The following is a 72,089-nucleotide window of genomic DNA, read 5'->3' as shown; positions in this document are numbered from 1 at the left end:
TGCTGATTCATATTCTACTCCACAATCCTCTGAAAGTTATGAACAAGGGAATATGGTATCCAACGTGTATATAAATAATGGACTCTGATTATTCTTGAAAGGCACATTAAAATTTCCCGGGAGTTTTATTTCTGACAGCACTGGTGTTCCCGATTTATTAATTGTCATAACATTGGATGCAGTTATTAGTTTAAAAATCGACCAAAACTGGACCCTCGTCTTCCTATACTCACTTGTATTCAGATTAAATAAGGAACAGATATAATTTTAATCCACTTTTTAATTCATTAAAATGTTAGACTGCAGCCTCCTAAGGCTAACATAAGAGCTATTACAAGTGCTGAGGAGTACGAGCCAGAATAAGATTCTCAGTGGTAAAGACAATGACCATTTTAAAGCACGTTTCTTCTAGGTTGCTAACGTGACAAGTAATAAAGTAAAAATAGAAAATAATATCAATGTATTGTATATAAACAAAATTGAAGCTTATCTACACTATATGATATAAGAAATCATTCTTTAGTTGTGGTTACTAAAAGATAAGAAATTCCACATCAAAGCAAGACTTGAAAACAAATTATTTGCTATGAGTAATAAACTAATAAGAAAAGATTCAAAGTCTCCGAATTAAGAGTATTTATATTGCTGCAGTGACTTGGTTTAATGGATATCGATTATTCGGTTTCGGATAAGGGCGGTTCATCCTTTTCTGCTCTCAAGGTAACCGATATGCGAGTTAATTTATCAAAGTCATACAGTTCTCATTCACCTATTGGAAAGTGCTCAAAACAGCGCGTTGCTTTCAAATGAAAATTTCTCCCCCCTTCTTAGTGGTGAATACTTCAGCCAACGCAAACTGCTTAGATCGTAATTTGTTTGGACACGGTAATAAAAAGGCCTACTGGTAACATGCTAAACTTCCAATTTATCCAACAAAGTTTAAGGGGAACTTGAGACACACTCGTCTCACTACAATACCACATGCTATTCGCATTGTGAGTATTTCATAATTCATATTTTGATTGTTCATATACCTAGTGAATGTCTTTGTAAACATTATGTACATTTAATAAATTTTCTACTCTCTCATATTATGTAACTTGAGAAATATAACCACCAAAGACCTTGTGTAATTTATTTAACACATATATTTGAATGTTTTCATTTAATTTTATTACTTATTTAGTATTAATATTATTATGGCTAAATCATGCAAGGAAGCGGAATAATATATCATTCATACCTTACCAGCCACCAAAAAACGGTTATGCAATTCTGCTTTGAAATTTACCAAACTGTCCATCTCTTAGGTTGTGTAACTCCTATTGCTGGAAGAATTAGGAGTTACACAACTTAAGCTGGAAGTGGAGATCTAGGACGCCCGAAGAAAAGATGGACTGAGACCGGAACAGGCCAACTGGCCTAAAAATATACCACTAAGGTTCATTTACTGATTCCCTTCAGAGCGTTATATATTTCTGTCAGTTCTTCCATGATTTCCTAGCCAAGCTTTGTAGTTCGTACTTTCCAAGCCGTTCTTCATATGGACCTCAAATTTCACAGTGAGCACGTCATGCATCATCACTGTAGCGCATGTAACTCTGCGAAATGGTCAAAATGATTATGGTGGAACGATTGTGGAGTATGAGTGTTGTTGTTTACTTGTTTCTGGCCTCTTTGCTACCAGGAATGCTGCTGCTAGTACCTGTTCAGGCCACGAGAGGGCGGCCCATACAGCGATGCTCGAAAACTGTCCTCCCTGCTACGAGGGACCACGCTTTTACAAAAACACATACGGCCACATCAAATTTCGATGCAAAATCCTGCATCCAATGGTAGAGTGCAATACCAGTGGATTCCCGCATAATTCAGTGACCCCGGGAGGACAAATCGGTGGCATCAGGGTTTTTCAGCCAGCAAAATATGCACATCGGCCCGTGAGGACAAATTCTACAGCGAATCATGCAACGTACGGATATCAGCAACAAGCTCAAGTGCCGTTTAAATAATAATTTGAAATAATGATTTGTGCCACCCACAGCCTCAATTTAGCGTTTAATAACACAATTTAATACATTTGTTTTGCGCTTTCTTTATGATAATAAAGAAAGCACAAAACTAAGAGAAAAACATCTAGGAAACAAAACGTCACGTTAAAAAAAAAAAAGTCTGCCCAACTACGCCACCAACTTATGAAGTATTCCAGAAATACAGGTACAAAGATTGTATGAAAGCGCTGTGGCACATTCTGGTGAGTAGATTGAAAGAAGAAAAAATTAAAAAATGCAAAACAGATTGTCATACTTCAGTAACTTAGGTCATTCTTTTAATGGTGTTAATGCCTCAAGTTTTTTTCTGAATAAGTTTATAGCTTATTTATTTATTATCTTCGAATAATTAAAGTATGACTTAAGTCTCAAATGGACCAGAATTTTGATTAATGGCTATCATGGAATTTTAGGAAACTTTAACCACTCCACTGACATCTACTTCAGTGCTGATGTAGCTTCTGATCAGTGGTGAGCTAGGCATATGAAAAACTTATCCAAGGAAACACGTTCTTGTTTATATTCTTCTGGGAAAAACCATTTTTATTTAGGTCAGTTCACCTCGCATAGATTCATCAGCACATTCGTAGATTTTTTTTAGTTTTCTCGAAGCGAATCCATCCAATGGAGTTTATCGGGAGTGGGATTTATTGTGCGCGCTCTCTCTCAGAAAATCTTAATAAGTACATAATAACTCATCCTGGTTGAGTCAGTAGGTACTCAGGAGATTACTGCAAGTTTTTGTTTTCTTTATTTCTAAAAAACAGAAAAATGCCTTGCATATCGAAATAAAAATAAAAATATGCATATTAATAAGCAATAAAGAAATACAGATTCCGTATTGGATCTAGTACATCTAAGAGATAATAAAAGAAATGAAAAAAATATTAGAAGAGAAAATAAATCACCAAATCCATTGATTGGACGTAATTTTCAATACCCAGATATCAATTTTGTTTCCATTTAACAGTAAACATCACGAGTAACTTCTTGTGCACTGTTGTTGTGACAGCTGATAACCTTTTCTTTTATATATATCGGTTCTTTAATATGAAACATTAGTATTAGAAGTGTTAAAATATTGGAAGTTATAAAGAACAAAAAAAAATTCGTCTTTTAAAGTTATGAATGTGATGGCTTAGTGGACTTGACATCCTATAGAGGGCAGAGATAACAGATTATAAACAGCAAATTCTATACTTGTAGATACTTCATATAGCAAATTCTATTTATTTTAGTTATTTACAGCTTTACACATTAATTTTATTAATTATTACAACACGTACCTTAATAATCAAAAATAAAAGGACACGTCATGTCATAAGAACGTGACATACACACAATATTATGGAGGAGAGTATCGACTACTGGTTTTGTCACGATTCCCCACATGAAGTTCCTCCTGAATTTCCCTTGACGAATCAACATCATATATCCCTTACTCTATGTTCCAAATGAAGAGCAGCAGCTGAGAGAGTTAATAAAGGCTTTTCTCCACTTTCGTGTTTACTCTTCTGCTGAACAGAGTTCTAAGGCAGTTTCTCGTTCCCATGATAAGAGAACTTGTTCTTGGTAGCTGTCCCAAGGGTAGAACTGTTTGATGTCAGCAACACCCGATTTTATCTGCTTCTCCACAAAAAGCTTTTATGTATGCTAGTGCTGTAGTAGTAGCAGTAAGATTTTTAGGAACATCAGCGACTAAGGACCTATTTCTCCCTGTATACTGTCTCTAAATTGCGTGTGTTGTGGTCGATTTTCTGTTTGATAAACAAAAAAATAAAAAAAAACCCGAGTTTCCGGGAGAATAAGCCATGCTACCCTTAACTGAGACCGAATAACTCAGCCGCGTTGTGGAAAAATGGCCATAAAAATTCCTCACGTCATCGACAGGACTCCAACTCAAGTATTTATCAACTGGTGTGTGAGGACAGCGATTCTACAAACTGTGCTACCCACGAGGGCGTATGGTAGTCCACAGAAAGGATTTATTTGAGGAAATTCAGTTGATCAACAATTTCATGCATGGAAATTGTTTCCGAAAGTGTAAGGAATCTATAATTAGCATCCGAGCAGTATCTGTACGGATCGATTTCAAGGCTATTTTTACATATTTCTATATTATTGTTTGGAAAATTATATTCATTGTAGCTGAGTTTGGGAAGCTTGCTCTCGGATGTAATATAGTTTCTTCTATAAGGAAGCGATGATAGATCATACGTTTGTTACTTCAGTCTTCTGTATTATTTCCAAAAAAATATTAATTTTTTTGCTACAATTAGTTGTCGTGGTGATTGTTCAAAACTGGGTTCCGAACTAGTCCGCTTAACTATCTCGTCAAACAATATTCAATTCAAAAACTCACTAAAGGTACGATGGTGATGAGGAGGACCAGATGACAGATGCATATAAGGTAAGATTGATCCACTTCAGAACATACCGTACGACTAGCTGTTGATTCGAAATCCAGCATGCTCCTGTTTTAAGCTTCAAATCACAGAGTTACACTTTGATTTCATATTTAATTATTTTTATTGTATGAAGCTATACCTGCCAAAACTTTGGCAACACCGTTGTCAATTTAGATAATTATAAACCGCTCCCCTCTGAACTTCCCGATTACAGGGAAGGAGAACCTTAAACAGACAAAAAAAGTAAGTAATAACAATAATAAGTAGAAAATCAGAATACATATAGGAGACAATTCAAGATTCAGGTCGAGGTGTTCAAGTCCAGTCCAAGGTCTGCCTAATTGAGAACTATCAGCAAGTCAGTACAAGGGGCCGGAGCACCCAAGCGTCAGAACTAGTACTCTGAGTTTCCCATGACAATCACAGCAATACTGACAGCACCACGAACTGTAAGGGTCATCGAGAGAAAATCAAAGATGTCGATTACGCGGATATGGAAGTGGGCATGAATACTCACCCTGATTCAGGAGCAAGAACACCACATTCTTGGCCATTTCCAATAAAATAAATTCAGTCTGTTTCGTCACACAGCACAATCCTGCATATAACACCATAAAAACTAGCCTTGTTATTGATGCCGTGCCGCACACATCTCCAATATTTGCATTCTCAGCTGAGTTCTACAGCACCCTGGTCCTCACCTGTAGATCGCAATGGCCTGATATACCACGGGATCATACTCCACCACAAGGGATTCCCAATTTTTACAAATACCAGATGAGATGGGAAACTGAGCGTGACTTCTGACTTCAGCAATCCAAGTTCTTATAATTCTAGTCAAACAACCTCATGAACCACATCTAATGCTCTATGATGCATTATGCTTCCAGGCGCCGAAGCGTCCTACTGCCGTGGCAATGTCTTGGAAAGCCAAGAACTTATCCTACGTTTCCACTAGGATCTTTTCACAGCCCTTCACCATAATGGAGTCCACTCACCCGAGTTGATAATTCGATTCTTAGATTATTATATTCCTCACAGGTGTACTTAATATGGTCTCATGAGTCTGTTTCACCATAATGGCAATTAGTTCTTTCACTGATTCCTAAGTTATTTAATAAGCCATGATAATTGATAAGAACACTGCCTGTGAGTTAGCCCCAAATCACCCAGATTGTATCGATACTGCAAGTTTTACATCCCCAGAGAATTTGAGTAATCCACCCTTTATCGCACGCTCTCCAGTGCTCTTGCGAAAGATTCATTAAAGCATCCCAGAATCTTTTGTTCTCGCTCTCCGCAGGTTCCGCCAGAATATCCACGTATGTTATATTGATCAATAGGTAATTTGCCAGTTAATACCTGTAAAGCTGCGGTTGACAATCCTACATGCCATGTTTGTCCTGAGGAGCATTACCCCTTGAAGAGAACTAAGCTGCCTATCAAATGCAGTTCGATTTATACGCTCAAATCAAACAGGCACTATACATTACCATCGGAATAAATGCATTTGTACAGCAAGTCCAGAGCCTTTCCTTTTATTCCCCAGCCAATCCTAGTGATCCGGGTAATCATCCCCATGAATTTGTGTACCTTGTCAGATACACACGCAAAGTGCGAGTTGACTGTTGAACTATCCATAACTGCCGTATATTTTAACTGCAATTCTTAGAGTTAACTCAACCCATTCAATCTTACAACTGGCGCTCTTCCACGTGGCAAACAGCCCTTAAAGAGCATTGTCCTTGTTTTAGTTACTGACACGGTTAATTTGTACATTAATAAGATGTTAAGATATAACCTAATTTAAAGCTGCATTCATGAATTCCCTTCAATAGGCAGTAAATGTTCATCAGCATATGATACCAGCACTGTATGCTCGAACTTCTTGCGCAACCAAACCTCTAGAACTAAGTACCACATTAGGAACCAAAAGAACTGACCCCCTGTGGGCACTTCATGGTCACTTCCTGTGTAATTGAACTAACCGATGATTTCACGGTTACTGTATGATGCGTAAAGTAGTCCTTGACCACTCGAAAGATCTTATTTGAGTAGCCTTGCTATTTGGAGCAATCATGAGAACACTCTCCTATTGAGTGGAGTCAAACGCTCCCTGAAAAATCAATGAAAACTACAAGGACATACTATTTGATCCGAGTATGTGAATCTGCAACACCATAAGCAGAATCTCTACCTTGCGACGTTCAGTGAATCCATATTGCTTCTCAGACCAAATCACGTTTCTTTGTGCGCAATCCGCACAAATTTGTGAATAATCCGCAATCGTTCTCGGAAGCTTTCTCTCAGAAAGCTTTCCTTATCCCGGAATAATGGCAATATGCTGATATCACGTAGAAAGATTTTGTAAACGTCAAGAAAAATATCCGGTACCAGCTGTTGGGTACGTTTTAACGACCTCTTCTTCAATGAGGCTCATCCCCAAACATTTATTGTTTCTTATTAGGCACATTCCATCACTGAGTTCTCCAAACTGAAGGGGATTTCATCTTGTACTCCAGTAGGCAAGTTTCAGCTTTCTAATCAACACATAGTAGTAGTAGTAACATGTGATGCAAGAAAGCAAGTGTATGAGCTTATGCAGCATCAGCCAAAAAAAAAAAAAATCACGCCATTCCCTCCAAATGCCTGTCCAGTTCCTCCTTAAGTTTATTCAACCTATCAACTTCCACAACGACAGATGGAAGTTTGTTCCAGCAATTAACCACCCGCTGGCTAAAGGCAAATTTCCGCACGTCTATTCTACATCTGTCCTTTCTTAATTTGAATTTATGCCCCCTTAGGTTCGTAATCTGAACAAGTGGAAGGATCCCATCAGAATTCAGCGTGCTCAATCCATTCAAGGCCTTATACACCTCAATCAGATCACCGCGCAGGTGCCTAGTCTCCCGCCACTGCAATTTGCAGAACTTAAACCTCTCTTGGTAAGAGGATCCCTTCATTCCCCTCACAATCTTGTTGCCCTTCTCTGTGAACGCTGAAGTAAATCTTCATCCTTTCTAAAATGAGGTCTCTAGACCTGTACGCAGTACTCAAGGCGTGGCCTGACCATTGCCTTATAGAGAGGGACAATCACCTATATATCATTGACAAAACCCCATGACCTGTCCTGGCAGCCTGTTTGCATTACTCAGAAAACTTCACATGTTCCTCTCCACCTGGAATAGAAGCAACATTCCCAATCAGATGATCCAAGAAGGAAAACATGCTTTCCTTCTATGGTGTACTCTACTCTTCAGCATTTCCAATGGAGTACATCATCTCCCTATTATACATTTTGGTCTCGCTAGTACACCGCTCATATGCAAGAACCCACGGATGCTCATTACCAACCGTTGTGAATGACGATCTCCAAGGAAACCAATTTCGATTTTGCTATCCTATGCATGTATGGGCTTCGTTACCTCTGATAATATACCTGAAGTGCATTAATCTCCTACTGTGCACAGTTATGCTCACATCTTCGGTACCTTCTCCGCGTTTTATGGACCCGTCTCCAAAGTTCACCCGACAGCCACATAAAAGGGAGTTCCCTTACAGTTTTTTTGCTTCATGAATGCTCAAAAAAACCTCAAAGAGAGAGAGAGAGAGAGCTGCAGTAAATGCACAGTACTTTCACAAGACATCTGTCTAAAAGGCTCGCTCCCTATGTTTCAAAGCCTGACATGAATTCATTCCTCAAATCTATCCTACTTTGCATAATTGATTGCAAATCGCCTTAGCTGCTCCTGTGGGATGGATTCAATTCCGGCATAACCCTTGTAATGAAGACAATGGCCGATAATCGTACATATCTAGTCCATCTTTATTTGCCAATCATTCATGATACGAGTTGCACTTACATTAATTTGTTAAATCGATGTTTCGATGCTCCATTAATAGCGAAGAAAGTACAATCTGGAGGAGATACGATTTGTATAAACTATCCAAGAATTCTTCCAAGTGACAGTCACGGGCATTCGTAACTTTATCAATCCATGATGCCGATCTCGAATTGGAATCCATCGCATTGGATTTTTATCTAAGCATCTCTGAACTAGTTCCATGTGCCTAATGTAGACGTTAATACCAATTAAATGATGACAATACATGCAGAAATAAAAGGAATTAACACATGACTCCACTCCTATGCACTCCATCTGGGAAGAGTATAATGGACTTATAACAGTGATCATGAAAATTATGCTGGAAAGTCAAGTTGTAGCCTAAAATCACATCTAAGTCGTTAATTCGTTAGTTAAAATCTTGCCAATAAAGACTTGGATATTATTTTTGCATTTTTTAAATGTTATTTATGCCATTAAATTGTCATTTAATGTTATTTATGCCATGTCATTTATGCCAATAAATAAGGCATTTATGCCTTATTTCTTTTTGTTTTAATTCTAGACCCATTCGTAGAGAAAATTCAAGTTTAAACATGCGTATGTAAGTATACTGATTTGTATTTGAGACTAATTCTTCTGCATATGAATGCATAATAAGTTTGAGATCTATCCATCCTCCTCTGGCTGAAAGCTAAATTTTTGCAGATGTTTCTTGTAACTATCCGTGTTCAATTTAAATTTGTCTCCAGAGAAAAAAATCTGAACCCCATTTACACATAAAAAAAAAAAAAAAAAAAACCACACAGTTAAAAATAACAATGGAAAAGATTGAAAAAAAAAGAAAACTGTTCTATAGAGATTCTTGTTATATGACTGAATTTAATTAACAGAAAGAGACATAATTACTTAATTCTCTGTAAGCTAATAAGATTGATGAAGTTCCGGCTCATGTTTATGAATTTATGCAATTGTATTACAGCTTACGAATAGATCTGCTGATCTGCACGGGACTCCAAGTGTATGACTTCTCCCTAGATGGAGTTGCAATCAGAAATCGATTTTTCATTTTCAATCAGAATTTTGAATTGACCCATCACTTGTCAGAGAAACCATGTATTGACCATCAGTCTACAAAAGGTTGCGGACCACCCATTTATATCAACCAAGAATACAAATATAAATACAATGATTGTAGTCAAGTGCAAAGTGTCCTAACGTGATCCATAAATGGATCAATATTGAAATTGTCTAACATTACTAGATAAGTGCAGAATGGGCTGATACGAACACAGTCAGTGTGGTATTCAAGTTAACGAGAAAAACTCGAGACTCCCTTGTTTCCTACAGAATAAATGAAAAGAAATTATGGAATTGAAACCATACTATTGTGAATTTTGCGCATAAGACGACAAACCGTATATAGATGTTCTATAATATTTGTGATTAGATCGATTAAAAAGTAAAGTCAAATTGCATTAACACTTTGAGTCCTCGACCTGTATAAATTGAGAAAAATACAAACATCAAGGATAGTGCTAATTATATTTAATGTATTGTCGAAAGTATCCAGATATCCTGAAATTTGGAAAGGTGGACGTATGTCCTATCAATCTGAATCTGCATTCAGGCTAGAAGAAAGCAGAATAACGAAATACAAAATGGCCCGAGGCGTTGAGTCCGACCCATCGGGGAGTCTAGATCTCCAGCGGGAGTCATCACAGAACACGACTTTAGCACGCACTTCGTGTCATTGCAAAACTGTAAACACTTTAAATCTATTTTGGCCACGGAACCTTTCATAGATCTAAGACTTGGAACCTTTTTCATATCTGTATTTTCAGCGGAATCATATCTTTAAAAACAGGAGTAATTAACAATTAATTAAAACAGTAACGCATATGCACGACTTAAAAATAAATGATAAAAAAAAAATAATTTCGTATCTGTATCAAGCCACATGGCGGAAAGGAGCCCCAGACATTTGCTGAACCAGCCAGAAATAACAAATAAATAAAATACTAATTAGTTTTATTTTATTATTTAATAAAAATAAAATGACTACCTGCTTTCTTCCTCAGATGTGGTAGAGTGTGGGTACTCATTCAGATGACCTCCGAATTCGCCCATGTTGCCAACCTCAATTAAGAATGTAGATAACTTAATCCAGTAATCAACATCAGCAACTTGCTGGTTAAAGTAATCTTCTGCAATCCAGTGTAAATCTGTCTAGTGTCAGCACAGTATCGTATTATGATGACTAAATCATAATACGATACGGGCACCGCACTAGTTTCGAAGCTTCAGCCTTTCAAACCGGTTGGTTAATCACCCCCACTCTCCCAAGCAGTTTGTATCACGTTTAGCCCCGGACACGTCAGCAAAACTCGTCACTGATGTACTGTTTGAGGAACTCCAGTTGGATTTAAAGATTCAGAAACTGAACACTCGTAGCACATCTTATGCTTCTTTTCGCATATATTGTGACAGAAGCCAGTTTGAAAGGATTGGAACGTGTACCAAATGGCCCCTCGGCACCATCATCAGGCCACTTTATGAAACACGAAACAGAAAAGAAGCGATACCCTCAAATACCCCTGAGAGGTGTCCACAACAGTCCAGACTCTGACTAGATGATGTATTTCTATTCCCAACTAACAACCGAACTGCTCTACATGGGATTGCCATAGTAAAAGGTAATTCCATATTTCGCCCTTAACATACCTACGGAAAAGAGACTCTCAACGGTGATTGAAAACAACTCAAAATCTCCGTCATCTCTATCCCCGAATTTTACGATCCCTGTTATGGTTTCAACATATCGAAAACCAGCAACGCATCACAGACGAACCAGACAGTTTACATCCCTCGTCAAGGTCAGGAGACCAGCTTCATTCCAACTCCTATTTCAAAATGTGCGATCCATGAGCAACAAATTGAATGAAGTTGAGGAGCTCTTGCTGTCCAGTTCAATGGACGTAGTTTGCTTCGCAGAAACATGCCTTGATCCCAGTGAAGAAACACTTTCTTCTACTTGGCCTGCAAGATATCAGATGGTGTGTACGTCTAAAGAAAACCGCAGGGGAGGAGGAGTAGCAATTTTGTTCAATGAGCAGGTATTTTCTATCCTCCACTCAGTATCGAGCCAGTCTAATTCTTTCGAGGCAGTTCTAGTCACACTAAAACCTAAAAACAACAACAGCCAGAACGTTTCTCTCGACATTGTCGCAGTGTATATCCCACCAGTTCCAGACGCACAAGTAGTTGATGAACTCTTCAATTGGCTGATTAACCATCTCCATTCATCACTGAAGCATATCGTGTGTGGGGATATCAATCTCCCAAATACCCTGGGGAGCCTCAAGAGAAGACTGAGTCAGCATTTAGACATATTAGGTCTTAAACTGGTGAGCACACCACCAACGAGGGGTGAAAGCACATTGGACCTCGCGTTCGCGTCAGCAAATTGTGTAGCTAATCAAAACCCGGCAAGCAACATACAGTCTGTCGTAACCCCATCACTCTCTCTGTGCAAACAGAAATGCCCATCACTTCTGGCAGGAGGAAAGTAACAGCCAAAACTATTACAGCGCCCAAATACCTTGATCCTGAAAGGTGTGTTTATGCAGCCCAGGCAATTCCATGGGATGTCCTTGAGGAATGCGACCCTGAACTCGGAAATTACTTAATGACAAGATGGATAGCCACTGTCTCTCTCTATGCTGCAACAAAGAAGCTAACCATTACAGAGCATTCAAGGGCCTGGTGGAGTCCAAAAGTCTCTGAAAGCTTCCACGTCAAACAGAACATGCACAAGCGGTGGAAAACTCCGGCTCACCCTCGGGCAGACTGTATTCTCCCGAGCTAGAGCTCTTTTTATTAGGAACAAGAGGGAGGCAATAAAACTTTACCTAGAGGCTACCATAAATAAAGGGAAGCCCTTCCATAGAAGCAAATCAGAGGACGCCATCCACTCACTCACTCAATCTGAGTAGCGGGCTCGACCACATAACTAGGTTTGCGGCTCAGCCAGAATCCCCTACACCAATGGAATTACCAATCAATCCGATTTCAACCGACCCCTTAAATTCAGTTCAACTCACCAAATATCAACTGATTGATGCAATAAATAGTTTAGCACCTACGGCCGCATCCGGCGCAGACGGATTCCTCAGTTTATGCTGAAATGCCTCAGTACATTTATTGTTGATCCTCTTCTGTCGTTATTCAACAAAATCCTTCATCAAAAATTCTTCCCTTCTAAATCGCACGTCTATCTAGTAAGACCGCTGCCAAAAATACGCTCTGCTTCTCAGCCCAGTCACTTCCGTCCTATTTCTTCTGCATCAAGCCTATTAAAGCTATTTGAGAAATCTGTTCTGAAAACGTTAACCACCCAAATAATGCCACATCAGCCACCGCAGATCCACTATGCCACCCGGTCAAGATCCACCGCTACAAATCTAGTCAGCTCCACTACCAAGATCCTCGAGGCATTTGAGCACGGTTTGGAAATCACTGTTACTTATATCGACGTTCAGGCAACATTTGATTCCAAATCCGTTCACGCATTGGTAAGGCTATTACGTGGATATTACCTCATTGGCGGAGACGTGCTCTGGTTCATTAAGAAAACTTGAGAATAGGACTATATTGTTAGCGATGCCAATCGGCGCTACACCAGAACTATTACAGCTGGAGTCCCACAAGGTGGGGTCCTCTCTGGTATTTTGTTCTCAGTTGTTCTTCTGCCTTTCGTGACGGGCCGAACTGATATTATCACCTTCGTTGATGATATAAAGCTGTTCACTGCTATCAACCCCGGAGACACTGCTGACTACACACATGTCTTAATCGTACAGAAAATCCAGAACCTCGAGGCCTTCCTCTCCTGTTTCGGCCTTCACATCAATCCTGAGAAGTCGAAACAGTTGACTTCCTCGCTCAAACGGGACCCAACGATGGTGCAACCCAATATAAGAGGATCTGCGATTTCTGCTATTCAGCAACACATCGACCTGGGCGTTATTTTTGACCAGAAGCTCTCCTTTCTACCACACATAGACCACCTGCAAAAAAAATTCTGTCGACTCCGGTGAATGCTTAAGCAACAACTTATGCATGTCCATGACCAGGCCGTTGAGTGCAGGTATATTAAGACATGTGTCTATCCGGTCATTCTTTATGGAGCAGAAGTCTGGACCTCAACTGCCGCAACGCATCTAAGACGGATTTTTGCAGGCGAATTTTGGCTATTGAAGTGGGCCATATGGAAATTCCGGCTTCCCCCTGCACCAAGGACCACCCAGATGGCAGCATCTCTAAACATCAGACGTCTTCCTGCCATTATCCATGAGAGAAGACTCGTCTTTTCTGTAAAAATGATGGTTGGCATTATTTCGGATCCAGACTTCTGGGCTAACTGCGGTTGGAGGATACCGGTCCCAAGCCTTCGGGCCAATCCAGTCCTTCAGGCCACCCCAAACCGGTTAAAGCTATTTACCCGTGAAAATGCTGCAGTACGTATACTCCTTGGATGGCGACCTCTACAAGTTCGAATTGGATAAAAAATACAGGCAGAACTTACTCCATTCACTTCCTTCTCAGGACCACGTCACAGGACATTAGAACCTGCTTCCAAGGACCTGTCCATCACTCCCATGGATCGCTCACTACATTGTTCCAACTTTCTGCTCCTGCTTAGCTGACTCCAGCACGGTAAAAGGACTGCTCCCTGGAGAATAATTTAACCTGATAACATGCTGTTGTTTATATATGTTCATATGTAACTTTTTCATTTGCTTTCCTACACTTGTATAATTAGTAATAATATTATTTTTTCTCTTATCTCATCCTTGATTATTACATTGTATTAGCCTTTACTGTAATATTGTACTGTATTAGCTTTTGTAACCTTGTATTAGCCTTTACTGTAAACCCCTGGCTTGTAGCCGTGAAGGGTATTGTGTACGGCATGTGCGTACTGTATGCAATAAAGAGTTCTTCTTCTAAATGATGCAGAGAAGTGAAGTTTTTCTGCAGCTGCCAAATGGGGGAACACCTTTCTATCATTCATACCTTCCCCTTCGCGAGAAAGTAGTTATCCATTCCTTCTATGAACACGCCACTCTATCCACCGCGGCCACCTACTTATTGACGGGTCACGGCCCCTTCAACGAGAAACTAACATCTCTGGGCCTCCTCCAAGACCCCAACTGTTCATGTGGCGAACCGGAAAGCTGGACCCACCTCATGCACGAATGTACAAACTACGAGGACCTACGTGGAAATCTAATAACAAGATTGACCTACGTGCCGCGAGGCCAGGAGCATCATCTCTTGGACACAAGCGAAGAATATAAGAACCTCACCAGATTTGCACAGGAACTCTTTGCCAGAAGAAGAACCTGTTCTGCGATCAGGAACTAAGGGCACAGTACGCCTTGTAGCAGACATTAAACTTCCACAACACCGGACTATAAGCAGCACTAGACCACCCTTCCTGATGATGGAAACAGGATCAACGGACCAGACCCATCCGGGATGCAAAAGAGACACTCCACGAGACTACCCTGGTCGTGTATATAACCCATAAATGTGACTGACCTCAACTTACCTGGATGGACACATAGCCAATGAATGACGTCGGGGAACTGGTTCCGACTGCTTCGTTGGACCCATATCTTTTTCCCCAACTTGAACAGCAGATTTGCTGCCAGTGCGCCAACTGGCGACCGAGCTGGGCACTCTTTCCTGGCTTTCTTTCCACTCCACTTCCCTGGCAGGGGGGGGGAGGTGCCTGTCCTATTGTCTCCTCCCTTCCTCGCCACCCCCATTTTTCCTTCTGGTGGGGCATGGGCATGCCCCACTGACACCTATTGGAGTCGCCTTCCCTATTGACTCCATATTTCTGTCTCTCCCCCCCCCAGTCTTCAGTCTCCCTCCCCTACTCTATCTGTACACAAGCGATTGCCCTACACGTCCAAATTTAATCATGTCCAAATCACTGTTTGCCAATAGTTTCGGCCTTTCAAATCCTAGCGCTCTTAACCACTCCCCACGCGAAAGATCAAATCTTTTTTTTTTTTTTTTTTTTTTAAGGTCCTAGCCACTGAACTCTCAGGAAATTAGGTGGCAGGACCTGCCAGAGTAATTAATTATAATGCTGATATACCTGGCCTGCCTCCACGGGGCTGAGTGTGGACAACGTTGGGCCTCAGCAGGGGTCCAGCGGCTAAATGGCCAGAAGAACAACGATACATAGCACTATACATATACAATATCCACACACTTTTAAATCTCTGGCCTTTCCAGTGAACTGGCACACCTACAATGAAAGGAACGCGGAGATGGGGGAAACCCCTGGTGCCGCTTGACACTAAATACACTCTATCCACCGCGGCTAATGCGGTAGGCAATTGATTACAATGGTCTACAACAAAAGGCCGAAAGTAATCTTAACGAGATCCAGTATTCTGTTATTCTTCAAAATTTTTCGTTTAAATCTCCTGGTCCTCTCTTCAAACAGTGAAAATACAACTCTCGCGTTCATTTTACTGGTTAATTTCAGGGCTTTATATTCATCTATCAGGTCCTAACCAGAAGGTTTGTTCTCCAACAGTTTGAATTTGTTTCTGGTATCAATTATAATCGTGAAATTTCCCCTTCATTCATTTTATTTCGTCTCCAAAACCTTAAAGACCACAGTCAAGTCTGCTCTGTGTTATCCAGTTACAAAGTTCTGCAGCACCCAGCTTCGAAGTGTTTCCTCATATAGATATCCTTTTATCTATATGAGTGTTTCTAATCTTTGGCATCTTTAAAGAAGCTCGATGTCTTTTTTTTTTTTTTTTAGATGCGGTATCCACAATAGGCCATTCAAGCGTATCTTACAGTTGCCTTATACAGTTGGATTATGACCTTTGTCTCTACAAGAGATTTCTGATAAATTATTGAGAAGACAATGCCTTATCGAAAATATTGACTGGCTGCAACCACAGGCCATGAAGAACTTCATGTCCACCCACAAACCCGTTAATCCCTTTCTTCCTCTCCTGTTTGTTCTTCAGCCCTACTAAGTGTATAAGGTACTTTGGGATTGAAATTCCCCAAGTGTAACCCTGAGTTTTGCTGTAAAAACACGTTCCACATTTCTGACTATCACTGAATCCTATTCAGTTGTTCTGCTCGGAGCTGATCATTAGCCCCTCTCTTGACATTTGGCAACTTTGATATCAAGCCCCACATTTCCTTTTATCGATGTCATTTAAATTAGAAGCAATGATAATCGGGAATTCGCCTAACGTTAGTCCAATGTGAAAGTAGCCATTAATCACAATCCGTTCCCCTACTATGATCTATCTAAAATATTAAAAGAAAATTTTTCCGACCCCTGTATTCTGCGGAAAACACTTCGAAAATAACGACGGTAGTTCTGAAGCTTGGATATTTCTTAATTCATTAAATATTTCATATTAAATTCATATTAACAATTAACTAACAATTATGGTAACTATAAGATAATTTAACTAATCAGTTAATAATTATTAACAGATTAACTAATAACTATATCAAATAATTCATATTCAATTATACATTTCAACACTATATATAGAATCTGAAATTTATAACGTTCATGATGTCGTAGAGTAAGAATATACAGAGTAGTTTTAGTTTAGACAGTACGTGTGCACTTTTCTACTATTCTTACCCTTCTAGGGTAAGAATAGTAGAAAAATAAACAATTCACTTAACTAAAAAAGAATCAAAAGCGCCTGAACTGCAACACGCTGCGTTCATTAACTTGTTTCTCGCGCTAACAGATAAGTTGTACATAAACCTGAGACAACGTACACACATTAAAAATGATTCAGTGCCTAAGCTTCACTCAGGGGTAGATTCAGCAGTAGATCAGAGTACGATCTCTTAAGGTCCTTATACGGTGAATGACACCGCACTCACGTTTAGATAGGGAAGTGTTTCATGAAAAAGATGATGAATAACTATGCCACTCTCCGCTTCCTAAACTTTGACGTAATCCATCATTCGAAAATAGTGGCGTTAATGTTCTGAACAACTCTTTCTTTGTTTCGAATTCTAAAAGCTCTTGAAATTATTAATATGTCTGTTCGGCTAATATATTATTAATCATTTGTCCCGTTAATATTGCTGAAATATTTTTTTGACAAATGGCAAGCGTTATTTGAAAACTACGAATCAAATAAAAGCAACTATTAAGTTACATAAAAACCATATAACACGATTTCACAGAGAAAACGCTTTAAGTAACAGGAATTTAGCCTCATTAAGTAGCCAATTTTGCAAATAATGTAGTGACTCTTTCTGTCTTGAGGAGAAAAAAAAAAAAGAAATATTGTAATAAATACCTTTTAAAAATAAATAAAATGAAATCTGAGCTGGTTCATTCAGAAGACAGTAGCACAAGTGAGTACCTCAACACTGCTTGGCGTTTGGGTCCAAATCAGGGCGTATCGGGTGTCTCTCACTTAGCTGTCTGACACGAACATACCTTAGCTTCATTAATGAATCAGTAACCAGCTAGCAGTGTAGATAAGGCGGAATACTAAATTATAAATATCAAGGGAAAACTGATAAACAGCAATATTACTAATACCCAGGTTGCCCTGTCGTCATACATCGTGTCCATTAAAACTTGTCTCGGTGTAAGAGACTTCTAAAATTTAGTCCTACTTCATAGAACTGTTCTCGGACGACCAAGATGGTTTAGTTTAAACTTCTATTCTTGAACTCCAAGATTATGTTCAGGATATCATTTGTAAAACTACTTCTTCGTCAGAAACTTCTAGGAATGGATTTCACTTTTCTCCTCAATTCTGAATTTGTAGCGCGTGCACAGAACGTGGGAAAAATCAATGATGATTTTATGCTTTGACTAACTGAAGTATTATTTATTGCTTTTAGTGTCCTTGTTGGAAAGCAGATAAAGGGTTCTTATTGATATTCAATACCTCCTTATTATTTTCTTTCCAATGTTGAAATCGACTACTGCTTGATATTTTATGATCTTTAAGACCACGCGCAGGAGCAGCAATACTCGATTTTACTGGTTGTTCATTTGATATTTTGGATGTTTTTTTTTATTTCCTGGGTTAAATGGAAAGATCACAACGACAAGTCGCCCATTTGTGATCTACTATTTGCACTTCTGAGGTAAGAAGTCTTTGAATCATCCTGTCTCCCTCTCTCTTCCCATTTATCACTTTTATTCTTGCACCTTTCTTATTAACGACGGCAAACAACCTTTATATAACTACCCAGAACTACATTTGAATATTACAAATTCTAACTTTCATTAACTAGGCATTTATGAACAAAGACAGAGATTCGGACTTCAGTTTAATAAATAAATAAATTTTCTGTTTATACTCCGGGACAACCACACGGTCAGAAGAGTTCACAATATTGACAGAATACAGGAAATAGCACCGTATTTAGCAGTCACAGACTTGGACCCCCGGTCACTCAAGGCACGTGTACGTATGCACCCTCATGCCTGACCATTGGGCTACGGTGGTCTCTTTAGCCCTCATAAGGAGAAGTTATAGAATTAATTTTTTTTGGGGAATTTCCCAATTTCACTATTACTAGTTGTATCTGGCGTAACATACGCCATCTTTCTGATTATGGCGTAAATAGTTTAGTCTAGATCCTTCAGTCTTCACCAATCTTGTTGAGAGGTGATATAATTCTACAGCAGTCACCTCTGGGATATATGCATATGTCTCTATTTGCAGGTGGTTCCCAGTCTTCTCCAACAAATATTGCAGCAACCTCCGTTTTGGATGTAGGTGCATTATATCGTCTCTTAACCATCTCGTCCAATCGTTGCATTGCTTCGGCCGTACATGCTTGGTTCGATTGTTTTTCAAGCCGTTTTGTTGTTGCTTCAGCAGAATGGAAAATATAAAGTTGTCCATATCCTGGCTTATTTGACTCGTTTGGATATAGCGGTGAGACCAAAAGGTAAATCTGGCCCTGTATTCCAAAATAGTATGGACCATTTCCAGGCGGTGATTTAATCTGTGCGCCCATTGATGCGAACGCAATTGCTGAGTTGTACTCTCGCATATATGTTCTCTGTAGTTATTTGCTTCACGTGTATCCCCTGTAAGGAGCTCTCGTAATACAGTAGGTGTCTCAGACAGTGAGTCAAGTGAAACCTTTCCATCATGACAGCATTTAGTGTATTTATTCGACGTGTTTAACTCATGTCCCCAATATCTTGCATTGCAATACTCACAGTTGTAACACATATTTCCTTTGTCGTGCTCTTCCACATTAATTACAGCTTGTTGATTATTCGCATCCGGTACTTCTATTTGATTTGGCCTACGGCGTTTCGCTTGTCTTCTCATATTCAATCTTGCGTCTCTTTCCTCAACGTTTTCTGTTCATCTTCGCTTCAGTCTCTTAGATCTCTCCTCTAGTATTTCATTGGCATTTCAATTGTGAAATTGGTTGTTGATTTACCATTTTGTATCGTTCTTGGGAATTGTTTCCAAATGTGAAGGTTTAAACTATACGATTGAAAATCAAGTACCGAAACCCTCTTTTTAACGGAGTTCGCACGTAATGGACAGCATCCGCTGAAACAGCTAACGTCCATGCAGGACTCTGTGACAAAAATGCCTCAATCTCATACTATGCTTATTTAATGCAAAACTAAGCAACGGGTGCTTAATTCAAACGTTTCATTAAGCAAACTTAAGTGTCAGCTGATGAAGCTGGGCTTGTTTTAGTTTTACCAATACAATATCAGATAAGCAAGTGGAGGAACAGAAGTACTGTATGAAACATTTTTATTTTTAAATGACCACTCAAGTAAATTTCTGTTGAAATGCTCTACCTAAATTTCTTTACAATTTCTCTGGTCACTAAGAAACTTAAGTAGAATGAAATTCACTTGCCCGTTACAAGATTTACATTGCAGAGTGCAAGGGAGCCAGGATTATTCTCATCACCTTCACTCAGCCTGCCAAACGTGCCAGTCATCAGTAGGGTACTGAAATGCTCTAACATAGGCGGAATAAGTTTAAATCCGAGTTTCCACTACCACTAAATGACACAGAAAAATTAACTCCACACAACTGGTGTGGGAAATAAAATACCGTAGAATAATCAGAAAAAAGACAGTTAGCATTAAGTAATTTAGTGAAATTGAATACTAGAGAACATATTAAAAAGGGAGAATTTAAATAAAACTGAAAAAGAAAGAACGAATTAATAAGAAAAGTTTGTTAATCACGCAGACCGGTTGAATAAAGAATATTTGGTTAAGAGCAAGTATTATAGAAGGATATACTAAAGTTCCAAAGCTTGTAAGATCCAATTGATGGGAACCAAACTTTTGGCCAGGAGAGGGATAAATTTCATTAAAAATCTAAATATGTCTAGACTGTTCCATTCAAAAATTCGACTCCATTCATTATATGCCTACAAATTTAGTTGGGAAGGTAAAAACCTCTAGGGTATTAACGCCGTAATTCCTAATTCCCCCCCCTCCCCCAACAGCTGCTTTTCGCAGCATGCATACTAAAGCCAAAAGGGTCAAAATTGAATTAAATTAGTACAGTGGACCAATATGGATATTTAGAAAAGAAATAAATTAAACATGCCTCTGATAAGAATTTCTCGTTGCAGCAATAAATCCTTAATTTTAATTGAGGCTGCAGTTTGATTAATGAAATTCTGCAGCAATATGGTTGGGAGTGATCGATTACTTGTGGGGAACTGCCGACACAGCTCTCAGTTCGTAAACTGACAGGCACGAACGATATCTGACAATTCTACAATAAGCCTTTCCTTTGGGATATTTTCGTTTTCTCCTTCCATAGTTCAAGACGAGAAATCCAGATAACCACGGGTAGCGAAAGAATACCCAATGAAAACCGAACTTTAAAGACTCTTCTACAGTAATTTAATTTATATAATGTTTATCAGCAATTACATTTTTAAATATACAATTTACTCCATAATATCAAAATAGTCCACCATAAGTTGATAACTATTTTACTTGGATATTTTAACTACGATTCTTTTAACAAACGGCAGCCACATCTTCAATTAAATACATTAATTGTCGGTTTATAATCCGGGACGACCACATGGTCAGGAGTTTACAAGATTGAGAAAATACAAGAAACAGCACCATATTTGGCAATTTCGGTCTTCAATCCTGGTTGCTCAATGTCCGAGTACTTATATACCCATGTTCCTGACCACTCGGCAAGGGGGGGGCGACATTGTTTTTGTTTCATTAATAAATGCAACACATTTATTTACACTGAAAATCATCGGAATTTGCAGTTATGAATAAAGCTTATATTTATTTAAAGGATATTTTACTCTTTGGTTATTTGGCTACCCATTTGCAGTACCTTGCATTTGTCAAAGTTAAACTTCAACTGCTTTTTCTGAGCCCATTGATCCAATTCTCCTAGATCTTGTTGCAGTAGATCACCCTGACGGCTGTCATTAACCAGCCTGCCAACCTTTGTATCATCTACAAACTTAGATATTAAGTCTGATATACCTTCATCAAAATCACTGATAAATACTGAAAACAATAATTGGGCCTAGCACTGAACCCTGGGGAATTCCTCTAATAGCATTACTCCACGAATAGCGGTGCCCACTGATAACAGCTCTATCTTTTTAACCATCCCTTTAACCACTGCGGTAACTTGTCCTAAATGCCACATTACTCCAGTTTGTAAGTATTCTTTTATGTGCAGCAATATCAAAAGCCACCCTAAAACCCAAGTATCGTATTAGGTCAAAATTATGTTTTGCATCCAGTTCCGTTGTTACTGTATCAGTACAAGATCGACCCTAACAAATTCATGCTGTGATTGCAGTACAATTGCCTACCTGTCCAGATGGTTGTCCATTACTTCTTTAACCAGGAGTCCATTATTTTCCCTGAAACGGATACGTTAAGCTAACATGTCAGTAATTACTCATGTCGCCTTTTGATCCTCATTTATGCATTGGAGATAGATTCGCACATCTCCAGTTCACAGGGGGCTGAATCAAAGAATGCTCCAGAGTTATGGCTATGGGTTTGCTTATTACCTTTGCTGCATCCCTTAATATAATTGAATAAATTAAATCCAACCAAGGTGCTTTATGTCCATTTTCAACAATTTCTGCTCCACTTTCCTTTCGGTTATCACAAAGTTATTTAGCTCCTCGTTAGAGTTTGATAAACTTGTGGCATCCTCTTCCCTGAAGAATTCTTCTTATGTGAATATATATATTCACAATTGTTTGTCCACAATCTGAGCAGGATCATCAACAATTAACCCATAGACATCAAGTGACCTAATTTGATTCAACCCCATCCTTCTACTATTAATATAAGCATAGAAGTCTGCTATTTTTCGTTGCCAGAGATTTCTCATAATCTGCCTTATCTTGCCTAATCTACTTTGTGTCTTGATTACAGACTAATTTACGCTGCCCTACCATTAAGATTAGATGCATTAGAGAAAGGTCAAAGATTAGGAAGCCATGGATAACAGAAGGCAATTTTAAACTTATTGAATAGAGGAGAACTGTAAAAGACCAGGGTGTACAAGGAAACGAAAAGTATCAGGAACTAACCAAAGTCATCAAGCGCTGTTTAAGCCAGGATAAACGGGATTAGATCAATCGAAAGCGTACAGAAATTGAATACCACAACAAACGATACAACACTAAGATGATGTAATTAAGTCCGTAAGATAAAAGTTCTGGCCAAAACTTCATGTAATTAAGGACTCTAAAGGGAAAATTTTAAATGAGAACGCAATTAAAGGAAGGTGGAAAGAACAGAGAGCAGCTCTTCTGAGCACCTGCTAACACTAATGATCTGCGACCCACTTTTCAAGAGTGCGATCATGAACCAGTTCCACTGAAGGAAGAAGTCGAAGTCACCTGGAATTGATGAAATCCCAGCGGAATTGATTAAAGCTGCAGGTGTGAAGGGCGCTGAGTTTTTTCATAAAAATCACTAAAAATTTGGGAAACTGGACAGTGGCCATCAGATGGGAAGAAATCAATTTATTCCCTTACCAAAAAAAAGAGATCTGAAAATTTTCTCAAATTACAGGACTATTAGCCTAATTTCTCACTCTAGCAAGATTCTTCTTAAAATCATATTAAACAGAATCTCAAGAAAACTTGAATAAGAAATGCATGAAGAGCAAGCAGGTTTCAGAAGGGGCAGAGGAATCAGAGATCAGATCTTAAGTCTACGACTAATTATTGAAAAATGCAAAGAATTCAATGTTCCAGTCGTTTTGTGTTTTATAGATTATGCAAAAGCATTTGATTGTGTTTAACATGAGAAACTAACTAATATAGGTTTCCCAATCCACATAATTTAGCTGATTAAGCTACTATACGAGGAACAGGAAGGAACCATGAGAACTAACATGGAACACACGGACTTTTTGACAATAGATAACAATTGTCAGGCAGCGCTGTATTTCGTCACCTCATCTTTTTAATCTTTATGCCAAAGATATATCATGCGTGAAGCTTTGGAAGTTTTAAGAGACTGGCATCAAAATTGTACGACTGAAGATAAACAACCTTCGTTATGTAGATGATACTGTGCTAATTTGCAATTCTAAGGATCATCTTAAAGAAACTCTGAAGAGAGTATGTAAAGCAAGTAAAAAAAAAAATCGTTTCTGAATGTGTGTAAAATTAAATAATGGTTATTGGCGATAATCTCGGTTCCAGTAAAGTGGTGGTTAATGGGCAAGATATCGAAGAAGTTGATGAAGTTTATTACTTAGGGTCAAGAATAAATAAAAAATAGTGACTGCTCAAACGATGTAAAGAGAAAACAGGCAATTGCTAAAATGTTGCTCACTGATAAGACAAAATTATGGAGTGATTTGCCCCTAAAGACCAAACGGAGAATCATTGATTCATTAATTTTTCCAGTTGCCACTTATGGATGTGAAGGATGGAATCTGAAAAGAGTTGACAGGAAGAAAATTTAGGCATTTGAAATGTGGTGTTACAGGAGAATACTGCGTATTTCTTACTTGGATCGAAGAACAAATGAGTGGGTATTGAATAAAATTGGCAGGCCTAAAATTCTTCTTCATAGCGTCAACAAAAGAAAACTCAAGTTTTTTGGTCATATAGTAAGAATGGAAAAGTTTCTGTTGAGGAATATAATGGAAGGAAAAATCGAGAGGAAGAGGTGCAACTAGGTGGAAGGATGGAATCTGTGAACTTCTAGGCATGACACTTTCTATTCCGCTCGTAGAACATATGGTCGATGCAGTTGGAGGAATTTATTGGCGGCCACAACAGCTCCTCAGGGAGCTATGAGACTGGAAGAGGAAGAACCATTAATATCCGGACACCCCCTCCATGGATGGGAAAACAGGTCCTATGTACGCAACATGTTACAAAATCTGGTATAAATATGCACACCGGGCTTCGAACAGACAATTGCAAAAGTGGGCATGAAAGATGACACGTTCAACAGACTTCCAACGTGGAATGATAGAAGAATGCCACATAAGCAAACGTTCTGTAGGAGACATCGTAGTCATTCTGTGGATCCCTAGGACAACGGTTAGTGACGTCATATACAAATGAAAGAGGAATGGGACTGAATCTGCCAAAAAAAAAAAAAAAAAACTGCCTGGTAAACCTCGAAAACTGACAACGGGACAAGAGAATTATGCGAAGAACTGTGCGCGCAAATTGCAATTTGCCATTGTCTGAAGTCACGCAAACCCTCTGTGAGAGTATTGGGACTAATATCAACAGTAGTACAATACGAAAGAGACTCCATGATTACAATGGTCGTTCAGCTGTTCACAAGCCACTGATCACCTCAACAAATGCTAGACTTCGATTAACATGGTGTAAAGAGCGAGATCCTGGACTTCAGAGCAGTGGAAAAGTCCTATGGATAGACAAGTCGAGCTTCTCACTCTACCAGTCTGATGGCCGTTCCTGGGTGTGGCGAATGCGAGGGAAGCAATTCCTTCCTTGTTGTATCCTCCCAACAATGAAGTTTAGTGGAGGCAGTGCTTGGCTTGGGCTCATTAGTCGTTATCGAAAAAACCATGAATGCTGTGCAATACCAGGACAACCTGGACAATTATGCACTTCCAACATTATGGCAATACTTCGGGGAAGGACCATACCTGTATCAGCAAGACAACGCTCCATGCCATACTGCTCAGGTCGTAACAGAGTGGTTTGTGGGCATGGGTGGAGAAAAGTTGGATTGGCCAGCCCAAAGTTTGATCTGAACCCTATCGAGCATCTTTGGGTTGCATTGGATCGTCGGGTACGTGCACGCCGTGATTGCCCAAAGAGCAAGACCGAACTGGTGACTGCGTTAAAGGCCGAGTGGAGGATCATGTAACCCAACAATTAGAAAACGCTGGTTGAGAGTATGCCGCGAAGATTGAAGGCCGTCAAAAAAGTAAAAGGTGTCAGCACAAAATATTAAATGACACAATAAAAGATATATTTTTTTTTGTCTAAAGGCAAGTGTCGGGATATTAACGGTAGGACAGCGTATATCTACCATAGGCAGGAGCGGATTAAATTCAGTTGAGGCCCCGGGCCGCAGAAGAAAATATTGGGCCCCTTAAAAAAAAAAAAAACGAGAGAGACGAAAAATAAAAATACATGTTAACCATTTTTTTAAATAAATAAAAAATATTATGTACTATTAATGTTTTATTTCCAATAAAATTTGAATATAATATAATTAATAATAGCATAATAATAATCACAAAGTTTTGAACTAATAGTTAAACTAATATGTTCAACTAATTTGTTGGGGTTTTGCGTGGGCCCTTCAGAAGTCGAGGCCCAGGGCGCGCGCCCGGTGCGCCTGCCGTTAAATCCGCCTCTGACCATAGGCTTCTGTATCACCTGATAATTTACATGCATCTCATGCACTTTTCTTATCTGCCACATCTCAATAGTTCATCTGTCATCCAACGACGAAAACTTGAACAGTTTCGTCGTTGTTATGATAAGCCTAGAAATATTCTTTGATTATTTCCCTGAATATTTACCATTTAGAATTTACTGTTGGTAACATTAGGTGGTCCTACTTGCCAGAATTCAAAAATTGCCTCAGACCATTGTAGTCACCCTTACATAAGCAAAGGCCTTTCCCTTTATCCTTGACAGTAATTATGTGTTTAATTAAGTTGCACATTAGTACACTGATCGCTGCCATCCAGTATGTTTTATACCTGAAGATTCTTCATGCATTAAGAAATCCACAAAAGTTTTGCTAGTAATTGATCAACGCACAAATTCGGGTCAACGTCAATGAAGTTAAAACCCCATTATGCGACATTCTTATTTGCTGGCCTGCTATTTCTCTGTATAGCTGTTTGGTATACCCATCGCAATCATTAGGCTTATAAGGCACTCCAACTCTCAGTTTGTTCTTCCAATGCTTATATCACATCAAACAAACTGACCATTGCGCACATCACCTACGTCAACTGGATGCGCTGCCTTAGATGTAATATGCTTCTTAACTAAGCGCATAACCCCTCCACTTCTCGTGTCTGTTCTAATACGAGTTGTTCTCCCCGTATTCAAATTCAGCATCATTTATGTCTGAGTGACACCATGTCTCCCCTATTCTTACAATGTCTGTATGTGATAAATTAATCAGCACTTCTGATTCATCAAATTTATTTACAATGCTTCTAGCATTAGTGTACATGCAAGTATAAATGCACATGTTCTTGCTCTTCGTTACCCTAACGCAGCCCGTATGTTTGATTGTTCCATAATGACCCACAGCGGGGCCTGAAATCCCAGACACCTTGCTTTTCAGACTTCTGCATGTACCAATAGTAGTAGAGCAAGAATCACTTTCGCTTCTGCCTGCGCTCTCATTAGCTATTAGTCTGTGTGTTCCCATAAGCTAGCAGTTTTCTGACCCACCTATCACTGCCTCGATAGCATTAGAAAATATTCCTGCACCCTTTTCTATTCAAGTGTATCCCATCCTTGTAAAATTTCTCTCTCCTGTTCACAAGCACAGGCCACTGAGTAAAAGTCTCCCTATGAGCCTTGAAAATTCTCTCCAGGGCTGAACTGATTGACAAAGCTCTCAAAGTGTGTTCCCTCCTATCGTATCTGGATAGAATTGCAGACACTTTCAAATTCAGTCCTAACTCGCGACTTTTTCCTAATCATGTTAAGTCCTCAGATACCGTGCTCTTGATATCATTAGTGCCAACGTGTACAACAATATCACCTTTTGTGCTCTTAAGAGATAATTGCTGTACAACATCATCTACTTTTGCCCTTGGCAGACATACTGGTCCTGTTCCAACTATTTTTCTTGCACACATATTTCTCGTCTTTCTGACAAAAGAGTCACCGACAATAACTTGCTCCTGTGGGTACATTGCATTCTGCCTTGAAGGTTGTCTGATGCACAAGAGTGAGCTCTCTTCGTTGAGTTAGGTAGCAGAAAGGGTGATCGGATCTCATTTTAATTCCTTCAAGGTCATCTACCCTACTCTTCAAACTCTAACGTCCATCAAAACGCTCAGTTGGTGCCTAATTTCTTCACCGAACACACACAAGGACATTCTCTTCCTCTTGGCCGTATCAGGTCCTGTTCCCGAGAGATCTGCAAACATGTCATAAGTTGCATATTTTGTTGTGCTGTGATATGTTGGAGAATCGCCCCTCTTACGAACTCCTCGAAGCAACAGTAGTCTGATGCATAATTTCCGTTTAAATACAATTTAATTAACAATTAAAATTAATAAAATTTATAAATTTAATTTGTTAATTGACACTACTACACTAAGCTAATATATTCTGAAATGCAATGATACGTATTGCACTATAAAGTTTTACGTTATACCTTACGCTATCATGTTCAAGTTATACGTTACGCTATACCGTTACAATCGCAGTGTTAAATTACTGATATCTTTACTAAAAAGTACAATTCTTCAGCTAAACATAAGATATATTCCGTACAAGGGATTAGAGCCTTGGAACTACTTAATTATCATAATTAAAAACCCTACTATTTCAGTGCACTACTCCTTACGAGGTACGATATTCGCGCCGAAACACCGATACAATAGCTGTACGAATATTAAGTCGTACGAATAACCTGTAGAATGAAAGAAGACGTGATGAATGTGTGCAATAAAACTTAAATTTATTTCTGTACATAGTGTACTCATTTATAAAAGTATTCAACGTACATAGTGTACTTATTTATAAAAGACCACATTCAACGTAAGACGAATTGGCGCAAAATAAATATGTACATATAACCTTTCTTTGCAAAGAGGAAAACAATGAAATTCGCTTTCTGTCTTGATTTATCTTTCTACGAATGGAAAAAAAATTTAAAGCATTAGATTGTCTGTAAGAATGTCGTCTCCGTGTACTCAAATAGAGACTCATTAAAGTTGACACTTTTACTGAATTATGTAAGTTTTAGTTACATAATTCAGTAAAAGTACGCAAAAGAAGTATAATGTGAATACAGCCATATAATCAATATAATATAGTAAATCTTCTTCATGCGAATCATTCGCAATTTTTAAGCGCAATTTCTGGCTACAAAAATATTGCCCCGTTTTAGAATTTAAAGCAAGAATAAAAGTTTTATAGAAGAACAGACGAATACCAAATTTTTAGCAAAAATAATAAAAAATAAAGCAGATAAATTATCCAATAGACCTACCTACAAAGGTTCTATTAAATATTTTAACAGATTGTAGAAAAAAATCCAAACAAAAGTGATCAAAAATACCGTAAAAAGGTGTTTATAGACAACGTTATTAAATGCAGGAACTTCACACAGAAATATGTTCTACTTGGCACATTGTGCAGTATAAACATCCGAGAAGTATCTTAGTCGTCACGTAGACAGTCGGGTAGGCTTTGAATTCTCCTCATGAGCAGGGAGAGTGAACAAATCCCCGTTCTCTAAGCCTCACTGTTATTTTAAAAATAAAATAGCGTTTTTATTTCAGTAGAAGTCTTCGCTTTTGATCCCTTTAGAGACGAACAACAGCATGACATTAAAATGAAGCATAAAAAAATGCTAAAGTTAAAACTGACAACTTTCAGAATTTGTAGAACACTGCAGACTCGTGTTTTTCTACATTAACGTTGTGTATTAGAATATGAGACATTGCGTCACTGTATAATGTCTATAGAAGTGTGTGCGTGTGTGTGTTACTAGCATATTTGCACGTTGTGCGGAATGAAAAACCGGAATAATGCCAAAAACTCCACCCCTCCTCCTAAGATCGACCCCGCTTCAGCAAGATTACAATTATCCCATTTTCCCAAACGATTCTGCACTATCAGTTTAAAGTTTATCTCGGAAGAATTCAAGAACTAGAAAAATTCAATTTAAACTTAATACTGATCCTCTCAGAATAACCTGTTATTGTTTAGTCTAATATAGATTATTGTAGGCGGATCACTGTGTGAGTCATTATATTTAGGAATCTCGACTATCCAATCGAGGATAATTACTTTATTTTTTAAGCCTAAATGCAGATCTTATGATCTTCATAAAACGGGTTTGAAGGATTGATGGTAAGGATATACACGCTAAGGTTTCGCGCAACATTGTGGACGCTCTACTGCATTATCACCGGAAAAAGAATTGCTCAATCGCATTTTACTCCTCGATCCATGGCTAATAGGAATTACAAGAACTAATCTACAGACTGTTGGCCTTTCAGATTTCCTGATGATAACGGGTTAATTTAAAGAGGCAGAGCTGTAGAAAGGTAGAATTACGGTTGCTTGGTTCGCTATCGAGAACTCTCTCTGCAGAAATCTGAGGATAGATTGTTAGCCAAGGTTGGAATTTTCTAAAGGAAAGATTGGAATTTCTTAGATTAACGTACAGTAAATTTCAAATACTTAAATGTTTAACATACATGATGCGGTACAGAAACTACGTTGATTAAGTGACAAATGCGAAATGGGGAATAGCCACTACAGGTATCCTAACCAAAGAACGCGAAATATCACGATTTTAATGCAAACCAAGCACAGCAAAATACAGTTAATGACAACTTAAAACTGAGTCTCCCATTCCGTTGGAAAGCTACAGGACATAGCATGTAGTCCCCAAGTCCATTTAGTATACTGTGTTGCTGCACAAACTCTGGAAAGGCCAGAGACGGTGTGAGTTTTAGTGTGTTCTGTGTAGTGTAGTGTTGATCGGTCGTTCCTCCTGCCTTTTGGCCGCAGGGTCCCTTATGGGACTCCCGTAGCTCATCCATCACCTTGGAGAAGGAGTGGGGTGGTAGAATGTAGACAAAGCCTCTGGCTGGGTCAAATCCTGGCCCTTGCCTTACCTTGCTAAGAAGATCCCCTAAAAAAATAAATAACTGTGGAAGTTTTTATCGGAAAAGAGCACGGAAGTGATAGTTCAAATTCTGTAAAAAAAGTTAAAATAAAGAAGTTTGATTGCAGGAAGGCTTCCACCTGGAAAACAGAAGTTAAAGGGATAGATGGGCATGCCTGTGGAAGGGGCCCATCCTCCGGGGAGACTATTAAGAACATGAAGTTTTGTGGTTGTGGAGTCCACCAGGCGAAAAGTTTGAATGGGAGGAAACAGGTATTGAAGGGAGAGTATACTTGACCACTTGATGAGCTGAGAAAGAGTTATATTGGCTGATTGTTCTAGTTGCAGACGTGATCGACCTGGAATTAGAAGAACCAAATCATCGGCGTAGGCGAAGGCAGAGATATTGTCAGGTTTTTGCGTGAGCCAGCTGTCCAGAACTATGTTCCAGAAGAGGGGCCCCAGAACTGATCCCTGGGGGCATCCTCTTGAGATGGTCCTTGAGAGAGATTGCTGTTTTGAGATTACTTGGATGAGTCTATTTTGGAAGTAGCTTCTAATAACTTGGAATAGTTGCTGAGAGCACTTGGCTTTGGTAAGACTATTGAGAGCGCTCTCCCACCAGAGGGAATCGAAAGCTCCCTCGAAGTCAATGAATATGGCCATTTCATATTTTGCCCTTGAAGCTGATATGTGGTTAACTAAAGAGACCAAGGCGTCTTCACAGGATTTTCCCTTCTTGAAGCCAAATTGGGATGGAGACATTAAGTTTTGGCCTTCAATTAAATCTGCTACTCTGGGTGCTAACAGTCTTTCAAATAGTTTGCCAAGGTTTGCCAAAAGAGAGATGGGTCTGTATGCTTTGGGATCAGATTTATTTTTGTCCGGCTTGTGAATAATTTTGATCAGAGCTACCTTCCAGAGATTTGGAAATATCCCCTCAGTAAGACATTTGTTGTACATAGTTAGAAGTATTTCTGGAAAGATTTCAGCAAATTTGATAATTACAGCATTTTCCACAAGATCTAAACCCGGACATTATCAAAAAAAATCACACAAAGAAAAACTCCAGATTCCTTATTAAGAGGAGACAGATCCTCTCAGCTAAACAGACTGAATCAGACTACACACCAGTTACCAGCTGCACAAGAAGAAATAACGCATCAGAACACCAAAAGACCAACTAAAGCGGCCGTCAGAGGTTCAGAACTGAACTACAAAAATTCCAAACAGCCCAAATCGAGCTATCTGCAGCAAAACATACAACAGCATTACTTACGACCAACAATGGACAGTAATGCAACAAATACAACTGATGGTCACAACATGCCGTTTGAAAATAGTTCTAAGAAGACAGTTGAACCAAGAGCATGGAGAATGAAACCAACACCTATCAACAGTAACGTTACTTCCAAGCAAGACAAGACCTTCTTCACCCAAGCAGCTCATAATCGTGATGCAGTTATTGGCTCTAATCCGAACACATTGGGTATAAAAACAGTGCAGCGTAGAGGAAGGAGGGCAAGGCCTACCAGCATTTTTATAAGTCGACTATGCCCGGAAACAACAGTAGAACAAATCGAAAACCTTCTGAAGCAGCTCAACATACCCGGTACCCCCATAAAGGTCCATACCAGGCATCCATCCTATTCCTCTTTCCGGATTAAGATCAAAAGTCCCAATATAGAAAGATATCTAAACACAGATATGTGGCCCGCAGGTCTCTTGGTAATGCCATCGTTTGGCAATCATAATGAACAGCCAGCGGTACAAGCGATCCCGAGACCAAGGACGGACAGTGTGCCTCTCTCTGCATAGCTAGGCAGCGAACCAGACTGCCTCTTCCAACTTACAATCATGCAGATCAATGCACAACACTCTAGATGCGTTGCTGATGAGATCAGGCTCATTGCAACAGAAAATTTATTTGATATAATATGCATTCAGGAACCTTATGTCTCCAAGCACATTTATGGGCAATCTTCCAAAGTTATGGGATATCCCATGACTACAAGAATCATCCAGTCCTCTGCAACAAATCCTAAATCTGCCATCGTCATATTCAACAACAAGCTGGATATCACTGTTATCTCTGGCTTATGTAATCAAAATTCCACCTGTATTTTAGTCTCTACATCAACTTTCTCGTTCTACTTACTGTCACTATATTGTCCACCATCAGCAGATATTAATTTATCACAAAGATATCTAGAACAGGTGTTTGCTATTTTAAATCCCACATATTTAATAATTACAACTGATTCAAACGCAAAATCTTTCTTATGGTTCAGCAGTGTCTTGGACAACAGAGGTAGGATTTTGGAGGAATTTTTATTCACCTACAATTTAAATCTGCACAACTTACCCAACCAACCGCATACCTTCTCAAACGTCCACGGAGAATCAAACATTGATTTAACCATTTCAACGTCCGCCATGTCGTCGAGGATCTCTGATTGGACCATACATACTGACTACACAAACAGTGACCACCGAGCAATCACTTTTAAGGTATCTCTCCTTCCAAATTCTACAGGTCCCCCTCCTTCTCCTCCTCCAAAAGATCTCAGAAGATTTTCTATCAAAACCATCAAATGGCCTTTATTTATGTCTTCAATTCACCAGGATTTTAACGTTGACACTCGCCGGTCTTTGAACCAGTTCAATTCCTCAGAATATGCATTCTATGTACAGGCTGCCTTACTTCGTGCTACAGAACGCTCCGCTAAGAAGAAAAAAAAGGTATTGAAGGGAGAGTAGAGTCAAGGTCGAGTGCCCTGTGTGGCGGAAAGGGAGATCGTACAGGACAACAGTAGTCATGGATTCACCGCATTTCGAACGCTGAGCCATACAAATCAATGGATAGAACAGCAACTCATAAAACACTATCATCCAGCCGATTATATGAACCACCTGTAGTCGGGTTTCATATAAAAGCAACTAGACGTAGGTGGTTGCTATGCAGAAACTCTTCCTGTTTTATTTTCTTTTGTTGAATTTCTTTTATTTTATTTGTTATTCTTCACAGTCTATTAATTAATTTTTATTTAAATTCATATAATATGGTCGTTTTGAGCTGCGCTAGGCACTGCGCATATTGACAGTTGCAGTCTGGTTGATTTTATATTCCAGTACCTTATTTATACCACGTTTTCCAAGGCAGTTTAGCTTTTTATTGTATAGCTGCTTATTAAGCTACCTTGGTTTTAATTTTCACTGAACAAGGGCCACCGTTATACAAATCCATTGCATCAGAGGGCTGATAGTGTTCTGATAGTTCGATTTAATCCATTAATTTTTGTGACATTCGAAATGCAGTGATTCCACGATTATTGTTATCCTGCGGCCTTTCGACGAGATGGGACTCGATGGTTGTACTGTTTTCAATTGTCTCATTAATTAGTCATGTTGCTGGTAATGGTTTAGAGTATCAAAATCGTGATATTCCATATTATTTGGCTTCCGAATTTTCAGGAGACGCCGGTTATTTGTTCATAATTGATTCGTAAATTATGTTGTTTTGGCTTTCAATTCTTTCTTTCTCTCAATTTGGTATGGCCCCCTTCTATTCTCTTCAGTGTTTCTTTATTTAAGTACTGGTTTTTGTTTGATCTATTCGCTCCTGGCAGGGCTTATCCATTCTGATTTTTTATACACACACAATATATATTTATATTCAAGACGACTGAACGCTTCGATGGCTTTCATCTGGCACAAAATATGCTCGCTGGAAGAGTGGCTGGCTCACAAGTGAGCTCTTCGTAAAATGGATTGAACATTTCATTGCATTCGTAAAACCCAGTTGTGATGACAAAGTATTATTGATCGTTGATGTGTTCAGCACATAAAAAAATACAGCTGCAATCATACTGGCTCGTGATAATGGCATATTTTTTCTTTCTTTTTCAGCTGAAGAACACTCCGCCTGCAGCCATATTTTATGTGTCAGTTTTAAACCGTTATTATATTTATTGTTATTTTTTTTATTATAATTAAGCTTCAGACAAATGGCTCGGGAAAATCCATCCAAAAATAACTGAATTCCAAATAAAGTCTGCAAGGCGAAGCATATGGAAAAGCTCCCACTAAAGGGAACCAGTGGATTTTATAAGACCGGGATTTTTCCACTCGATATAAATGTGTTTAAGGATTGCGATTTTGCCAACCACATAAATCAATAAGCTTACTTCCGTGTCATATTCGTTCCAAAATTGCTTGGCTAATACAAGATTTAGAAGTGAACCTTCAATTTTGCCTTAGTGAAAAAAAATTACGCCTAATTATCTTGCACTAACTTTATCTCTGCAAAAGGAAATTTGTAAAGAAAACAACGCAGATGAAATGATTTATTTGCGAAATGTAAAAAACTTTTTTCCACTAGAACTGTAGGAGTGAAAACGTATTTCTCTTCAGAATGTAAATAGTTCTGATTGATGCTTTTTAAATGTTAAATTTTACGTTATTGCATTAATATGATATTCGAATTTCATTAAAATTTGCTTCTTAAGATAACTATAAAAATATTAATTTAATCATCATTAATATTAACGCAAATTAGGTGTACTTTGAAACAAGCCTTAAACGATTTCTCAAAATGAGCGGAATCAGACAATATATCTAGAGATACATTTAGGGAAGCTCCTCCAATTCTCCTTTTCTCCATTCTTTCATGCTTTTAAGAGTGCCCAAACACTTAGGAAAGTTTTAAAAATAGGGCTTTGATCTCTCTCTTTACAGATGTTATTCTCAGCTTTTGCTTTCAGCAATTGTTATCAGAAGAAATTAACTTTTAATAATGGCATCAGAAATGGGAAGATTATCCACTGCCCGAAGAGTTGCACCTTAGAAAAGTCCAGGTAGTTATTACATGTAAAGCCATGTAATAACAAAGGACGAAAATACGATAAAAAGCAGCAAAGAGTTATGATAATTAAGGATTTACTCAAAGAAAGGAAACAGTACATAATGTAAAATGCGGACCAAAAAGAGAACTATGTAGATTATAGAGGGCACCAGTTCCTTCCTCTTTTACATAGTTCCCTTTTCGCTCCGAATTTTTTTTTCTCCTAAAACATATTACATCCTAATTATATTAGTTTCTCCTTCAACTAACACTCTCTTAGCCAGGGCCCTCTTTAAGGTTTTAGGTTTTTACGCACCTAGCGTGCCCGAGTATCTTTAAACTCTTTTCTTTGCTTTATAGAAAAGTCGTGAAGAGCCCAGAAGACAAAAACAAAGAAGGTAACTCCTTTCAATGACCAACAACGGGGAACTTGAGAGCAGGGAAGATATAATTATGGAAAGAAAGGAAGATCTGTTTCAGAGTGAAAAATGAATATTTATCATTTGTAGTTTCTGCAAAAAATCTCATTAATTTGATCATGTGATTTTTGAGATTCTTGACGGGACATTCGTAGATTGTGCTCACTTACGCCGATACCTTACCTTAGTCATTTCACGTTATTTCGCTGTGTGTGTGCTGTTTTGTATTAGTATACAAAGAATCAATTTTTGCTTGTTATTATTAAATAAATAGTATAATTGGTTTTTAATTCAATTTTTATTATCACTTATCTTTGTAAATTAACATTTTTTCTTTCTAGCTCTGTTATTATTCCTTTCTCACAGGACTGATGATGTTATTCAGTTAGGTGACGAAACGTCTCCTGGTCATTAGGTACCAGTATTGTGGTGGTTATATTGCTATTAATTTTTGTTACCTTTAAACCATTCCAATAAACGTACGTAACATTTATATATGGTTTACAGTGTCTGTTTTAATTATTGATGTCATTTGTTATGGAATACTTCGTATCGTCCCCATTTAAAATAAGCAGTTCGATATTCATTTTAAATGACATAAATATCATGTAAATATAACGTTAATAAAATAATGCGGGCATTAAATGGGAGCTTTAAATTATGCAAATTATTTCTCAGTAAACTGACCTAACTCTAGACAAATTATTTACTGTTTTTTCTGTTCGTAACGGCCCGTTTATTATTCTGCAGAAAATTCGAAAACGTGTGAATTAAATTTGACTACCAGATGACCCTTCAACGATGAGTGAAATATTCCATTCTTATTCAAATCCAGCTTCTCGCTTCTTCTTAAGAGTAACAGGACTGGAGGTAAGTTTTCTTCCATTTTTTTTTTTTTTGCATTTAAACTTTCACTTATTCAACTTAAGAGAAAAAATATCGATAGAATTGACTTTAAAACATGTGCTGTCACCGAGTGATTTCACATTTTATATTAAATAAACTAACAAACAGCTATTTATAGTCAGGCAAATGAATTTAAAGTTCAGTTCCTGTGTAATTTTATATTCTGAGCTCGATCCAGTTGAAGGGAGTCATTTTGCCGACTCGTAGGCATATTGGGGATTTTAATAGCGCTATATAGGAAATGTTTGGCAACAGCGGAAATTATCATTTTTAACTGAGGTTCGTTAACGTTTATACTGCAGCGAATAATCGAGTTATTCTCCAGGGTACAGAGCAGACAGACGAGCATTATTCCGACTCTTGCGCGAATTTCCAATTATATTCTTGTTTTAAAATAAAAATCAGAATTCCTGCGTGTTATCCGAGTTCAGTTTTAATCCGGTAGAAAAATTCTGTTCATACTCAAGTTCGAGCATCTAGTCCTCGGCGCTGAGGGTTCGGATGATATTCAACATCCAGCACAGTTCTGCCTGTATTGCTAATATCTTCTTAAATTGTTTAGCATCGTAAAAATAGGTGAATCCGCTATACATTTAAAAATCTGAGACACCGCCAGAACCGTTGTATCGAAGCTTACTGTCTTCTCAAACAATTGGCAAGTGATCTCCATGAATTTATGCCGAACTGTGAGTAATGAATCGTGTCTAAGTGAATAGTCTATATCAAAGTTAAACTTCCGTTTAAAAACCTAACTCTTACGTTTTTCTTCAACCCGCTTGCTGATGAAACATCTTCCCTGGAAGTGTTTCAGATTTTCAAGTCTATAGTGAATTCATCTATTTAGATTATGCTATAAAAATTAAAACAATATTAGTAACTTAGCCAGAACAGTGGATAACGGTATTGATCTCTAAGTTGAACCTACCCGCCTCTAAAATTGAGTTCTTGATGTTAACGGCATCAGTAAGAGCAGAAAGTCTCTCCATGATGGAATTCCAACTTAAGCGCTTGAATTTGATTTCAACTATTGTGTTAAAATATCCATGCAACAATTTTTACATCATTCTTGTTTTCCCCGTACCCATTTTATGAAAATGCTAGACGTTACAAGCAACATGACATCAATGCCATAACCAAAATTATAATAACAGAGTGTTATAGACGATTCCACGTATAAGAATTAGAAAGCCTGGCCACAAATGCCAAGCGTTTACTGGTAGAAAAAGCGAGACCCCAACAGAGAGTATATGTGTGTGTGTGTGTGTGTGTGTGTGTGTGTGTGTGTGTGTGTGTGTGTGTGTGTGTGTGTGTGTGTGCGAGCGAGAGATTGAATTCAGTTACCTGAATTCAACCTTTCTACTGCAGTTGTTATTACTACTATGTTGATATAGTGGCCACTTTTTAGAGTGCATTTTGGTGTATTTTCAATGCCAGATCAGACTTCATATACATTGTGTGTCGAATGCACACTGTATACCAATATCCATACAAATGGATATTGGCATACAATTTGCAGATAACATGCATAGAAATAGCGGTATGAGCAAAATATGGCTTCTCAGAACTTTTCAACCAAGAATGCACAGATGAAATGGCCAAATTGGGCTATTAGTGCAATAAGAGGTGATTATTGGTGAAACACAAAGCTCCTTACTCTGGGAAGTGAAAAAGATGTAAGAAGGAAATAAAATAAAAAACAAGCAGAACACAACATTTCAGGAAGATCTTACAGCCAACCAACACGAGGAAAACCAACATACGCAATTAGTCTATCAAGCCCAGAAACAGCAGAGGTAGAAACATTGTTCCATGTAATGATCCTACCAAATGAATTTATTGGACTGGGCACATAAATGGCTCACTTCCTCACAACAGCAGGGAGAAACAGGCTGTTAGCACTCTAATCTCATTTCCACCGAATATTGATTCTCGCTACAGGGAACGACAACACAATAAAAAGTAATGCAATAGTCTACCATATTATAAGCAAATAGACATAGAAGAAACAACAAGAAGAAACCGCTCTGCAGTTTTTTTTTCAGGTGGTATGGATACTGGGAAACGAACTTATCCACAAAAACAAAAATTAAAGGCAGAAAAACAAAAGAAATCTCTCTCAAGAAAACAACTAAAAAGATTATCAAAAACTAATCAATAGGAATTTTAATTCACTAGAATGGAAGTTTTCCACAAAAAAATATCAAGAATGTCCAAAATTTAATGGTGCAGTACACGCTTCTGCCTACCAGAAACACGAAAATACAGTATGAATCAAGAACCATATCCTACTTAGGCATAACTAAATTACAGATACTGCAGCTCACAGAGGAATATCAGTCTAAAAACATTCTCCAGAAGTACACTTGACACGCCGTCAGTATGAATTGCTGACAGTTATTTTAACAGTCTCCATAAACAGAATGGGTACAATTACAGTGCACTATTCTGGCCACCTGAGATTGCAAACCATGAATCATCCAGAAAGGAAATTTGGAAGATGAAGTGCCAAAAACATGTTCCAAAAGGTTAAACAAATCCAGACCTTATTAGGTCTGCATACAGTCAGTATGAAAAATAAGTCTAATGACATGACTAGAAGCATGCGCACTTCTATGCAATGATAACAGATGTGCCCATAGTAACAAGAAAACGTCAGCATAATTTAACACGAAGAATCTAATGTTGCATTCCAGTAGGTTTCATTTCGTAGAAATTTATACAAATGTGCGCTTTTTCATTCTGTTGTCGCTAAGAGAATGGAAAACAAAGAACTGATTAAACAAGTTGTCCCCACCGGGAACCAAAGAACTGATTAAACAGGTAGCGAAGACCAATTGGGTCCGAAAGATCGACCTCTGTCTTTGTTTCAGCTCTTTACCACGATTATCTGAATGACTGCTCACCATGAATTCTACCAGAAGGTCAACGATGAGATTTTCCAAACTGCAGTCAAATTTAAAGAGTAAGTTTCCTTTTATGGGATATGCAATACAAAAATCATATGCAGTAACACATAAATCAGAGTATTGTGCAGTTGAGGCGTTAAGAAACCGTCTAACAACTCATCTCTTGAAATCTGACCCCTACTTTCTGCCTGTGTTTTAATGCGTCATTACTCTGTTGCTTTTGTTCCAGAAGTTGTGATAAAATGACTTGAGATATTTAATTATCTACAACCCTCTGGTTATTTTAAGGATTAAAATTAATTGTTCAAACGTTGTCTTCCAAAGATTGAAAACAAACTTCAAAAAATAAAGATATTTTTCTTAAAGTTACAGGATAGTTGGAAAGAAGAGAATAGTATTACAAATTACTGTAACTTTTCCTTCTTTCTGTCTGTTATGTGCAATTTTCCTTAGCCCTTGGTTTAGTATTTCAAATAGTTTCAATTACTTTACGTTTCCCGATATTAAACTGAATCATTTTCCACTTATAAAAAATCTTCGGCCTCGTAATAATTTTGGATGCAGCTTCTGAATTAATTTTTCTTTTTGCAGTATCCTCCATGGTTTCATTACGACAACAGATCGAAGCCAGTGAGATTGATCGGTCCACTTGGCCACTCTCTCACATCTCTAGCTAAAGTCATGTCTTTTAAGTAAGTGTTTTGATTTTAACGGACAATATTTACTAATCTTCAATGTGTGAACAATAAATGCTGTGTAAGAGTAACTGTTTAATGTTTATGAAATGAGACGTTTTTACTTCTCCTTTCTCAATTTTGAAAATAACTAATGACAGTACACATTGCAGCTTAAACGAAATGAAGACAAGCAAAAATCTAGGACTTTTTTCAGCTGAAGGACAAATAATTTAACTCTTCTTTCAGAGAAGTTATTTCTCGCACATCTTTTTGACAATATGTGGAGCATTCTTCCCATGGCAACTTCTCACTGCATAACGAAGAGCGGTCGTTTGCAACTGAAGAGAGGATTTCAACTTCCATAAAATCATCGCAGTTATTTCCACGATCATTGCCGATGCTGCAGTTTGCTCTTTGGTAGAAAGGTGATAACAGTCTGAGAAAATCTCGGAAATTAGTACCAATAACAAGGACGGTTTACAGCCTGAGAGAGCTTTTCTTGCTGTAGCCTTCCTTTCATAACTAAACTTAGTTTGCTTTGCATGGAGAAGATTCTTACTTCTTAAGAGTTATCAGTACCCTCGAAACAAATTATGGCAGTGGTCGAACCCTTTTTTTTTCAGGAGGAAAAAAGTATGTGTGTATTAAGCGCCAAAGCAACTAAGGCTGTGAGAATATGACTATCGTGTATATTTCTCAGTCGATTTTTGATGGATAAACATTTCTGGTGACACCTACTAAATTTCGGACTTCAGTAAAATAATCAATTTGTCACGATTCTGCGATGCGGAAATGTCATTTGACGTCATTTCCGTTTCGTAACCGAAAAACAGTGTCGGAAGAGGAGATGACGCAAAGGATCGTGGTAGGTCACCCTAGATTTGCTCAGAGCTGGCATAAACCAGCTGGTTGAGGATAAACGTTTATGACTCGGGGCATTCCAATTAGGGGGCGCGGCTTTGGGCTAACCATTGCCACCCGTGGCAGAAACCTTTCGGTAAACAGAGAAATGGATATCTTGAGGGCAGTGATCTAGGATGTGCTCAGAGCTGGCACAAACCAGCTCTGAGTACATCCAAGATCATTACATTACACGCACTTCAGCCTTACCAGTTGAAGCGCATGTAATGTAGGCGTTACAGTACTCGTCTGTATTACTGAATCGGTTGTATATTTCCATCGACAGGCGAATCAAACGTTTTTCTGCAACCAGCTGGGTCGGTTAAGAATATTTGAATCGGTTCGCAATTAGGACATAAGACTCCAAATTACATGTATGAGTAGAATTTTTTGCTTGTCATTGACCATTCTCATTAAGTTGCAGAAGTCCTCGTTCGTGGTCGTTCGTCATCCAGTTCATGTTTCTTTGCAATTGAGCCGAGTCGGTTGAGCGTGGCGAGTTTTAGATCCTCATTCATCTCGCTGTTTGGATGATTGTAAAAGTTTCGAAAGGGGTTTTCTTCTCGTAGTCGCGTTACAAGGCTATGCAGGTCATTCCTGCATTCTTCGTCATGGTCAACGTCGTCGTTGTCTTGACACATCGTCGTACATATTTCAATCGTTTTGCGAATGTCCAAGTTCGATTCATACAATTTACAATCTAGTATGAGCTCTTCATTGTCGTCTTGACATAGATCTTCATATATTTCATCTGTGACAGTATCTGTTTCCTCATTGTGAAATGGAATGTGCATCGTTGCCATCTCGCGCCTGTACTCGTTGAGATCCTGAGCCAAGCATTGTTTATTATGCGTGGATACTGTCGTTTCTTGCAGATCTAGTTTGCAAACAAAGACAAAGCATGACAGAGTAACATGATAGCATGATTGTAACAATAAATTACTTGTATTGTTGCAATAATATTATTCAACAAATAGCTACAATCAAATGGATAATTAGGCTATTGCCCGAACCTCTTCCAAACATTGATTCGGTGGCCTGACGTAGCCCAGTGGTCAGGAGCGAGAGTGCATAGCACGCGTTCCTTGAGTGGACCGGGGTTCAAGCCCGTGACTACTAAATACGATAAATATTTGTATTGACGATTTATTGTAAACTCTACTGACTTGGTTGTCGTGCCGGAGTATAAACAGAAAATTTATTTATTTATTATTTTTAAGTAGCGGGCGTGATCATAAATTACATCGTTCATGATTTCGGTTCTAGCTGTTCGAAATTTAGGTGTCGTCAAAGATGTTTATACATAAAACATCTTTCGTGCGTACAGGGTACACATGCGATTTTTTTGTTTGCTGGACGGAAAGCCAAGTTTCTTGGAGGAAAAACATGGGACCCTCGCCTAAGACCGAATAACTCAGCAACGTTTGGAAAAAAAAAAAAAGCCAATAAAAATTCCTAGTTTTGTTGATGGGATTACAACTACAACTAGGCTTGTCCAACTAGTGTAGGACGGTTGAATATAACCATTATGGTACTCGAGAAGAATAAGCAAAAACTAATTTTGGAAAGCGGGTAAGAAATACCTCTCTAACTTAAGTGGTGAAAAAGAACCAGCCGAAGACCGGAACGTTTGTTCCAGTGAATACGAATTTTAATAAAATTTAAATCTATGAATCAGGACAGTGAGCAAAAGGCTGAAGTTTGTTGTCAACTGGAAACACAGAACAAACATTTACATTTTCGGGTTACCCGAGAAAGAGAAAAATATTGTTACTTTAATTCTTACATTGACTAACTCGACTGCGGTGTTCAAAGGCCCATGGAAGATTCTCGCGTTATTGCAAGATTCAAACCAACGCATTTTCCAGAATGTGTAGAAGGACATTGATTAAAACCAGTGCGTTACCCATGAGAGCTAGTAGGGAACTTAAGTGGTATACTGTACTTAATGGTTTGATGAACTGATTATGCATGGTACATATGCGAGCTATTCGAGAATATGATTTTATGACAGTGACTCGAATCGTAAACAGAAAGAGAAAATATATTCTGCAAAGAGGCTATATCATATGCTAATGATTCGAATACTTTTTGATGGTCCGACTATGTGTCACTATTGAGAAAGACTACCTAGGAGGTTGAAACCTATAGTGAAGTCTGTTAAAGTTTCTTCCTTCTGAGTAGGATTTGAACCATGTTCACGAGATGTATCTGTTATACGGAATAACAATAATTCTTTTTTTCGATATTGTGATAGATTTAGTGTATTTGTAATACCAAATTGGGATTTGCAGCCCCATTTTTCTAGATTTCTCATTTCGCAAGCTATTTCATATTTTAATTTTTAAGGGATTATAGTTTGGCCCGTCTGTTAATATTAGTTAGACTGCTGATTGAAAAGATCTGGAGTGAAGAATGTTTTTTAGATCTTTCTGTAGCAATCAGTTTCTAGACTATTGAACTCCACCTGCTCATTGCATATATAACAAATCTCCCAAAAATGGGCAGTTATTCAGTTGTTATAAGTATGTGGGAGTTAAAATTGTTGCATATTAGTAAACTCTTGCTCTTTTAATATTTTTTTGCAGTCAATTGCATTTTAGCGCATATTCAGAATGTCAAGTCGGTGCATTAATTCACCAGATTGCTTCTTATGTGTGGTGAGTACACAACTGAATCTCATCAGCAGTATGTAATGCTCTTATTAAGGAAAGCGTATAAACTTTTTTCTGACTGCAAATTAGTTGATCAGAATACAAAGTGGGCTGCTCATAGATGCCACACTACTTGCGCTTCGCATCTAACCTATCACTACCGTTCATTGCCCGAGTGGGATGAAGGACGAAAATAGAAAGACAGAAGAAAATTGAATATCTGAACAGCCCATCATCCATTAAACTAGTTAGTCACGGTGAATGGACTTGTTCCTGTTTCTCAAGAAACCTATCATTAGAAGATAGACGAATGCAAATATCCTAATAGAAACAGCCCATACGAGCTCTGAATCAGAATGCGAATACTTCTAAAAAAGCAAGTCTCATCTTAGTCAAACGACCTTGAGCACAATCTAAAATGTACAGGCAAAGCTTTTGAAATCTAGACTGAAGGATTAGAATTTTCTGCAGAAGATAAGAGTGTATCTGTGTTTCATAAACGACAAAAAAAAAAAAAAAAAAAAAAAAAGAGCTTTCTTCAAATTTTGATATAGGAAATTCACTTTGATAATGCAATAATGGTGTTGGACTGCTTTATGTCCCGGGAAGAAAACGTAACCTAGAAAAGTGGAATCTTTTCACCGAGTCTTCGAAATGAAGTCTATTTTTATACAATCTGCGGAGATTTCAAAGTTGTCAGGATCATTTTTAGTTCTATAATCTTCTTATGCAAAATACTATGCTTTGTGTTCGAGTAGTCCAGTTGAGCCAAAGCGATTCGTCAGAAACTAAATTTTTTCACTTTCACAAATCATTCAAAAAATGGGAGAAATATCACTTAATTTGCTTATCATAATTATTGAAGGTATGTGAAGGTGACTTTGAAAGAGTGTTGGATTCCTCCGGAACTGGAAGATTGGAAATTCTTCAAGAAAGTGTATGAACATTTCTGGGCAACAACCGAGCAGATTTCTATAAAATCTTGATTGAGAGTTTATTTCAATAGAAAAACACAATGGACGGAAAATATATTGGAGAATTGCACAAGTTAACATTTTTTGCATAATAAATTTGTAGTATTTCTCATTTAATTTTAAAGTTAACTCTTTGAATTTTCCAGATAATATGAAATTGCAATGAAACTTCTGTTTTAACAGCTATACCCTGGAAACTCCTCCAGAGAAAAACTGGGGAACAGTAAACGAGACTGGGTACTGGAGTGGACAAGCTGGAATGTTGCACAGAAATGTGAGCTATAATTCCAATCAATATGTTTCATTGGTCAGGTATTTATTATTTAGCATTAAACGAAATAAAATCGATTATCTATAAAGGTCACGTCTTATTCTCTTCAATTCCAGTACAAATATGAATAACCCGTCTATTTTCAGGAATCCGATTTTGCTACTGGACCATTTGCTATGACGTATTACCGAATAAAAGCTCTGAAAAATACTGTTGTAATTTCTGACAATTATTTGACCATTCTGGTAGGAAAGAAAGATGAATTTACAAACAACATTTTCAATGCCATTCTTGGATTTGATTGGCAGGTATGTATTCACTTTAAAATAAATTAAATTAAAGAAACTTTTGAACCACGGAAAAATAACAATATAATTAATGCTGATAAGAGGATTACAGGTTAGGCAAGGTGATAGATATTCTGCTAATATGAACGTTATCACCTCTATATTAAAACAAAAATAAACTAAAGAACAGAAAAGAGGAGAACTTTTCTGTTCTCCTCTTTTCACTTACCCTCTGGGGAACCGAAAGCACGATCCCCGAAAAATGAGTCCTATCACAAAGAACGAGCGCTAATAAAATAAAAATACCACAAAAAGAAACAAACAGCCCACAACCACTATTTCAAGGGACACTAGTACTCGTGAACTCCGAAAAGGAATTTTATTTCAGTCTGTATCGCTGTCCTGGCCAAATATCATTGGATATCTCACTGTCCTGGACATTAAGAGAAATTACGAGCAGAACATATAGCTATGACTACGGCACTCTATGAAATAAATAAGGAATATAAGACAGTGAAAATTTAGACACATATCGGGCCGTCCACATAGTGAAACGTGATTCATCGGACCAGACGTTTTTTTTTTTCAATTACTCAAGGTCCGGTTTCGATGCTCACATGCCCATTGTAGGCGTGTTGCCAGTGAAGCGTGGTTAGCATGGGCACTTGTAGCGGCATGCGGCTACGCAACCCCATTTTCAGCAGGGATCGATGTACTGTGTGTTGTGACACATTACTCCCGTCACCAACATTCCAATTACTGGCGAGTTGCGCCACAGTCCCCCTTCTGTTGCCACGAACCATCCGGGAGAGCCTTCGTCCACCTCGAGCATCGATGAGCCGTGGTTGTCCAACACCTCGCCGGCGGTTCGTGGGTTTTCTTTCCTCGGACCACTTTCGGTAGGTACTAACCACGGCTGACCGTGAGCATCCCACCAGCCGTACCGTTTCGGATTTGCTCTGACTCAGTTGTCTGGCCATTACAATTTGGCCTTTGTCAAACTAGTTTAATTCGCTGCCTTTCCCATCTGAAGAACAAGAGTAACACTGATTAACGGAGCTCCGTATCATGTTTTTTTTTTTTTTATACCGTGTCTCGACCTGCGCACGCGCCGTAGTTTACATACAGTTGCTTCGATTTGTATAACGACTCGTTGGTCATGTTTTGGCTCATCGGTGTATAACTCAAAATTAAGAAATCATAATAAACAGAGATTGAACTTAAATAAAATATCATTACTTTTTTTTTTGTTACGTTTCCGTCTGAAGTGTGGGACAACCCAGAAAAAGGAATCTACATCTCACTTTTCACCGCAAACGATGAATCTATGTCAGAAATTATAGAATGAATCAGACTAATTACAGAATGAAAATTACACTTCTTTTTGAATCTGGTTAAATGGGACGTTCTCGATTTGACCCTCGGGACAATATGGCTTTCATCGAGAGACCCGAGACCAATAATACCTGCACGCCAACTCGCCTCAGACATTGTAGCACTGATGTTGCTCCCTTACAAGATAGTAATACAACCTGAACCATGTAGCTATCGCATTCGAAACTCTGTTCCTCAACATGGCAATGCAACCTGGAATTTAATAAAAATTTGACTTCCAGCAAAAAAAAAAAGTCTTATGACGTCTTTTTAGATAAGAGTCTAAAAAGTGTCTTATGAGTATGATGCAATACATCAAGAATGCACACTTAATTTCGTTACCCCATGCCTCCAATGGCCAAATTGGTGGTATTTCACCGAATGATGAGTCACTTACACCTCTGTCACCAGGCAATACTTGTAACAGAGAAGGGCGGCATTCCCCCTGCTTACGTTATATACTGGTGGTGACCACGCACACCTGCGTGGTCACCACCAGTATAGCAGATTCAGAGTTTCAGACCAAGAACATGGTGGGTGATTATAATCAGAGTTATTTACAGTCCCACCATCGCTAAAGTTCAAGCAGGACTGGACTTCATCGAAATTTGATCCGTTTGACTCAAAATGGGACTTGAATATCAGTTCCATCCGCAAAACTTTCTGCTTCTGGGCCGCAAATGCCCAAACATCACCCAAATTCTGGGTAGAAAATATTCTAGCTGGGATTCGGAGTATACCAACCATGGAATGGGCGAACCGCGTGCGGCTTTTCAGCGTGTGAAAATAATGGTAAATGGTGATGCACTGCTATAAAATTTAAATGAAGTTATAAATTACACGAACCTTCATAAATGTTGCTGGCTATGAGTTCGTTTATTTTTATGTAAAGAACAAACACATAAAAATTTCTTTCAGCAAGCCTATACCGGTGTGGGTGTGCTGTGTGCACACAAATGCAGCCAGCGAGAGATTGCTTGTCCCCGAGAACTTTTGAGTTTGACCTATCTGCAGTACATAATGTTTCAGTCTTTATTTTAACCTAAGCGGTACCCGCCCACGAGAGAAAAAAAAAACAAAACACCTGTCTGTCGAAAGTCAAAAAGATGTCCGTTATCCCAATGACCTTCAGATATTGTACGTAAGCTTGACAATTGAACAAGTATTGCTCGCGAGGTCCTTATACAAGTTGAGAGTATAAGGACCTTGATGGTCCTAGAGACCACAGGATTTTGTCCTCAAACCTTTGTTAGTTTAATGTCAACACACCGCTGGCAAGAGTATCTGTATAATTGATATTAAGACTACATCAAAAGCAACACATTTATCTAACCTCGACTGCTGTAATTCACAGTAATGTTATATATTACACTAAAATGGGAAAAATACCTAAATACGACCTAGGATGACTTTAAAAGCATAATGGAGAAGGCAACCCTCTTTGTAACTGTTAAGTGCCTAGGCACCTGCGAGGTGATCTGATTGAGGTATACGTATAAGGTCTTGAATGAATTGAGCAAGCTCAATGCTAATGGGATTTTTCCTCTTGCTCAGATTACAAACTTGAGGGGGCATAAACTGAAATTAAGGAAAGATAGATGTACAGAAATTTGCCTTCGTCTAGCGGGTAGTTGATTGCTGGTACAAATTTACATCTGTCTTGTTGGGAGTTTAGATCTTAAATAATGGACTTCAGTTGTCGATGCGCCAATAAACCCTGCACAAAACACAATTAAATCACATGTATGGAATGGACATAATTTGTTGTCCAATACATTCTTTTAATACGGATTTAAAAATATTTAAGCGTTAATTCGCTTTTATTTGGACACAATTGCAATATTCATCTTCGCAGTTTCAAAATTTAATATTATGAAATCCTGGGTATCCACTTTTGTGATTCTGGGGGTCAAGTATTCGTTTGAGGGTGAGGGGAGAGGAATACATTGGATATTTAACAGGCAACGTATTAAGTTGCAGCATCGCAGCCTCTCTTTTTCGCCTTAAATTACATCCCATGTCTTGGGAAATGTCGTTGTCCCATTCTAACTGCATCATCCAAATATAACAACGTAGCGCACACCACGATGCAGCTTGAATGAACATTCTCGTGTTGCATGATAAAAATACACTCCTTTGAAGATATTCCTTTGTCGACTTCAAAAAGATCAATACAAAATTACTTGAAGAAGTGCTAGAAGCGAAAAATTTAGCTGAAATGGTTCCATTTCCGTAGAGAACCGTGCTTGGAACTTTGACAGCTTACTGACGCTTCGGAGTTCTGCGTTCCACAGTGCCTCAATAACGTAGATAAATCTGAATAGTGTTTCTTGTCAAGTGGCTCAGAGAGGGGTCTCCCCCAACTCCTCGGATAGATCCGAATAGTGAAATGGTCACAAAAGCTGTTACGACACGTAACAGCTTTTGTGACATTTTCTGACTTTTGTGAACCCTGTGCATTGCTTATTTACCATGGGTATTTTGAAGACAATGACTATTATTGCGACGCTGCTTTTGTAATTCATCATGCACTAGACTCAGTCGAATTATGAAAAGAAGCTAAACCAGTAACGCATATATATTTTGTTCTTCAATATTCTACAAGATGGAGTTGAAAATGAACTAATAATCCTAAACAAACACTAATATTATATCAAGGACCACGTCGATCTGCATTAACATAAGGCTGCATTCCTTTTTTTTTGAAAAAGACACAAAGAAACCCTACACCGTCTGCTCATGGTTTTCATATATAAGGGTTTCGTAAGAAAGGATTAATATCCATAAGGTTTTGATTTTTATATTGAAGATGACCATTGCACATCTTAATTAGTGCAATTTATCTTGGATAAATTGGAGCAGTATGGCATTAAGAGTAAGTTGCTACAATGGATAAAAGAGTGGTTGAGTGGGAGAAGACAGAGTGGTAATCAACGGACACTGCTCTTCGTCCACAGGGAATAACCTAGTATTGGGAATATTATCAGGAGTTAATAATGTTCCCTGACAGTATTACGGCCACCTCACAAAAAAGGTGGCGGAATATGTTAGGTGCCCGTTCTCTTTTTATTTTTATTTTTTTTTTTTTTTGTAATTTTCTTTGAATTTTCCTTCAGGTAGGGACAATACTTTATTTTCTTAATGGATTGCAATACTTATTGAAAGTTTTTAAGTCTAAAAAAATATTTTTTTAGAACACGCTGTATGTTTTACACACTTGCTTTTAGGGGAAAAATAGATAATATTCATTATATTGAAAATTACAAAATTTTAACACAAAACAGAAGCATCTTAATTCCATCCATTTTCCAATTTAAACGACCATTAAGTGCCTAAAATTTCAAAACAAAAATCCAAATAATTGCAAAAAAAAAAAAAAAAAAAAAAAAACGTTGGCAGGGAACTAAGTCCCACTCTATATACAGTGGCTCCTGTTAATCTTCAGTGGTATACTGAAGATTTGATCATTCTCCATTGAATGGATTAAGTACCGCGTTATTATGCGCTCTCCAATAGATCAACGACTGCAACCCTAACTACATATGCGGTATTACGAAGTGCAGTAAAGAACCTGATGGAACTTATTTGGATATACAGGCTGCCGTTTAAGCACTGAATGTCCCATCACTATTTTCATCGTGTGAATCACAAAAGTGAAAAGCAGTACATTTATTGGTCCATAAATAGATGAGGCTTCAAAAGAACTGGAAGAGAAAAGGACTGCTGGTACTGTGTACATTAAAAAAGAAAGTCCTTGCGTTTTCTATCTGCTTTTCTGGAAATGAGAATTGGTACAGCTGGCCACATAAGATTGTAAAAGAACAGTTACAGCTGAACTTCTCCAGGGTGGCATCCTGGACGCCACCTTAGAGGGCCAAGGCCACGATAGTATCAATTTTATCTTTGAAGCAGCCATTTAAGGAGTTTTATCGATGCACCGTTTGCACTTTAGAAAATTTAACCATCTGACTGATACACTCAGTCAAATTTTATCCGACAAAGCCTGAACTTTCACTTTTTTAAAAAAAAATCATAAATTTGCACATACATATAAAATTACGTGTTTTTAATAATTTTTGCATACACTACGTTTGCGTCTTTACCCATTTTATCGATACTTACTTGTGTTTAGTTTCTTCTTAATATATTTTGACGTGGTAACATATTTGTACATAACTGGTGGTTTTAGAAGTGTATCATTATTGGACTTGGCACATGAATTAAGGTGCTATTAATCACAAAAAAACTTAAATCAACAATCATTGTAAACGCGACATTTGAAATCTCTCATTATCAAAAATCTGTAGCAGTCAAATTCAGAGAATGCGAAGACTTCCACTGGAAAATTCCAACTGATTATTTTATCAGATGCAAACGTTTTACGAAGTACAATAAAAGCTGATTGACAGATATGCGACGGCTCTCAGTGATGCATGATAATACATCACTGAGAGCCGTCGCAGTGATGCATGATAATGAAGTCTCGAAAATATCTGCACCCTCGTACACGCTGTATAACGTCTTATAACCCACCGCGTTGTCTTATAACGGTTGTCATTTTCATTCCATCAGAAGAGGGATTTTCGAAACAGAATGGCCCAAAGTCAATGAAGCAATAAAATCTCACCTTTGGAGAACCGACAGGACATCCCCTGAATCTGATGCGCGAAATGAGACATTTATGAGTGTTCACAGTTTCACTCAACGAAAGACATTTTTTGTCAATCCAAAACGTTTGCCGACCAAGGTGGTTTTGTTTCTATTTTATTGATCGTCCACTGGGCGAAAGACACACGTGTAGGCTTATCTACAGCAAGATTTGATGCACCCTTGCGGTTGTGATTTTAACGGGATTACCTGGTCCCTATAAACGCGAAAAAACTTTCTGAAAATGTCTTACGGACAACAGTTCGAGAAGCCATTAAGTGTCGTGAGTGCAGAGGTTCACAGATGCTTAGAGATTTAGCTAACTATGCGCCAACTTCCGGTCGAAATCGCGAATATCCAGTTTGTGTTCTATCAAAGAGATTGCAATTATATTTAAAATGAGATTTTAAATATAATCGTAGCAAGAAATTAAGACCAAATAATTTTCATAGTAAAAAGCATCAATCTTATTATTTATTTTTTCCACAGGTTTGGATCGGGATTCTTCTGGGTATCTTAATATATGCCCTGTTTTCAGCAGTTATAGAAGTTACTCTAAACCGAAGAAAACGCCGTGGTTTATTCGCAACAAAAGTCAAAAGATATTTCTGGACTTACATTGCGACTTTGTTTTGTGAAGGTAAGTCAGCTTGTAAATCGTTCAATAAAAAAAATATTCTAGTTAGTGGTGCAACCATTCCAGTCTGGAAACGGATTGTAAGGTGTTTAGTATTACACCGAGGTAATGACAAGCTGTATTGGAGTACATCTGCAAATTTTGTACGTTCTTCAGTTGGTTTACCTATTCTGCTGGAGAAAATGTCATACAACCCTCGTCTAAATCCGATGGCTCAGATTACTAGAATTATACCAGAGCCCAAAATATCTCGGACATTATTAGAACTTTAAATGTAATAATATAAAATATTTATATTATTTTTTTTATAAATTAAACCAATATTTTGCACTAAGCGAAAGTCACTGGACCTGTTGCATGACGAGTAGGAATGGGATGGCAAAAATTGATAAATTGCGCTATATATAGCGCAACTCTGCAATGTAAATTAGATGGCCTTGGGATATGCATCTGCTGGAAAAGGTGTTCTTCGACGACTAGACTGAATTTCCTATCACCACACTTTATTTTATTTTTTTTGGTACAGAGACATTTTTAGAGCATATCCTCCGCAAAGCTTATAGGATATGCCAAAACAAATAAAGTATTTGATAAATCAATGGAAGCAGCTGCTCTTGTAATATGCTTCTAAACTTAAATCCGTGAAAAGCACTTTAAGTATGCGGCAGTTTTTAAGTCGCGATAGGAAAACCACTTATACTTCCAAACGCTCCATTTGGTAATCGCATTCAAGATCTACATCTCAAAAGGAGATACTGCGGCTCACTTACCAAGGCCAGTTCCACAGATGCTTACATTCCATCGTGTAACTTCTCTCTGAAGAACTGAGGAGTGATAGATAATCTTCTCGCTGTCTACAACTCCATTCGCCATAAGCAAAATACCGCTTTCTTGTCACAGTCGAATTTGACCCAAACCAAAACATTCCTTATCTTCCCTTCTTACTAGACCTTGATTCCGATGACTTTTTATATCTAACTATGAACGAGCTTCAGAATCTAAACTGTATCATAAAAAAAAAAAAGGCTCCAGGGAGCCTTTTTTTATGATATCACTGTATTGGTTCAGACAGTTTAAAGACCAAGGATTTAACTAATATAATTTATTTTATTAAGCGCAGTCCTCGAACTTTGTGAGCAAGCCTTGTATATACTCGTACATCACTGTCATTGGCTGACAGCTTCTACACAAAGTATTCGCAATTCTGATGCCGAATTCATTCGAATGCAAACAACCTGTTCAGGATGCATAATTCACACTCCAACAATTTATGGAATTATGCTTAGAATAATGGCAAGTAAATGTGAAAAATTCAGTCAATTAAAGATTTTTATGTAATTCAAAAATGTTATATATGTTAAAGCTTTGTTTCCTGTTGTCATGTCTGTTCTCATCAGAGCATCCATGGTTCTTTTGCTGTTAGCAACCATAACAGAAATACAAGTATTTGGGAATTTCCACAGGGTCGATTCCTCTTGAAGAGTGGTTATCGTGATTCCCCTAACATTTTCTTTTAGGGTTTTTCTTCTCTAATACATCCACCTGTGGGTCAGGTAGATGAGGGAGGGTTCTCTATCTGGTTCCCCGTAACAGTTGCGCCAACTTAAAACAGGAAACTTACCACTTTGCCTTTCTCGGTGGGTTCAGGCGCCTGATTATTTATGTGAATTTTGTCTAAGTCATTTTTTTTTAATTTTCGCTTGTCTGCAATTGGTACCCGATCTTCATTACCTCTTCAACGCGGAACAGTGTTTAATTTCACAGAAATCATTAATCTATTTCACCACGTTTACTTTCAACACTTAATAAATACTGTTGTCACTGCAATTGGGAATGAAATGTTTATATTTAATTATATTCATTTTAATTAAACAATCTTATTTGCATTTACTTTTTTTTTTGTACTTAAAAATACGCCAAGAGTGAGATTTCCTTTTAGTGTTGTACCTTACATCCTTAGGCTATCCAACGAATCCCAAGTATCTTTCTGGTCGCTTACTGCTCGGAGTATGGTGGCTTGCAGCTATTGTTCTCATGAATGGGTTCAGTGGTAATCTGAAGGCTTCGCTCATGTTAAAGCCCGACTTTGAAAAAATCAAAACATTGGATGACGTCACAAAGCATCCTAACCTTAGAGTAATGATTCAAAAGGGAACTACGTACGAGGCTGTGATAAAGGTAGGTTTCCTCCCAATTCAAGTGGTTAATTTCAACAGTATTTTCAAATAATTTAGTAAAAATATTAGCCAGATAATCCTTTTCTGTAGTTCATTGAAGCGGCAATGTAAATCAGATCTTTCCTTATTCAGTGAACAATACTGATTTTCAAGTGTCCGTTTGTCTTAAGATTTACATTTCCAAGAAATTTAAATTAAAACTCCGAATGTTGTTGAAAAAATATTTTACTGTTTCATCCTAGACAAGGAGTATAAGTTAGCAGAGACACACTTACAAAGGAACAACTTTTTTTTATCCCCCATCGTCTTCAAGTCTCTGTTTATCGCTTTGGTGTTACTGCTAGAGCAGATCTCATTGGAGCAATTTATTAGAAATTTAATCATAATATGCTTGGGGGCCGTGCAGTAAACTTCCTTATAATCCAATTTCAGTAATATCGGGAGACGTTGCTTGTTACAGAAGCAATAACGCACGAGATAGCATCCTGACACCTTGAGGTTATTTACTTTTACTGTAATGGAAATTTGCTCGATGAGAGAATTTTCAGGAAGTGGTGGAGATAATTCGAGAAGTTCGTTCTGGTTATTTGTGTTCAAGGTTTACTAAGTGCAAAAGGTATTGTGAAGCCTACTTTCATTGGCAACTTTATAAATGTTAATTGGTTCTTTTACGGTGGTTTAGTACATCCGCTGTGTAATCACCTAGGCAGGCGAATTAAGGCCATGATTGAAGAAGCCCTTAAGAAAATTTCGACGCGATTTGAAGCTGTACCTCTCGAAACAAGCAACGAACTCGTTGCTTATAACAGTCGTTTTTAACAGTGACGAAAGACTTCAGGATTAAAGAAGTCTAATATACAAAATACAGAAGTCTAATATAGGATAATAAACTAGTAAATATGTTTAGATAGCAATACAAGCATTCCTCTCTAATATACCAACAGACTCAGGATTTCAGCCGAATCTAAGACACCAGCAGATTCGGAGCAACTCCCGAACATATGAGGAGAGTTCATGGAGACAAGACCCAAGTCGTGATGAAAAAATGCGACATGATACGAAAATTGCTTATAACAAGTTTTGAAAATATACCATTTAACGTTAGCCAACTTTTAAAACACAGAGAAACAGTGAAAAATGGAGTATAGGATGGATGGAACACCAATTCTATTGTCCATTTCTTAAATCATAGCTTGCCCAATATACGAGTGTTGAGAACATGAGTTATCTCTGCAAATGTTCAACTTGTCTGCAATCTGAATAAAACTTATTCAATAGTCCTGATTAATAATTTAGTTTCGTGGGCCCACCAACCTTTCGAACTCCAAGCCCTTTTTTTGTTTAGAAAAATTTTTATTCCATTCAGAACAGTTAAATTTCAGAATAATTCTGTAGAAACAACATTTTTAATGTCCTTATTAACCTGAATGTTCGGCTAAACAGTTTAATTTCGTGTTTCAGACGAGCAGCGAATCTTCGTTTAAGAAATTATGGCGCCAAGCAGTGAAAACGAAAGGGGTGCAGTCCTACAAAGTTCTGTATTCTCTTCCAACTCTGCAATCCGTATTAGAAGAAAAGACGGTCATTATGAGCGACATCTGGACTTTGAAGTATCATATATCATCTCACTGTTCCAACCTGAAAGGAGGAAAATTTTATTTTGGGGAACTTTTTTTCCCCCATACGTACACAATGGCTTATAGCCATTACCTTAATAAAACTTGGGAAATCCAAATCAGAAATAAGTGAGTATTGTACACTAGTGTAATATTAAATAAGTTACTTCCTTATTTGATTTACTATCTAGTTTTTTGATTTCTACATTTGTTATTTTTTAGCATGATATTAATACAGTTTGACTTATACTTGAGTTTTATGTTTCATTTATATTTATTGAAATAAATAGAAATAAAAATGAAATCATTATTAAAATGTAACAACGGAATTTTAAATTTCACCCAATGGAGCCCACGTTTCCATTTAGGGAACAACTCTGATAATTCTTTATTTCTACGAGTAATTGCAATGTACAATTACAATAAAAAGGTGTTAATTTATCGAGAGTTTCTTTCAATTTCTCTAAATTAATCAAATCCTCGAATATTGCAAAATTTAAGATACTCGCAAGTATCTGATATCTGATGCAAGTTCATAAACGTTTTGCAAATTAGGTCTGGGTTACAAATAGGGTACGTACGAGTCACAAATATTTAAAAATACGAATCATATAGCTACATTTCTGTACATAATATAAGCAAAAATATTTTTCAACTTAGAATATTTAATGAAAAAATATTTTATCTTTCTTTCAAGACGTCTGGTCAGCATGAAGAGGAAAAGACCAAATCCTCAAGCAGATGACAACACGACGAATAAATGACCCTCAATCCCAAGCGGCTTTCACTCTCCCTCTTACGGCAGCAAAAGGATTCTAAGAATTTCTGGGTACGACCAGGCTGCCATGAACGGAAGCTCAACTTAGCCTGTTACAAAGTAAGATTGCTCATCGGTGAAGACAGGATATTAGAGCCGGAAAAGGAATTAGAAAATATGAATTGGCATATCTTTGACTTGGCTAAAACAAGAAGAAAGAATCACTTATAAATTTATAAAGGGTAAATCTGCAGTACACCAATGGAAACAGTGAAAAGAGCAGCGAAGGTGGAATTGCCTTTCTGATCGATAAAATATATAAAAAACAACATTTTGGAATATAAAAGTACATCACCAAGGATGTCAAAAGACTACTCAGGATTTTTAAGAGGTATAAACTAAAAGTTATGATTTATGCACCAATACCGAGCCACGATGATGAAGAAGTTGAAGAAATGTACACCGAAAATGAGACTTCTAGATGAACAGAAAACTCACTACAGTAATATTATAGGAGACTTCAACTCTAAGGTGGGAAAGAGACAAAACAGTGCAGAAAGGAGAAATATAGGAAATTTTGAAATTGTTGGAAGAAATGAAGGAGTTGTGGAATTTGCAGAATCCCGAGGAATGTCAGTAATGAACACTTTTTTCAAGAAAAGGGTGAACAGAAAGTGGACATGGTAGAGCGCCCAAATGGATAAACAACTAATGAAATCGACTTCTTCCTCGCTAACAGAAGATATATCGTGAATGATGTTACTACCCTGAACAAGGTTGTTGTTATTTTGGTTTTTAGGAGCATTAGCGCAACTAAGCCATATTGCTCCGGGAATATGCGGTGGTCATTCCCTAACCTTTCCGCATCCTCTGTATTTGGTGGCTCACGGGCTCGAACCCCGGTCTAATCAAGAATCGTGTGCTACGCACTGCTGCTCCTTCCCACCTGGCTACGGAGGCGCCACCTAAACAAGGGCGGTAACATAAATCACAATAAATGTTAAAAGTGATCACAGAATGGCAAGATGCACGCTTAGCATTAGTTGAGGCATATGATCCAAGAAAGCAAAAAAAGCATCAGCAAAAAAAAAAAAAAACACCATTCCCATTTCACCCATCCGGTCACTCCAAATGCTTGTGTAGTTCTGCCATGAACTTATTTAAGTTGTCGTCCTCCACTTTAACAGATGAAGTTTGTTCCAGCAATCAACTACCCGCTGGCTAAAGGCAAACTTCCGTACATCTATTCTACAACTGTCTTTCCTCAATTTGAATATATGCTCCCTCAGGTTCTTAATCTCAGCAAGTGGAAGTATCCCATCATCATTGAGCCTGCTCAAACCATTCAAGGCCTTGTAAACCTCAATCAGATCACCTCGCAGGTGCCTAGTCTCCAGATGCTGCAACTGACAGAATTTAAGCCTCTCCTGGGAAGAGAACGCCTTTGTTCCACTCAACAATCTTGTTACTCTTCTCTGTACTCGGTCTATCAACTCCACATCCTTCCTAAAATGAGGCCTCCAGACTCATGGTGTGACCTGACCATTGCCTTATACAAGGGTATAATTGCCTCCTTGTCTCTGCTAGCAAAATTCCTATATATCATTTACAAAACTCCATGACCTGCTCCAGCAGCCCGTCTGCACTGCTCAGAGAACTTCATATCCGAGTGCACAATTACCCCCAGGTTTTTTTTCATTCTCCACCTCTCTGAGTGTAGTACCACACAGTTGGTACGTTTCTCTTGGGTTACTGCTATCCACATGCACTACTTTGCATTTGTCAAGGTTAAACTTCAGTTGCCACTTCTCAGTCCATCTACCTAACTTTTCTAGATCCTGTTGCAGTAGCATAAATGTAAGAAAAACTTGATATAGCTGTAAGAAAGGTAAAAAAAAACTGACCAGTAAATAATACGTCTTTCTTTGAGATAACAGAAGAGAAGAAAAAGCAGTATGTACTGGAACTTAAGAACAAATTTGAGCTTCTGCAGACCTTCCAGGACCAAGATAACGATGAGGAATACAACAACTTTCTGAAAGTCAAAGCCCAAGAAACCTATAGGTAAAAAGAAATCTAAAGAAGAAAAAAATAGTCAAGAAAGTCAAAATAGTTATGCAAAGCCATTAGAAAGAGACTCAGAGAGGACATAAGAAGATTTAACACAAGAAAAGTAGCAAGCATTAAGGGAAAACAAAGGACTTAAATCAGCAGCGGTGTGCAGTAATGCAGAATGACAAATGATACTGAAACTGAAGAATAGATAGCGATAGTGTACTTATAAACAGCACAGAAGGCATAATTCAAATAGCAGAAGTCTACTATAGAGAATTATATAAGGATGAGGAAATGAAGCCAGCAGTGTGGAAGATGGATCACATGCATTGAAGAAAATGAAGGATCAGAAACCCCCGGATGAAGGTGAAGTTACTGTAGAGTTGTTAAAATCGGGAGGAAGAGACATGGCACAGAACCTGTCAAGACTGTTCATAAAATACATTAGGAAAGGCGTGACGCTTAAAGGAGTGGAATAATGCAATCACAATTTTGCTGCATTAGAAAGGAGATAAATCAGGAATTGGAAATTATAGATCAATTAGCTTGTTGGTCCCACATCTACAAGTTGTTCACAAGGGTCATTACTAACAGATTAGAAAGAATATTTGATGAGAATCAACCGAAAGAGTATGCTGGCTTTAGGACAACATTCTCAACTATGGATCACCTTCACGTAATATCGCAGCTAATGGAGAAAGAAAATGAAGATAAAACACCATTATGGCTAGCATTTGTGGATTATGAAAAGGCATTTGACTCCATACAGCATAAGTCAATGTGTTGGGCACTGGAAAAACGAGGCATAGATACCCCATACATTATGATTTTGAAGAAAAGATATGAGAACGATACCTCCTTTATTAGACTACACAAAGACAGCAACAAATTTAAAATTGGAGAAGGAGTTCGACAAGGAGACTATCTCCAAAGTTGTTAACTGCTACCCTTGAAGCTTTCAGAAGATTAGACTAGTCTCAGAAAGGAGTCAACGTGAATGGAGAGTACCTAAACCATTTACGATTTGCACATGACATTGTGGGCATAAGCCTTCATCCCAAAGAATTAGAGCAAAATCTTAATCAGCTATGCAGATTTATTAAGTATTTCGGACTAAAGATGAATATGGCTAAATAAAAGTAATGATGAACAAGTATGCCACAGAAAGCGATATAATGATTGAAGGAGTAGTAATTGAAAATGTGGATTCATGTACTTATCTGGGACAAGTCGTTAGCTGTAATAATGATAAATGGCTGGAACTCAAGAGAATAATAAATTTCGGATGGATAACATTCAGGAAATATAGTCACAAAAGGAAGAGCAATATCCCAGTTTGTCTGAAACGTAAAATAATGAACCAATGTATACTCCCCACCATGACTTATGGAAGTGAAAATTGGGCACTCACCAAAACAATGGAAGAGAAGCTGAAAACTACAGAGCGAAGAATGGAATGAATTATATTAGGAATCCGACTGCTAGATAAGAAAAGAAACACATGGATTAGGCAGCAAACACAAGTAAAGGACATTCTTATCAAAACTAAAGAACAAAAATGGACTTTGGCAGAACACATAGCTCGAAGATATGATGACAGATGGACTAAGAAAATAAAAGAATGGTATCCCAAGAGGAGCTAAAATAAAACCTGTAAGACAACAGGGATGGACAGATAAAATTCTCGAGTTCGTGGGTAATAAATGGATGTCCATTGCACAAAACAGAAGGAACTGGAATATTGCTAGAGAGGCCTTCACCCTGCATTGGACTGAAAATGGCTGATAATGATGATTTTATTTTTTTTTTACCTAACAAAGTAGTAGAAACTCAAAGAAAAATTTAACTGCCATAAAATGCGTGTTCAGAAGGAAACAAACCACATCCAGTTCATGAAAGAATGATGTATGTTTGATGCTGTCAGTTCTGGAACAATTTCAGCTTACGGAAAATTAATCACAAGAGCGTTCGATGTAAATTGTTTTAGAGAGAGAGAGAGAGAGAGAGAGAGAGAGAGAGAGAGAGAGAGAGAGAAGGTGCATATACGAACCATTCGTATCAATAGTGAGCTAGCCAAAACATTTTGCTAACTGGGAAGTTCTCATTAATCAAGTAAGGTTTTGTATAGTCCAAACTTTTGCTTATTGTTGGTAGAATTTTCGTAAAGGTTCGTTGTACGTATATCTGCAAATTCCAATTATATTTTCCGGTTATTAGCGTGCTAAGCTTGGAATGACACTGAAGAAAGTAGGAATCCTTGTTTTGCAGGAAGTGTGCGATGCCGAGTGAGAAAAGAGTGGTATGTATCCTGTATACGAACCATGAAAATTTAAGTGCCTCAGGTATCTAATTTTCACTCTTTTGCTGAAAAGAGTTTTTTCTCCAAATGCGAGGGTAAGCAAATAATGCTATTTATAAACCTCTTTGTTTTCTTTCTTACAGCATAAGAAAGAACTACTTATGATAATTTAATTAAGGCACTTTTATCTTGGGTCTTCTCAGTCGTAATTTTTTTTTTTGTTTTTAAATAAGCGACGACAGAGTGCATTTAGACAAAGATTAATTTTGAGCGCATCATTGGACTCGGGAGAGATTCCTTTGCATTTCGGATGGGACCAATACATGACCAATACATAAAGGCATTTAGAAGTGCGAAGTGGGCGACTAGATACTCTGGAATGTAGACGATGTTATGGATACTACGAAAATTTTTATTTTTATTTCTCAGAGCAAACTAAACTAAAATTACAATTAATTAGCTTTCGGCTGAGTGGACAGCCTTCTTCAGATAGAAAAATACTTTGAATGGCAGTTGGAATAGAGATGTGCACTGCCAGGATGGTGCGTGAGGCGCGTGGCTAATTGTTTGAGGTTGATGTTTGTGGCTGTGACGTATGGTGGTGACGTGGCCAGCGTTTGTCTATGGACAGAATTACTGTTTCTGTGATGGGGTTAACTTGACAACCACTGTTCCTGTTCAAAGAGGTATCCGAGCATTTTATGTTTAACGATTCCAACCAGGTGCGCCTTAGGTAATGGTGGGACCTGTCCACGACCACGACATCACGGTGTGGGTCAATGTCGTGGTGGGTTGTCCAGACATGCTCGGCGAAAGCTGAGTGTTCCACATCTGCCAAACGGATCGCCCTTTTATGCTCTGAGAGACGTTTCTCGAGTCGACGTCCAGTCTCTCCAAAGTAGCAGCTAGTTTTAGACCAGTGGTTACTAAAAGAAAGTCAAATTTGCAATAAAATAGCATTTGCCGACGATTTAGCGCTGTGCATACCAGGCAGGTCAAGACGTATGCTAGAAACACATGGGAAAGAAATCCTGGATGATTTGCTGGAATGGTCTAGAATAAACAAATTAAAAATTTCTCAGACGAAAACTAAAATGATGATCTTCAACAATAAACTGGATTATAACAGACCTCCTAAACTCCATATTAACAATGTCCAAATTCCTTATGTTTCTCAAAATAAATATCTTGGTCTCATAATTGATGATAAATTTTCTTTTATCCCTCACGTAAAGAACTTAGCTGAAAAGATTAACAAGTTTACTGCCAATGTGATTAGGCTCTCAAGAGCAGAATGGGGTATAAAGCACAAAACTTTGGCATTATATTATAAGGCTATATTTTTGCCAATTGTAGTATATGCGGCTGCCATATGGTTTCCTAGGGTTACTCACGTCACAGTGAAGGCCAACTCTTATCATTGCAGAGAAAGATGATATTGGCAACACACAGATGCTGCAGAACGACATCAACCAATACTTTACAAGTGATCTCAGGTTGTATTCCGATTGACCTTTATGTGGCATACCGAGGCATGATTTCTAACTTAAAGAAAGGTTTGGCAACTCAAATCCTCGACATTGCAAGTAATCCGGCCACAGACATTCGGCAGGAGAAAATTAATCTTTGGACAAAATTCACTGAGAAGTGGAAATACAGATGGCAATCCAGTGAAACAGGACTCACTACCAGGGAGTTCATTGAAGATGCAACATTTGCTGTAAATAAGAAAGTTATGGGATGGTTTTATCCTTCAATGACAACGTCGTATTTAATTACTGGACATGGCTCACTACGGGATAAATTGTGTAAATTTGGACTTGAACCTGACCCTTTGTGTTTTTGTGGGGTTGTAGAAGATTGGAGGCATGTTCTGCTTTACTGCCCGGCTTATGACGACTTCAGACAAGACCTATTTAACAGCACTCAACCTATTAGGACTGACAACCTCGATATTTTGACTCAAGATGCCAAGAACTTTGCAGCATTCCAATCCTTTTCTGACAAGGTGTTTAAAAGAAGACGCACCTTGTTTACTAATTCTAGAAGTGGACAGTAGAGTGATGTGTTCATGAACTTATATTTCTACCTTACTAGGTCAAACAGCTGTTAACTTAGAAACTAACTGTTGTGTTCTTAAATTAGTAGCAACATTCAATGTATATAATGGTATTAACTATACATATTTTTATTTTATTTTAACTTTTTTTTATTATTACTATTATTTATTTATTATTTTTTTATTTATTATTATTTTTTATTATTTTATTTTATTTTTTTTTTCCCTCGGGTTGGGCAGCCTGAGAGCTCCTGTCCTTTGCTATTGCACTCCTTCCACTGGACGACAAATTGGTGCAGCAGCACTAGATAATAGAAGCAGGCACAACTACTCATGCTCAGAAATGGGCAGTGGTTGACAGGGTGTTGATCGCTGTAGAGTGTAGACAGTTTCTCTCTCTCTCTCTCTCAACACAGATTTTGCAAGGTGGAGTTCGACTAAACGTCTAGGTGCCACCCAAAACAAGTACATCCGCATACATACACACATAGTATATCTTTTATTGTTTTATTACTTGCAAGTGAAGCTGTATAATTAAAATTGTTTTGTTTTTTTTTACGCAGAATGCGACGATTGTAAATAGAAAGTGTTTGTATCTGTGTATATATGTAATAAAAATGTATGTATGTATGTATGTATGTAAAAAAAAAAAAAAAAAAAAAGTAGCAGCTAGTGCAGTCACGGCAAGAGATGCGATAGACCAAACCACTCTGTAGAAGGGTGGGGACAGGTGTTTTTATGTTGGAAAGGAGAGAACGCAGTTTCTTGCCTGGGAGTTGGATGCACTTTATCCCATGTGATTTTAGGATTCTACCGATCTGTTGTGACAGGTTGGGGTAGTATGGGATAAATGCCCTCGTGGATGACTCGTCACTGTTGGCGTTGCTGTTGGTCGTCACGTTGTCGCGTGCCTGTAGATCACACCTGTCAAGGATGTCGATGGGATAGCCACACCTCGTAAGGTCTACTTTGACCCTGGTGATCTCTTTGCGTCTTTCATCTGCGGAGCTGGAGTGTGTCCAGGCGCGAGTTAGCAAGGTTCGGGCAGTGCAGAGGAGGTGGCCCCGCGCGTGTGCTGATCGGAAGTTGGTAAATTGGCCAGCACACATAGGTTTACGATAAACTGTCGTCTTCAAGCATGTGTCTTCGCGCCGGACGAGGGTATCTAGGTATGGAATAGTGTTGTTCGACTCCAGCTCAATCGTGAATTTTATGAAGGGCGACAGTGAGTTGAGGTGGGTTAGGAGTCGCTGACCTGAGTCTCTAGGGATAACTACGAACACATCGTCTACATAGCGACACCAAAAGGCAATGTGATCTGGTGCGTGTGTAAACGCACGTCCCTCTAACTCCTCCATCACGATGTTTGCTGTGACCGAACTGACAGGGGAACCCATGGCTGTGCCATGTACCTGCTGGTAGATTGAATCGTTAAACATGATTGCACCCCCTGTTAAGCACAGTCTGAGGGCGGCGGAAATGTCATCAGGCGTCAGTCTAGTTCCGTCGCTAAGGGTTTCATCATTGTCTAAGAGTTGTTTTGCACAGGAGATGGCAAGTTCCACTGGGATGGAGGTAAAGAGTGATATTACATCGAACGATGCCATGACTTGATCGTGTGAGATGGATATAGTGTGGATCCTTTCTATGATCTCAATACTGTTGGAGACTGTGTAGGTTGTCTTGCCAACTAGAGGAGAAAGAAGCCTCGAGACAAACTTAGACAACTCGTAAGTCGGTGATCCACAGCAGGATACAACTGGTCTTAGTGGTGTGTCTTCTTTGTGTACCTTCGGCAGGCCGTAAAACCGTGGGATCTGACACCCGGAGGCACGGAGGTGATTACGGGTTGACTGCGTTATTTTCCCCTGTTTGAGCCAACTGTTGATGAGGATATTCACCTCTGACTCCCATCGTTCCAATACTCTGTTGGGGTTAACGGTTAAGGGTTTGTAGACGGAAGTGCCTCGTAAAAGCAGTAAGGCTTTCGCCATGTAATCAGCGTGGTTCATTACACCCGTACGACGGCCTTTGTCCGCCGTTAGAATGACGATGGACGAATCCTGTTTCAGTGCCTTGAGGGTAGAAATCTGCATACGGCTGAGGTTTGAAGAGACGGGGCGAGCATGGTGTAGAACTGCTGCAGTCTTTAAGCGGATTGCGTTGGCTACATCTTCTGGGAGGCGTGATAAACATGTTTCCACACCCAAGGCGATGTCGGTGATCGGTGGGTACTTTGGAAGAACGGCAAATGTCATGCCAAGGGTCAATAAGTCTATTTGTTCTGCAGATAACTGCTTGCTGCTCAGGTTCAATACGAAATCCGTGCAAGTTGTGGAAGGGGCATTATGCTGGCGACGAAATTGACGGGATTCATTAATTAAAGTATTGAACTTACGTTTCTGTCGGGCACAATAACGATCTGATTCTCTGACGGCCTGGTAACATAAAGTATTGATTACATTGGTGTAAATAGGATCGGGAATCAGAGCCTTAAGGTCGGCTAGTAGGGCTGCTTTGCTCGCTGAAGCACGTTGTATGTCATGGTGGAGGCAGCCGATCCATATGTGCAGAGTCTTGAAGCCGAAGTTCCGACAGGCACGTCCCATACGCTCATTAGAAAACGGTTGTTTGTACCGAAACCCTTTCGGTATAATCTTGTTAGCTTTGCATCTATGTGCAAACCTCAGGTGTTGTCTGCCACTGACTATAAAGATGAAATCTTTCTGTAGTCTCACAACCATATCGTATGTTGGTTGGCCAAGAATAATCAGAATATAATGAAAGAGGCCTACGTGCACTGGATTCATACTACGAAAATTTTTATTTTTATTTCTCAGAGCAAACTAAACTAAAATTACAATTATGGATGTTATGGATGTAGCGAGAATGTTTACGCTTGTGAGAAGTCGACAGAGGGGATGGACAGCATAACGAAGTTTAGCAGCCAGACCATAATCTATCAAATGACAAAAGAGTACAAATCGCACAGTACATCAGAGCCTGTTACGGTTGGAGTTTGGCAGAAGACAACCTCACCAGATTCCTTCATGTCAGCTGAAATTAGTATTTACAGATTGAGATGGCCGGCAACACTGGTTCACATTTTGGCTTAATGCTAAGTTTTTATTCCAATGATCGCTGTGAAGATCATTGGAATAAAAACTACTGCATTATCTAATAAAAATATTTTAATGTGACTTCCGACAATATTTTAGATTATTTAATTAGCGAAAAAAAGGCGTACTTATTTTATTATTTTTACCAATACATTCAAAAATGCATTCAAAAAGATATGGCAGATCTATTTCTTTAGTATCAGTGCTCCATGTCCATTGGTAAACCTGTTGATAAGATCCTCGGGCCCATTAGATTCAGCAAAATAAAATGTTTATGACGTCATCCACTTTACAGAGGAAGATCAGAAGCTGTGTTTTGCCCTTCCGGGAGAACTTTAGCGCTATGTTGTGATCGAGCAATGAAGTTTGCCCTGAAGCAGTAAGTACCTTGAATTATAGGATACCTATACTGTACCGAGAGGCGTTTTTTTTTTTTTTTTAATAATGTACTCATCAAAATAAGTTGCGTAACGTTAGAAACGTTTTACCAAGAAAATGAAAATTTAAATTATTCAAAGTGTCTGTGAGTGCGATTTGGGCTTCCAACATGCCAGTAATATTGATTATTCTCCTGAAAACGTAGAGTACTATTAGATATAGTACATAATTTAACATGTATTTATTAAGGTATACGTATTAAAATTATTGTTCCCTCTTAAATTTTGTAGATCAGCTGGAATTTGGCTTCCTGAATCCTTCTGTCGATAATTCACTTTTATATCATGGAAGATGCACTCAATTCGTATTCTGTCAGTGCCTCCAGCAGAAATTCTAAAAAAGTAGTCTGCTTAAGGTTGCTCACACGTAGAGATGATTTAAATTTCTGCATGGAGTGAGAGAGATGATTTATAGAATTACCTCTCCCTTCTCCATTTCTTCCCCTTTCATAGTATAGCAATATTGAGCTGAAGGATGTTGGATTTAAAATTCAAAACAATAACCAATGTTTGCAAAGATCTCCATTGGATAAATAGTGGTTAATACGAAAACTAACTCATTGGCCTTGATTGTATATTTTCTTTATTTTCTAAACTGTTTTCGAGTGCTCAGTTTTTCTTTGAATGAGCATATTTAATAGTTAACTTTAAAAAGCACGTTACTCTTTATCTTTGAAGTTAGAAAAAGAAACCACATTTTTTCACTAGATAACAATATTATACGTAGAACGGGCAGTTAAATAAAAGTATCGGAATAAAATACAATTTAAATATCTGATGGCAATAGCCAAAATAGTGAACTTTCCCCAAACATTTCCGATCAGTTCTTCCCATTGCCGTAAGGAATCGATTCCATTTTTGTTATTCCTACTGAAGATCTAATTGTCGAATTAGGCAGAATACCATATATCACACGTTACAAATCTTCAGATATCGGTATACTCGAAAAGGATGTAGATTACCTTACATCTGGACTTTCATACCTTGAGGTCTTCATGCCATTCAAAAACGTAAAAATCAACGAATTTATCTCCTCCTTCTCCCACAATTAAATACTGCATTCCTGATTTGTGACTTCACCTACAAGCCCATGATAAATATTCCTAACTGATTTTAAACGTCCAACTACTATTTAACGTCCTTAGCGCTCCTTGCTTAGTGCAAATGCTTCTCTAGATTTGGTTTAAAATCCGAAACTGAAAGAGTAGCATCACTCTCCCCAGAATATATTTTCTCTCAACAAATTTCAAATGGTTATAGCATACAGTATATATATATGATAGAAATACATGTAATAGAACCAGTTCAAGAATTTCTACAGCACAAGCTTAAACTGGGCCGAGGGCACATAAGTACACGCGCTTTGAGTGACTGTGGTTTAAGCCCGAGCAAAATAAGATGCTGTTTCCTATCTCGTGAACTGCTCAGGTCATCCAGAAATATTAAAATAGAAAGTTTATTTATTATAGCGCTTGTATATAATTACCGATTCCAAACTTACTTCTTGGCCCCCTAAAGCTGATCGAAAATACCCTACCGCACGAAACACGGATATCCGATTTTATTGTATCTGAGCATACACCGATACACAAAAGTGAATCTGTGGACGATCAGGCTATCCTTGATAAAATAAAGAGAACATACCAATGCCACTCACTCTTTATTGATTCGGAGCGGAAGATCTCGGGAATTCACTACTCAAATTTTGTTCAACCAGTTATCTACGTCTTTCTAGGGCTGCAGCTAGCTTTTTATAAAAGCATGTCGTCTTTTTTATCCCGTTCCAGAAAATGTCTGATATTTCGGACAGCTCTAAGCAGCAAAAAAAAAAAAAAAAAAGAAAGACTCGTATGACTTTCTTTCATCTAATTAAAAAATTCTGTACCAGATACATAATGTGTCCTGCCGCAAGCATATTTAACGTGTTTTAGATTTAAGATTCATCGACAGCGTTAAAAAACGTTTTAATTTCACATATTAATAAAATTCATGGATAATTTGTACAGCAGTGTTTTTATTTTATTAATAATAATTACGTATCGGTTACTGAAAGTATCGTTCTGTGATGACCAAAGTAGGATATATAATTTTTATATTGAAGAGCTCACGACTAAATACACCATCTATTGTTGTTCGATTACGTGTAGTATTTATCGAAAGATCTGATCACATGTCCAAGTTGAAAAATGTTTTCATAAATGTGCAGAACTTTTCCAGCCTCAGTTTAATTGTAAACAAAAAAAATTACATTCAATCTGAAAACACCAGGTGACTTGAAACTAGATGCGTTTTCGAATTAACGCATTTCTCAGTTTCCGAAAGTTTTTTTGTATCTTGAAACCTTAATATTTCTGTTTCTAAATTCCTCAGCTTTCTAATGATATGCTATACGTCCATATTATCCAGTGAGAAAATTTCCTTGATCACACGTTCATATTTTCCACTGCTGGAAAAGCTACTGCAGTTTTCAGGGGTTTGAAACTTTTTCCTCTAGTATAAAGAAAAGATGAAGCTCCGAGCAAAATTTCACTAAATTTGGTCCAGTAGAAGACAAATTATTGTTGCGATCATTCAAGTATGATTGCAACAATACAAGTTACAATAATTCGCTTCTGGCAGAAGCAGAAGTTGACGTCACTTCCGTAACGCTTTTCGCATGACTGTTTTTCGTTACAAAATTTTTGGAATAACGCCAGTAAAATTGTCTTTAATATCAAAAAAAATATTACCGCTTCTAATCCTCCAACGAAAAATAGATAGCGCTGTATAGCGCTTAAACAAACAAAAAATGTGTTAAATTTTTACCATTGAGCTATTTCAGTCTTAGATACATTAAAGATGCATTTCAATTTAACTTTAATATGGTCATTATAAATCCACTATTTGGGAAGTTTGAGGTGCCTGGGAATATAGCTCTCCTTATTAAGTGTTTTGTTCCCGTGTTTTATTTTAGCATTTGGCTATTAAGCCTTATGAAAACCGTGCTCTTTTGAGATACGTAAGTGAATCTCTTGTTTGAAAGAAATTATTAATTACTCAAAAGAAATATGATTCATCATATGAAACGGGTGTACAACTTTTAGCAATAATAAATGAAAATGAAGTGTTAGTTATGCGATACGAAATAATGCCGGTATGTGTGCACTTCGCTTTTAGTTAAATAAATATGCATCTCTTGTTACAAATGGAATATTATTTGCAGTTATAGACTGTGTTAATCTAAGGTTTGTAAAGTCGTACGAATATCCAAAAGAAATTAAAAATGCATTCAGTAGATGGAAAAGAAACACAGAAAATTATCATCAATTCAATTGAGTCGATAATAACATGATTATCACAGAAAATTTTAATATTTAAATGAAGCTAAATAGTTATTTCAAATCTTAATGTAGTATATAATCATGAATACTTAAACGGGCATCTTTCTATATTTAGCTGCCGGAAACTAGTGGAAGCTGGACTGGTCCAATTATGGTTACAGGAGAAATACAAAAATCTTGATATGTGCATGGTTGGTGGAGGCACAGATAGCCGAGTAGAAAAACCACTTGGCATGGACGACCTTCAAGGTGTGTTTTATCTCTGGCTCCTCTCGGTGTCAATAGCTTTAAGTGCCTTCGTAGGAGAACTAGTGCATCACTCCAGCACCAGAAAAAAGATTCGCAAAAGAAGTTCCAAAGGAAAGAAAGTAAGAGATAAGAAGATTTAGCAACATAGGTAGCAGAAAACTAATAAGCCATACAGCGACTTGGTAATAAAACTTAGCCGGAGTATCTTAATATTCAAAATTTCTAGACAATGTAATACTTCTGCACAATAAAATGAACATGTAGCAGGAGTAAATTTCAGCTGATGGCCATGTATTATTGTCCGGGCTATCTTCACAGAATAAATTGTAGTAAATATACACGCAATATTTGTAATAGTCTAGTTAATTGGGTACATTCGCTTTATTAAGCTCATTTCACAACTGTGTACGATGCAGCTGGGGAATTGTCTGTAATGAGGTTTGTATTATGCTAATGAAATTTCCATTTAATTCATTCAGATTTCTACATTAATTAAAATATATATTTTAATTAAAAATATGATCAGATACAGACCTCTGTTTATAGCTAATCAGAAGCACGTTTCAAGGTATATAAATGTTATGAGTTCATAGTTAAAATACTATCACACACAATTTCTTTATAGCAAAGTGTTTATCAATATGGAGTCTTCCTTAACGATATAGTTGTTTTGCCCACTTCACTCGTTTCATGAATGGTGTGGGTTCGAATCCCGTCGACGGGTGGAGGAAATTTTAAAGATCTCTACAACAGAGCCTACATTTAGCCGATCTTATATGGAAGAAGTTGGGATTTTTTTCCGAGTTTCGTCTTTTCAGCGGCGCAACATATAAATTGACTCATGAATGCACACTGGCGCAATATGTCCTAAGTTTCTGGTGCTCCATAAAATCCAGCAACAACGTTAACACTACTCTGCCCCACTATTGATACCCCTCCAATAATAGTTGGTCATAGCGCAGATGTGGGAAACCAGCGGTGGCGCCTGACCCTAAATACATTGCCACTGCTATGCCACTAATAGTTGGTCACATCTTACCCATGCACCACATCTCAGACAACTATAAATATATGTATTTGTAGGCCTTTGAGGAGATAACTGAATAATTGTTCATGCTATATGCCATGATCAACGAAGTTAAACTTCGAGCGCGGAATAGCAATATGGTGCCATATAAACAGTGGGTTTGTACTGACATTTCAACGACAATGAAGATTCACAGATCGACGATTGATAATGCGATATGAAAATGGAAGCAGCTGTGTGCTGAGACTGTCACAAAACAACCCGAAAAACCACAGAAGATGACAGGAAAACCACAGAAGATGACAGGAGAGCCCTGAAAAAGAATCATTCAATCTAAACGCTGGTCGATATTATTGCAACGCACATAAATCCTCAGTGAGAAGACTGAAAAAAAAAGTCAGTACGTGTGTGTGGAAATGTGTTTTGTAAAGGGCGGCTCCTGGAACGTCAGTTCAACTCTGCCTCCGACCTTTGTGAAGAACAGTACCACTGCATAAGGGCCAGATGTGTTATATGTTTGTGTGTATTATGTACGTGTTCTGTTTTCTTTGCTACCCACAAGCATCAGTCATCTGGAGAGATGATTCTGGGTATTCGTCCACACCACGGGAAGGTGGGCCAGTCAATAGATCGTACTGTCAATTCGAGACTGACCCACCTGATGTTGCCAAAAATAAATAAATATAAAAATTCAAAAATAAAATTAAAAAGTAATAAAATTAGAAGAAAAGTAAAAAAGGAATAAATACCCAAAAAAAAAAAAAAAATAAAAAAGGAATAAATACAAC

At 38.0% G+C, this 72,089-nt stretch overlaps 1 protein-coding gene across 1 annotated transcript; it reads left to right on the top strand.

Moving 5' to 3' along the window:
- The first annotated feature begins 31,978 nt into the window (after positions 1-31,978).
- LOC150085699 (glutamate receptor ionotropic, kainate 1-like) lies at positions 31,979-70,414 on the top strand. Its single transcript, XM_090374650.1, has 9 exons — positions 31,979-32,180; positions 36,741-36,823; positions 40,357-40,457; positions 45,154-45,244; positions 45,388-45,549; positions 52,039-52,189; positions 54,147-54,364; positions 55,825-56,108; positions 70,141-70,414. The coding sequence occupies exons 1-9, from the start codon at positions 31,979-31,981 to the stop codon at positions 70,412-70,414; spliced, it is 1,566 nt and encodes a 521-aa protein (XP_090230776.1).
- Positions 70,415-72,089: the final 1,675 nt, after the last annotated feature.

This window comes from Mastigoproctus giganteus, chromosome 5 (genome assembly GCF_048544385.1).
Source record: "Mastigoproctus giganteus isolate SK-2022 chromosome 5, ASM4854438v1, whole genome shotgun sequence".
NCBI classification, from domain to species: domain Eukaryota; kingdom Metazoa; phylum Arthropoda; class Arachnida; order Uropygi; family Thelyphonidae; genus Mastigoproctus; species Mastigoproctus giganteus.
Note: the sequence above shows the minus strand (reverse complement) of the source record. Positions and strands in the feature narration are given on the sequence as shown.

Bases quoted from the DNA above. Each gene is read 5' to 3' on its own strand.
- LOC150085699 (XM_090374650.1), top strand. From the start codon at position 31,979: ATGGACAGTAATGCAACAAATACAACTGATGGTCACAACATGCCGTTT. The intron at 32,181-36,740 runs GTATAAAAACAG...TTTGACTACCAG, and splicing joins CTCTAATCCGAACACATTGG to ATGACCCTTCAACGATGAGT. The intron at 40,458-45,153 runs GTAAGTGTTTTG...CTGTTTTAACAG, and splicing joins GCTAAAGTCATGTCTTTTAA to CTATACCCTGGAAACTCCTC.